This window comes from Hypanus sabinus, chromosome 12 (assembly GCF_030144855.1).
Source record: "Hypanus sabinus isolate sHypSab1 chromosome 12, sHypSab1.hap1, whole genome shotgun sequence".
NCBI lineage: Eukaryota > Metazoa > Chordata > Chondrichthyes > Myliobatiformes > Dasyatidae > Hypanus > Hypanus sabinus.
In genome coordinates this window covers 38,418,332-38,490,420 of record NC_082717.1, presented here as the reverse complement: position 1 = coordinate 38,490,420, position 72,089 = coordinate 38,418,332, and the positions used below count along the sequence as shown (strand labels likewise).

Below are 72,089 nucleotides of genomic sequence, written 5' to 3'. Positions count from 1 at the left end.
TTGAGTTTGAAAAGATGCACTCTATAATTCTTTGGGAAAATCATGGCAATGGTCAATATCAAAGTGTTTCGTGATACATTTGTTGACCGTTGAACAGAATGACATGATGCCAGTGTATATCTTCCCCCTTGGAATGGTTTGACATGTGAAAGGTCAGTGAAGCTGGTGACAGAAGGGATTGTTGGCATGTCCTGATGTCTCTGTCCAGTTTGATTTCTGTCATCTTGCTCTTCGTGAACTGCCTGGGAGTCAAGTTCAATATCATATTCACAATTCTTCTCAAGGTGATGTACATGGACCTATGGAAGTGGACGGTTTTCACTGTTCTTCTTAATTTGGATTTTGAATTAAAGAATCACTCTTCCAACCAAAAAAAGCAAAAAAAAAGTGCAAGTAATTGTCTTGGAAATTTTTGTAATCGCAAGACCCTGTTGGTTATTGGTAACATAGAACACTGCGAGTCCGCTCACTGGCTCATTGGTGAGACCGACAGTTGGGGAGCCTCAGTTATGGTGAGGACTAGGCCCGAGTGTGGCAGCTGACTGAGAAGGGGGACGCTGTGACGGTGTGGGAGATCCTCTGTGGTTCTGTGGGGGCGCTCTGAAATCTGTACTTGATTTGGAGGCTGTCCTCCAGTGTTCACTCTTTGATGTTCGCTAGTGTCTGCTCAGTACTGCCCTCCAGTGTTTACTTTGTGGAAAAACAAGCTGGAAGCAGACAACTTACCATCAATTCTACAGTGATGCCACTCAGGGTCTTGGGCTATGTTATTTTTGTTTTCTTTGTGACTGTATGTTTTTCTGAAATTGTAACCATATGTTTCATTCCTGGTGCTGTCTGTAAGGCGTTTGTACATTGTCCCTGTGACTCTGTGGGTTTCCATCAGGTGCCCTGGTTTCCTCTCACAGTCCAAAGACATACCGGTTAGTAGGTAATTGGTCATGGTAAATTGCCCCGTCAGTAGGCTAAAGTTATATTGGGGGGTGCTGCATGGCAGGACTCAAAGGGACAGAGGTTGTACCTCAATAAATAAATATGTGCTGTTGGTGCTGTTTCATTTGTACATATATTCATGTATGGTGAGTAATTAAACTTGAACTTGAACTCTTCAGGAACATGCACATTTGAGGGATTTGCATGTTAATTGGACCTCAACGAGTTTTGTTTGCAAATGTCTCAGCCACAGTGGGGGAGATTATTAGCCACTCTGTTTTTGAAGCCCAGGTCTCAGTGACACATAATGTAGATATAGAGAGCTGAATGATCAACAGCATATGGTAACCAAAGTTAGTATATTGGCCTCTTCATGATCCCATGTAATCACAAAAAAACTGTATCGTTTATTTTATATACTGTAATGTCTTAGGCACATATAAAAAATTCTGTAAATCAAAGATGCTTTCAAAAATAATGAAATGAAAGGTTCCAAATATCAAAAATACACTCTAAAGAGTAGTAAACAGTAGAAACTATATCAAATCAATATTTGGTGTGACCACCCTCTTCCTTTAAAACTGCAACAATACTCTTTGTACACTGTGGTGCAGTTTTATAAGAAAACCGGCTGGTAGGTTGCTCCAAGCATTGTGGAGAATTTGCAACAATTCTTCAGCAGACTTTAGCTGCTTCTGTCTCTCCAGGTAATCCCAGACAGCCTCGACGATGTTCAGATCAGGGCTGTTTGGAGGCCACACCACCTGAAACCATATTAAAATTCTAGAGTGCCCAAGTCTTGGGGCCCATGCACAGTACTATGTATACAGTAGTGCCAATTTTCTTCTAAAACTGTGTGAGAATTGATGGAGTTTAAAGGTAAAGGGTGGTCACACCAAATATTGATTTGAATTAGTTCTTTACTGTTTACTGCTCTTTATAGTAAAATTCTTGATATTTAGAAACATCTAATTTCATTGTTGTTGAAAACATTTTCACTTTACGGAATTTTGTTACATGTGCCTAAGACTTTTGCACTCCTGTATTTTTATAAAATATGTTTTATATTTTCTCATTGGAAACTTCATAATTGAAAATCTTTTAAGATCTCTTTTATAAACTAGTGTTACAATGTTCTGTATTACAAAGTATTGCTGGTTGAGTAAAATAGTTTCTTTCACTTTGTGCACGGTGGGAGATAAAGTAGAAAGTCATTGCTGAACAGCATGATCTGAGTAAACAATTGCCACCTCTGCAGAAATCCACCTCATGGTGTGACTATCTTTTACTGTTGAGCTGGGGATCCCCACTGTCTACATGGAGATAGTTAAGTGACATTCTTAATTATCATTTTAAGTGCATTCAATCGCAAGTGTTACAGAGAAGGGTGCACAACAAAAAAAGTTTCTGTAAACCTGGCTTTGCATTCTACTATTGTCTGAGCTACTTTATTGATAGGTCTCTGCATGTAGGGCTCACATGCAGAGAGAAAGACTACATAAACCACAAGTTCCTCTCCACTATCATTAATTGTTCTTTAATGTCTGCATAATTAAGAGATGAAGTTCCTAATGCCCCGATAAAAAGATGGTCTTCGTTAAAATTTTGATCTCCTTAAAGGAGCAAACTATTTGCTTGGATGGATAAGCAACCTTGTGGCTGTTCCCAGTTCTTCTGTAAACCTTTGCAAAGGGATTTGTGTTTTTCTGGGCTGCCTAAGAGAGCAGACAGTTTAAATTTATTCATCCACAAGTTAATCTTTTCTGACAGAGACTGTACTGTACTACAGGGCCACAGTACTGCACTGAGCAATGAACATGGATGAAAACTTGGACTCGTTTTGTCAGATTTGAGATGGACTCATCAGCAATCCTTCGTATTTTATTAAGAATATAGTTTATGTTAACTTAAGCTATGTCAAATATGTTGTTCTCACCTGTAACATACGGTGCTGCTGCAACAAGCTGACCTTCATGGCATTTATATTCTATGTATGTATGTATGAATGCCTATGAGTACAATAAACATGACTTCAGTTTGCTGCCTCTCCTATCCCCATCATCTCTCCGTATGGGCTTCACTGTTGTCATTACAGCAAAGGCTTTTGTGGTGACAAGAGTGTCAAGGATGAAAGGGTGGATAAACTAACCAAGCCACTGTCAAAGGTCAAATACATAAACTGCCCTTTGGAAAGTGCCGTAACACACTGGAAGATCTACTTAGCAGCCCATTTCTTCACTGAAATTGCCTTCCTTTTTCAGCTCTCTGCCCATACTTCTGAATGTAAGTTATGCCTGCTTTCTTACTCACATTTCCTACACTGGGTTTTACAGGTAAGTGGGAAAAGTTAATTCAATTCTTATTTGTCTGCAAATTCACAATGCTTTTCCTCAAGGCTGCATGATATCCATTATCACATAGGCTTTCTGGTCCCATATACTTAGCAACTGCAATTCGAAGAAGATGTCTGGTACCAATCCTTTACTGTTATTGTTCACAGATGTCCAGCGTCAGCAGCATTTTACCTTTACGGTACCTTGACAAAGTATTCAGCCCCCACATCTATTTTCACATTTTACTGTTTCATTTTCTAAATTGAAAATATATTGAAGTAGGACTTTTGAGCTAATCTACAAAACATTGTGCACTATGTCAAATCAAAAGAAAAATTCCAAAATCTGCCATCAATTTACTAAAAATTAAAAGCCAAACTCATGAGGCTGAAAAAGTATTCATACCCTTTGTAATCACTATGCTAACTTTCCTCAGGTGCAATATTATACATTATCCTACCAACTCACCCAATTCATTGATGTAGAAAATTGGAGGATCACCTGCTTTCAATGAATTCATAAGAATAAATACCCCCTCTCTCTGTAAGGTCCAACAGTATGGCAGATTTTCCCAGACCAAACCAAAATGAAGACTAAATCAAGACAAGTCAGAGAAGAGATAATGAACTTAGTCGCTGGAGAAAAATGACACTTGTAAGAGAGGCAACAGTGATGCCAACGGTTGCTCTGAGTGAGCTTCAGAAGTCAATGGCTACAAATGGAGATGAGGTTGATGGTTCTTAAAGGCTTTTCACAAAAGGGTATTTATGGAAGAGTGGCAAGGAAGAAGCCATGGCTAAAAAAAAAGCAAATTTCTGATTGTAAAGATCTAGAAAAGTGAGGTCAGCTTAGAAGATAAGATGTGGAAGTAGTCCTGTGGTCGGATGAGACTAAACTGCAACCTTTTGGTCTCAACACTAAGCAGTAAGTGTAGTATAAATCTAATCCTGCAGTCAGCTAGGTAACCACCATCCCTACTGTAATGTATGTTGAGCTAGCATCATGCTATTGGGATGCTTTTCAACAGCAGGGTCTGAAAATCTGATCAGGTTTGATGGGAACATGAATACTGCTAAAGTACAGAGAGATCCTGGATAAAAACCTGCTAGACTCTGCCAGAAAGCTTAAACTGGGGAGGAAGTTTGTCTTTCGTCTGGATAATGACCCAAAGAACACTGCCAGAGTAACAATGGAGTGGCTTCAAATGAAGAAAATTGATGTCCTTGAGTGACCCAGTCAGAGTCCTGGCCTTAACCCAATTGAACATCTCTGGCAAGACCTCACGTTTGCTGTCTGCCGCTGCTTCCCTACCAACCTGCAATCTTGCAAATTTTGCTCCATCACATTGTACAAAGCTAATGGACTTATCCAAAACACTGTGAGAGGTAGTTCAACTAAATACTGTTGAAGGAACACACACAAAATGCTGGTAAAGCTCTGCAGGCCGGGCAGTATCTATGGAAATAAGTAAACAGTTGATGTTATGGACTAAGATCCTTTATCAGGCCTGCTCAACCAGGGGGATGAATACTTTTGAACTGCTAACATTTCAGTTTTTGAATTTTTAGTTTTTCATGCTTTACAATTTACCCTTTTATTTGGGCTCCACTGGGAAAAATGAGTGATCCATGATTAAAAATTCTCAGTTGAATTTATCAAAATGTATTGTTTTAATGTTTATTTAGGTGAACAAAGGGTTGGGGGCTGAATAATTTTACATGGCAATGTATGTGTATATATGTACATAATATCACATAATATATCCTGCTCACCCGACCGGGAACATCTAGGGCACAGGTGTTATCCGTTTTATCTGCTGAGGGAGCTTTCATACATCATCCTAGTAGTGGTGTGCATTCCAACCCTGACCAACATCAGACAGGTTCTAGATGGCTGAGCACCATGATGAGCATGGGACTTCAACCAGGCCAACTTGAAGAAGCCTCTGACCAGCTCACCTGTGCAGCCAGAGGAGCCAACACTCTTGACTTCTGTTATACCGTCATCAAGAACGCTTACCGTGTGATCCAATGCCTGCACTTTGGAAAGTTCGGAAACCTGGCTGTACTTCTACTTGGCTGACACAGGCGAACTTACAGGACTGTTTTGAGTTCATAGACTGAACAATATTCAGGGATTCATCTTCAAATCAGAATTGATATGCCACAGTTGTCAGCGACTTCATCAAGACCTGTGTGGATGAAGAACATGCCGGACATGCCCAAGCCAAAAGTCATGGATGAAACAGGAGATTCATAGTCTGCTGAGGGCTAAATCTGTGGCATTCAAGACCAGTCATCCAGAACTATACAAGAGGTCCAGCTACAACCTGTGGAAGATATTTTAAGACCGAGAAAACAACTCCAGTTGAAGCTGGAGATGATGTCAGATGCCAGTCAGTTCTGGCAGGGTTTGCACAGCAATACTTCCTACAAGGCAAAACTTAACATCATGAATGGCAGTGATGCTTCACTCCCAGATGAGCTCAATGTCTTTGAAAGGGAGAATAAAACTACACCTGTGCGAATCCCTGCAGCATCTGGTGACCCTGTGATCTCTGTCTCAGAGGCTGATGTCAGAATATCTTTCAAGGGGGTGAACCCTTGCAAGGCGTCAGGTCCTGATGGAGTCTCTAATAGAGCCAATCAATTGGTGGGAGAGTTCAAGGACATTTTCAATCTCCCAGTGCTGCAGTATGTGTTTCCCTCCTGCTCCAAAATAGAGACAATCATACCGGTGCATAAGAAGTGCACGGTGAGCTGTCTCAATGACTATTGCCCAGCTGTACTCACATCTGTTGTGATAAAGTGCTTTGAGAGATGGGCTGTGGCCAGAAATAACCTGCCTAAGCAAGGACCTGGGCCCACTGGAATTTGCCTATTGCCACAGTAGGTTACAGTGGGTGTCATCTCACTGGCTTTCCACTCGGCCTTGGATCACCTAGATAATAGCAATGTCTATGTCAGGCAGCTATTTATTAATTATAGTTCAGCTTTCAAAACGATCATTCTCTCAGAACCAATCAACAAGCTCCAAAACCTAGGTCTCTGTACCTCCCTCTGCAACTGGATCCTTGACTTCCTCATCAGGAGATCAGTCAGTGCAGATCGGAAATAACATCTCTTGCTCACCAACATTGGTGTACCTCAAGGATGCATGCTTAGCCCACTGCTCTACTCTCTCTACACCCACAACTGTGAGGCTAGGCACAGCAAATGCCAGCTATAAAGTTGCCGAGGACAACAACTATTGTTGGCAGAATTTCAGATGGCAATAAGGAAGTGTAGAAGAGTGAGATGGATCAACTAATTGAGTGGTGTCACAACAACCTTGCACTTAATGTTAGTAAGTCTAAGGAATTGATTGTGGACTTCACGAAAGGAAAGTCAAGTCCTCATTAGGGGATCAGCAGTGAAAAGAGTGACAGTTTCATATTCCTGGATGTCAACATCTCTGAAGAATTTTCCTGAGCCCAACATTTTGATGCAATTACAAAGAAGGCACAACAATGGCTATATTTCATTAGGAGCTCCAGGAGACTTGGTGTGTCACCAAAGACTCTAGCAAATTTAATCAGATGTAGCATGGAAAGCATTCTAACTGGCTCATCCCTGTTTGATATGGAGAGGCCACTGCACAGGATTGGAAAAATCTGCAGAATGGTGCAGACTCAGCCTGCTCCATCATGGGCACTACCTTCTCCAGCATCTTCAAAAGGGTCCGTCATTAAGGACCCCCATCACCCAAGACATGCCGTCTTCTCATTGAAGTCATCAAGAAAGAGATACAAGAGCCTGAACACACACACACACACACACACACACACACACACACATACACACACACACACACACACACACACACACACACACACAAACACACACACACACACACACACACACACATTCTCTCTCTCTCTCTTTCTCTCTCCCTCCCTCCCTCCCCCTCTCCCTCCCTGTTCTCCAATATTTGATTCCTCAATGGACAATGAACCCCTGCACACTGCTTCACTACTTTTTTTCCTCTCTTTTTGCTCTACTTGTTTAATTGTTCAGATTATTTTCTCATTGTAGTCTGTAGTTTTCTTATTATTATGTATTTCAGGGTACTGCTGCCACAAGTTAATAGATTTCACAACATATGTCAGTTATATTAAACCTGATTCTAATTCTGATTCTTTTTTTTATTTATTAAATTTTAGAAATTACAAAGAATAAATGTAATAGTAAAATAGTAAGAAAGATAATACTAACCCTCCCCCTCCCCTTAACCCTCCCCCCTTAACCCTTATCTAAAGAGAAAAAAAGAAAGAAGAGAAAGATTGCCTGGATATCGGAGGATCTCCACATGCTCCATGGAGTTCAAAATAATTTTGATATTTATTTTTTACTTTCCCCAATTACTATAATTTTATCTTCAAAGGATCTATGTATTTAATCCTATCTTTTGTAAGTATGGGAGCCAAATTTTCAAAAATATATCATATTCATTTCTTAAATTATATGTAATTTTTTCAAATGGAATACAACTATGTATTTCATTATTCCAATGATCCATAGTTAAATATAAATCAGATTTCCAACTAACTGCGATAACTTTTTTGGCTACTGCCAATGCAATTTTTATAAATTTTTTCTGATACTTGTTCAATTTAAGTTTCGGTATTGTCCCTTCAATGTCTCCTAATAAAAATAATAGTGGACTATGTGGGAGTTGTACTCCCGTAATCTGTTCCAATAAAAGTCTTAAATTTATCCAAAATGGTTGAATTTTAAAACAAGACCAAGTAGAATGTAAAAAGGTACCAATTTCTTGATTCCATCGAAAACATTGGTCAGACATATTTGAATTTAATCTATTTATTTTTTGTGGTGTTATATATAATTGATGTAAAAAAATTATATTGTATTAATCTAAGTCGAACATTTATTGTATTTCTCATACTATCAAAACATAATCTTGACCAGTTTTTCCCATCAACTTTAACATTCAAATCGGATTCCCATTTTTGTCTTGATTTATGAATTCCTAATTTAATTATTTGCTTTTGAATCAAATTATACATACAAGATGTAATTTTTTTAAATTCTTCCTTTCTGAATCAATATTTCTATTTCACTAGGTTTTGGCATCAACATTGTTTGTCCCAGCTTTTCTCGTAAATAGGCTCTTAATTGAAAATAACAGAAAAGAGTGTTATTTGATTTTATATTTATTTTTTAATTGATCAAACGACATCAATATACCTCCTTCAAAACAATCACCTATATATTTAATCCCCTTTTGGAACCAATTATGTAAAAGTTTATTGCCCATTGTAAAAGGAATAAGCCTATTCTGAATTAAAGTTCTTTTTGCTAATAAAGATTTCTTTATCTCATCATCCATATTTACCTTATTCCATAAATCAATCGTGTCTTAATAAAGGAGATTCTTTTTTTTCCCATATCCATTTGGATTCCCATTTATATATAAAATCTTCTTTCTCCTATCTTATCCAATTCTATTTTAATCCATGCCAATTTTTCTTCATCAAAAAAGACGCAATAAATCTAAGTTGATTTGCTTTATAATAATTCTTAAAATTTGGAAGTTGTAACCCTCCTAGATCAAATTTACATGTCAATTTTTCCAATGATATTCTTGACATCTTACCTTTCCAAAGGAATTTCCTTACATATTTATTCAGTTCTTGAAAAAACTTCTGAGGTAATTGTATTGGTAAATTTTGAAATAAATATTGCAATCTAGGAAATATATTCATTTTTACAGTGTTAACTCCACCTATTAATGTTATTGGTAACATCATCCATTTATCAAGATCCTCTTTTATTTTTTTTTAATAATGGCAAATAATTTTGTTTATATAATTTTTTTTACATCATTATCAACTCTAATACCTAAATATTTTATCCCATTCATTGACCATCTAAATTGAGTTGCTAATCGACATTGATTGTAATAATTCTGATAAATATCCACATTGATTACACTGCAGAACATATATTTTAAAGGACCAAAGTTAAGAAAAAAAAACCCTAATCTACTCCTACTCATATGGTTCAGTCTTGATAAAACATTTTCTCCCCTGGAACACAGGTCAATTCACAAAGCCTTCCTTCAGCAATTAACTTTTAATTAAGCTTTTTTTTCCCAACCGAGCCTGCACAGGAAGTGTTTGAAAATGGCCTCAAAGAGGCAGGTCATCTTAATATCTGAACTTCACAAGAAACCTGAAATCTCTGGATTTATATGAACATTGGATTAGCAATATAATGTGTTCTCAAAAGCAATTATTATTTGTAAGTTTAAGCATAAATCATTCAGAAAATAAATTATTCCAGTGAATGAATTGATAGAAGGCTTCACTTGCCATTATTTTATTCCAAAGCAAGTCCCAGAGAGATCTGGGGTAGGCATGTTTAAAGAAAACAGGCTGTTCATTTCAAATTCAACTCATATGACTAAAGAAGGAAAATAATAATTTTAATAGAAAAGCAACATTGCCAATGAAAGATGAATATGCCATAATCACTGCAAGTGCCCAAGACTGAGGATGGATGACTTCCATTCTACTTGTGAGAGTGTGTCGGAGAGTGTGTGAGATGAATGCTCCCATGCCATCTCTGATGCTCCCTCTCCACTCCAAGTGATAATGGCTCAGAGATCCCCAACAGCCCAGGAAAGGTACTTTCTCAAGGAGGCTTTGAGAACATCCTGGAATGGCTACCAGCCGGCAAGCTTGTCCACGATCAGGCTTGGAGTGTTGGCTTCGGGAGTCTGGTGCTGGCATGGAAACAAGGTAGACTGTTCAAAGGATTGAGTGGGTGATATTATTGCCCCCTTGTTGGGGATATTGGCCCCCATAGCGGCCGCTAAACTTATCCTGTTCGTGGACTGGCGGAGGCAGCATTGGTGGTGGCACCTGCAGCACTCTAGGGTACTTGCTGTGTGTGGTCTGTGCTGACAGGAAGGAGAGATTCATCATGGCTGGTAAATCAGGAGCTCTCTGCAGGGTTGGAGGCAAGTTGGATTAAGCAACTGGTCACTCAGTGATGCTGGGGGACAGTACTTGCATTTCAACTTGGATCAATTGTTTCAACGAGGATTCGGAGTAGAAATACTGAGACAGGAATCCTGGGTCCAGCTCTCGTGTTTTACAATTTAACAAGTGCCACGCCGTTTATTATATTCTTCTGACAAGCAGCGTACTTGACTTTAAAAAGTACAGCTATTTACTAGAACACTCCGAAAGAAATAACTTAAAATATTTCCACACCCTTCAAGTTCTTTACGGTTTCCTGATGGATTTAACACAATTGTGAAAAGCCTGCTCCACCTCGATTATTTTCACAGGTTGCAAATGAAAGCACCCGATAGCGTAACTCGGTGCAATTTTCTGTCAGCAATGACCACCCCGACCAGAATTTTAACACAGTTTTATCTAATCTATGTAGCCCTCTCTACACGACGCAGCATTAATTTAATGCACGTTTCAACACAAGGTTGTGTCCAGCATAAACGGATAAATAGACCTCACAGCATAACAAGCTTGCAACCGATCCATTAATGCCGGAAGTACGAGTATTTCAATTTGGGAGAATGCTAAAAGGCATCGAATACTCCAAAGCCTGATTCAAGGACAGTTTACTTCCAAACTCGAGGAAATCTGCAGATGCTGGAAATTCAAACAACAACACACACAAAATGCTGGTAGAGCACAGCAGGCTAGGCAGCATCTATAGGGAGAAGCGCTGTCGACGTTACGGACCGAGACCGTATAGATGCTGCCTAGCCTGCTGTGTTCTACCAGCATTTTGTGTGTGTTGTTTTTACTTCCAAACTGTTCGTTTCGAATTATTGAGAGGATCACATTATTAAGTAATTATTCAAGTTGAAACATTGTTCCGACATCTCGAAGTGCTAACATGAAAAGCATTTAATTATATTCCATGCATATTATAGTTTACGAGAGCTAGTTAAGAATACGTTTTTCATGTAACACACCTGTACAGCTATCAGTACTTACAGCAATTCAAAAAATCCAAGTGTTGTGATTATCGAAGATACGGTACATTCTGCATGCTGAATTTGGGTGGGCTATAGTTGGGAATTTTAACATGTGATTAAGTATTGTGAAATTATTTTTTCCAGTCTGATTCCCCTCATTTTGTTAATTGGTGTTCCGTATCTTTGGGAGCCTCGGGGAAATCACCTGTGAAATTAATTCCATTTCAGACATCAAATGCCTGGTTACAATTGTGCATATGATTCGGGTTATAAAACTCTGTACGCGCGCCGTGCTGTATCAGTGAAGGAAAAATACATGGATTCTGAATTGTTTATCTTAGTTTGTAACTCCCACGGCATGGAATCCGGTCCGCCTGACTTTGACTTCAGTAACTGCATGTTTCCTATATTTTTCCCGTGTGAGATGTACAGATATATAAATGGATCCGCTCGGCGAAAATGTGAACAATCACTATCTTAAATCATTAATACTTGGAATCGTGATCGTTCCCAATAAACACCAATTAGTCCGTCCATTTGGATTCGTTTTATTTTAACGAGGTAGAAATCTGTAACCATATATAGCTGCAATCAGCTTGCATGTACAAGCGGGCGCCGAGAGAAAATGCCAAAATCCATTTGACATCAAGTCCGCCAGATGATGAAAAAAAAGAATATATACAAACAGCTTTTCCTTCTAAATAATATACTACTGAAAAGAAGGCAGAGTGCAATAACGTGCCTCTTGCATTACGCACCATGTTGCGGTTATCTATCTGTTAATGTGCAAATACTTCTATTAATGGTGCATACGAATTCTATGTTGAACTAACGTTACTCTCATTGATCTGCTCACCGAAGGTCCGCACTGAATTCTGAAATCAAAGAATGCCATTAGTACAGATGTGAGAGCCTGCCAAACAACATTACTGCCATAGGAAAAACACAGGGAGAGTGAAAGGCGATGCTTGAGGATATGGAAACAACGAGAACTTCCTAACTGTTGACACTGCCTGCCGTCGCCCACTGAATGACTATTTAAATGGACTCCGTTGTGAACGCGTGCACAGATCAGTACACGGCCCTGGAAATAGCATCCAGAATAACAATCCCCTGGCAAGATAAAGGCTAAATATGCTGATGTAAAGCTCCAAGATACTTTGGGGCTGATTGATTACTACTGATGTGACAAAACATGCGGGGCCTTTCGTTTAACACACCGTTGTCACCTCTCCCAGTGCGTTTCTTCAGCTTTACAAATATTACATTCAGGTCTGGGTATTGTTTTTTTAAAACTAATTTCGCCTGGGTGGACAATAAGTTTCGTTTTAAAGGAATTATAATTTTTTGAAAGCGACTAACAGAGCTATTTTCTGCGGCTCTTCGTATTTATACTTTTCTTAAACAGTTTTTGTACAAACGGATGGCTGAATATCCCTGAATCGTTATTTTGGATTTATGAAAATGAATTAATGGTCCATAAACTAGTTGTAATGACACTAAAACTTTAGATATAACAAATTTTTAAAAAATTACGTGGTCTGGTGTATTTCATGCTATGGGTGTGAAAGTGGAGGCTTTGATGACTGTGTTCTAATCCGGTTAGCATAGTCGTTTATATCTCGGGAACTGTTGCCGTGGGTATTCTTATTGGCGTGTGCTGGGTAAGTGAGCAGTGGGAATGGTGTCTCTGAAACGAGTTGGATTTATTGCTCGGAGCTCGCTTGGTTACGCACTGCCGGAATGCCGGCCTCTCAGGTTTCAGCAGCGTGAAACAGTAGATGGCATATTTCTTAATTGCGAGAATATTTCTCGACATTCCGTCTCCGAAACGTGTTGCTTGTGCTGACAATGAACTCCACCCCGCCACACCCAATCTAGACCACAGTGGAAATACATTTCCAAATAAGCCTCACCACAATACAGTACGTGGCGTTTCAATGTGGAAAATTAATGTTACGTTCGTTTTTAAAATGTGCATTAAATGTAAAGAACATTTATTAATAAACCTCTCTCCAAAATTAACAGGTTGATTCGAAACACACACAGAACAATCCTTTGCAGTAAATATATTGTACAGAGCTTAGGACTTTGCAAATAATTCGTCGATTCTATGATCATTCAGAGAGACAAGATCTGCAGCACAATTAAAAAACGCGTGCACACCCACCCGCACTATTACACCAAACAACGAAAATACCGATATCTCTCTGGTGACCTGTACCTCTTGTGTAAAGGGAACAAGAATCAACTAGGTGTTTCAAACGCGCGGCTGTGTTGTTTCAGTGCTTTACACAGGGAGTGGCTGTGGTGGAAATGGGCAGGGGTGGGGGATTAAGAGTAACTAATTTAAATAAAATTCATTGTTTAAATTATGTTTGTGAGGTCAAAGTGGCAAATGAGGGGCGTAAGTGAAGAGTTTGTGTAGAATAATACTGTTTAATATTTTCGGAAGGCAAATCTCGCTTTTCGATGAATCAGCAATATCAGGTATGTATTTTGGGGTTCTGAACCCAAAAATGCCCCAAAGTTTAACCGAGATATGCGATTTAGATCTAATCGGCATTCCGAATGTTTATCTTCGTTTTAGATTTGCTATCCGATATTCTTAATGAAGATTCAACAGTCAAGATTGTTTAAAGAACACAAATTGCTAGCAGAACTCAGCAGGCCAGACAGCATCTATGGGATCAACCCTCCTGATGAAGGGCTTCGGCCGGAAACGTCGTCACTACCTCCTCCCACAGATGCTGTCTGGCCTGCTGAGTTCTGCCAGCATTTTGTGTTTTTTTTAATTTATTTCCAGCATCTGCAGATTCACTCGTGTGGTCAAAATTGTTTAATGTCATTTCCAGTACAGAAATGTAAAGGAGAACGAAATAATTGTAACCCCAGATCCGATGTAGCACAAAAAATAATAAAATAAAGAACACAGAAAAAACAACAAATACAAATATAAACTAGTTTATATACATAGACTGAATATCTTGTGACTAGGCACAGATTAATATGTACATAACTGATCACAGGCGATTTCTACCGAAGGGATCTGTGTAAACACAAGAGATTCTGCAGATGCTGGAAATGCAGAAAAAATAAAATACACACACACACACACACACACACACACACACACACACACACACACACACACACACACACACACACACACACAGTTCTGGAGGAATTGAACAGGTCGGTCAACATCTATGGAGACATTCCGGGCCGAAACCTGTCTGACCAACATTTTGAGTGTGTTGAAGGGATGTATGTGGCATGTGCGCTTGATCAAAAAACCATTTTGTCTCACTTATTACATGGATACGAATAAACATGATAACACGACAATGTGCTCTTATGAGAATATGATCCGGCTAAATATAAAAGAGGTTTCAAGTCAAACTACTGTTTAATCTTTTTAATAAAAGCACTCCATCATCATGAGGTACTTTCAAACGCTGACCTACTGCTGATTGGATAAGGCTTGTAAGAAGTTGCCCAAATTGACCCATTGACTTTAAGTACATACTTCAATAAGTAAACTGTAACATTTGTTGACAACATTAATGAATAAGCTGGGTAAAATATTGCCCCAATGATGCTCAGGTTACGTGCCCTTTATTTCTTACCATTCATCAATTATCGCACTAATCAAAACATTTATTATTTTTTGCCTCTTTCCTGCTCTTCCAGAATTTGAAGCATGATTGCATCTGTTAATTAGTCGCTAATAGCAAGGTAATGTGCACTTGATGGATAACCGTGTCATTGCCAATCACGCCGCTCATTCACATCCCCAGCACTGCGGCGCTGTTGTGTTTTTGCTCCGATTATCACGTGCACAGGATCTGGGGCGGGATGAGAACTACCCGTGAGGGGGGGGGGTCTCTCAATGACTGTCGTTAAATATAGCCAATAGCCTCCGCAAATTTTCCGCCTAACCGAGCCTATCGTCACACCAATTGGTTGGGACCCATCCGTGGGACGGACCTCTCTCTATTTCTCTCTCAGACTCGGCGCCTTGCGGATGCCATGGTGCATGCCGGAATATGTCGTCCCGATCTTCTGCAACCGCCGCCAACAACAAAATAAGAGACTACAACTCCCGTGACGCTTTACGTTCGACTGGGGCAACTCAGTCAATCAATACACGTCACGCTGCTTTGCTTATCAAGGTTTTGGAGGAGGGCGCAGTCAATGTGAAGAATACATAAGGAAGAAAAATCCAGGGTTATCTTCCATGCAGGGTAGAAATTTTACTGTACAATGTGAAAACTTCAGTTTTAATCAGCCACCCTGCCTCCTGTTTCACAGCACCCCTAGCAGATCGTAGGTTAACAACGAAATGAGACGCAGAAAGATTGCCATCGCCGCTGGGTTTTGCTTTTCATTCTTCCTGGGCACTTTACTGAATTTGTTATTTATCCCTGGTTTTGATCATCACCATCAGCAGCGCTTAGAGCAGACCGCCCAGGATCACCTCAACAACCAGCCGCCTGTGCTTCTGAACGGAGTGACCGACCAAGACCTGTTGAAGCAAATTAAAGAGAGGTACGAGGAGGTTGTCCGCTATCGGCAGCAGTCAGCTCCTGCAGCGGCTGCGGGGAGACTAGCCAGACCGCTGGAAAGACGCTTGATGGACCTAGCGCAGAACAGCTCCCCAGATCAGCCCCAACCCCAGCATCATCATCAGCAGCAGCAGAGGATCCCGGATTTTCACGACAGCAAAACATTAACTGCTCAAGGAGTAAACACCTTCGCTTCCAGTAGCCCGAAGGCTGACTTTCAGTCCCATTCGCTTCCCTTAAGCTGCTCAGATATTAATAATGCGAGCAGTGTCCATTATTTGGGCTCTGGATACACAAAAGCAGTATACAAAGCGGTTCTTAACGAGACCCTGGCGGTGGCCTTAAAATCGGTGGATTTTGAAGGACACGACATGGAAAACTGCGTTAAGCACTTTGGGACATTGAAAGATTGCTACCGTCTGGCGTCGTATAAACTTGTCAAAGAAATGACACTTTTACAACGACTACAGCATTCAAATATTCTTAAGGTGGGTACCTGCAATCCTCATTAGAAACATCTATTGCCTAATAAGGGAGAAATATTGGGCTATTTAATTCTTAGAGCAGGGACCCCTAAATCCATCCTTCTGATTGATCTACGTGTCAAATAGAAGAGTGGCGAATGTTTCTGTACCGGGTGCTTAATGAGCTCTTGGCTAAATTCTACACCGTAATCAGTCATGGCTCCCCCAAGCTATGAGTAGCAGGAGGCTTATGTAAAAGAAACATTATCAGTTTGCAGGAGACATTACTTGCATTTAGTAGGAGATTAGTTGCAAACTGCGTCACTAAATATCAAAACTTAAAAGATTCAGTAATAAGTTTGGCCAATTATTCAGTAATATTTCGGCGCATAATCAACTGCAGAGTTGGATCACGAGATTAACGCATGACAGTCAAATTCCCTACCTCGGTTTTTAATAAGTCGGGTAAACGGAATCCTGCGGTGGGGCTTCTAAAATGAATTCAGGGCTTTCAGAAGACAGTCCATTTTAACCAAAAGGGTATCTAACCATTTCTCCTCCTCTTGTTTGTACTTTGCGCAGACATTGATTATTTTAATTTGGTTCCACCTGGCCTTTGGGTCGTGGGTTCTTTCGGATTTTCGGCGTTGCTGAAAGGGTTAGACCTCTTGGGTACTGCCGAGTGCAGCTCCAGACGTCGACTGCCCACTTTAGCTTTTTCCTTAAGGACCTGTGGTTATAGAAGATGTGATCGCTCGCACCTTGTAGAAAACGGAGGTTGGGAAATAATGTTGCCAGCATTGTGGCAGCCTGTCTGAAAACAACTGTCACTGGATGTGTGGCCGGTGGATTTTAATACCAGGCATAGAGGACAAAGTTTTGACCAATGTTGTTTAAAACAGAGACCAGTAATCGCATCTCTGATTGGAACTTCAGCTGGCAATATCTCAACTGAGGTTAAAATGCGGTTTCCTCTGTATTTCGGTAATGATAGTCCTTGTCAGAATGCGACGCGTTACAAAGCCGAGCTCACAATGTACCACCATGTGACTTTAGACAGTTTAAAAGGTGAAATTGTGATGCGATTAGACGTGCTTTCTTGCGGGTTTGGTGAATCCACCGGGTATAACCCTTGGAGAGACCAGACCTGTCATTTAGGTTGTCAGGTCGCCCGCTAATGTGCTAATTCCCTCTGGTCAACCGTAATGAGCCCGTTACGGACCAGGGAGCGGGATGCTTCCTGCTGTGACTACCTCGGCTTTGTTCACGATTAATGATTTGGTTTTAATTTAAAAAAAACTATTGTGAGATCAGCCCTTCAATTAGTTGATTGTGCAGAGCTGCTTTGGACAGCCAGAACGTGTTTGTTCAGTATGATTTTCTTTTAGACTTTCTGAATAGATCCCATTCTCCAGAGCTTTCAACCCTAGAATGAATGAGGACAGATTAACAGTATAATACTTGACAGAAAACGAATGCAATTTAGAGAATTCTTGACCTTGTACAGTCAGGAATGTCAATAGTTTGTGGAAAAATGAACGTGTGTTGCGTCCGCTGTCATTTTCTGTAGTTCTCTCGTATCGTGCTTTTTAAAATGTTAATTGGGAAATGAGATTTTATGGGATGTTCAGGGCAGCTTTATGCATAATTTGCAAGATAACAGGCATATTGTGGATTACCAAGGTCTGATCAAAATCATTTCACCTTTATGGCTTGTGCATTCTGACCAGCTGACCTCCAACTTCGATACAAGTAGTTCAGAGGGCAAAAAGTTTAAAGTAGAGCAGAACTATTTTAGGCAACCTAACGCTTTTATTATGTTGTGGCTTAAATTAATAACTTCCACTATGAAAAGGGCACTACATATTCGCAGACAGACACAAAATGGCAAAGATACAGGACTCAATTTTCTGCTTCGGGTTTCTTTTCTCAGCAGTCCCGACACTGATGAAAAGTCATCGACCTGAAGCGTCAACTCTATTTCTCTCTCAATGACGCTGCTTGACCTGCACGGGGGCTCCCGTATTTTCTGTTTTTTTTTCTCAATATTGTAATAATTTAAGGGCCTCAGTCAAAATAGTGATTTAAATGTTGATGTATGTACCACGATGTTAGTATGTAAATAACTTTACGTCGAATCTCCTGCACGGGTTAATGTTTGTTTCACAACTATTAAAAATCAAAATATATTATACAGTATTTTGCGAAGGAAAGCTTGGTTGTGCTATTGGTCTATACTTAACACCATTAAAAGTCCAATAATAATGAGGAAAGGTACTTTGGAATAATGTTAAATAAGGAACTGTATAAAATATTCAAATAGACGCAACGTGCAATTTGCATGATTTTAAATATACTGGAAATCCCAAAGCTTCTGCTTTTGGTTATCTTCCCTGGAAAGACGGACCAGTGCAAATTTTAATCGACATAGTATCTATATATACCAAATGTGATCGACTGAAACCATCTCGGTTGTGCTCTAGATACGCCTTTAAACGTTTTGTTGACCAAATGCCGGTAAATGGGACTGGCGTTGAGACGTGCCTGATGATTGGTATGAACGGGACAGGGCCTGTTAATAATGTGTTGCATTGCTCTACAATAGACGGGTAATCAGCATCATTTTAATTGTCCACCTTCATACTCGCCATAAGATCTTTAAAGGTACAAGCAACCTGTACTGAAAAATCTACATCCAAAAGGCCTACTTTTTTTGCCCATTGGGGATAGATGACCAATGATAAAATCTAAACTACAGTATATGACTTAATTGATTGAGGAGAGACTACATAAATAACTTTCCGGTTAGCCACCCACTCATTAAACTAAATGAAGTTCATTGTAGTAAGATTTGAATATGCAACAACGGCTGTCTTGTTGTGAAATCTCATTTTCTAGTTTTCCCCAGGAGCAGGTGTCCCGGGCAGGGAGAAAAATGTATCTTTCAACAACCGTTGTTTAATTAACAAGGATTGGATGCGAGGGTTGCCAGAGCAAAATCTTATTTATGACCACGCATTTAGTTGGTACAAATTGTCACTAAAACGGGGAAGCCCCCTTTCCTTCATTGGCTTCTCCCCACTCATTTAACGTACTGCCCCGACCTTTTTCCATGCTAATTTTACCCGGTCAACCACTTGTATATTCACAAAAAACCTGTCAAGAGTTCCGAAGTCTCGTAAATGAAAGAATGATTATAAATATTCAAATTGTACACTCGCCTTTCATAACCCAGGTCGGTTATTTATCGTACGTGAGCAGGATTATTCAGTGAAGATTTTTCTATGTACACTGGATGTTATGGACGTTGTAGATGAGTTGTGATTAACATTAGAAAAACACAATGTGATCACTAGCGGTCACCAGTACCCGAAACGTTTCCCACCATTTTTTTTTGCCTTGGATAGCATTCTTTAAAGGAGATGATAATCTGCTTCGGATACCCGATGCTTATTGGGTTTCTTTATTGATCTTCCTCTGGGGAAACAGAGTACTTGCATCTCAGAACCTCGAGTTAACAAAATGCAATCGATTGTTGAAATTAGGCGGTCAATTTCTGAGAGTGTTTTTTTTTACCCCCGCGTGCTTGAAAGTGAATGTTCCTGATTATGTGCGAGAATTCTGGAGGATTAATGGAATTATTTAGAGCAAGCCTTTCGAAACATTACCTGCGGGCAGATTGGAACTGTTACTGGCACAGTTCTGTCCAGTGTAGCCGTTACCTTCATTCCATGGGCTAGCCTGGTGTATTTTAATTAGTGTTGCTCTTAAAGTACTATTCCCTTCCGTTCTGGAGATGCCTTCACGAAAGCGTTAAATTAGGCATTTGGTTTGCAGCAAGCAAATTTCTAAAGCAGATACACAGGCTCGCCGATAGCTGTCAGGTTTGCTCTGGCGAGAGCTCGATTCGTTATCTGCGATGACAGATGGCCTTTAACCTTATTGCTTTTCACTTGGCATATTACTATTGATCGATTGCCTGCCATTTTCCGCTCTGCAAAAGCTGCTTTTCACGAGCAACTGAGGGCGATCTTTGTTCCCCCGACTCCGGGAAAGGGTGGAGGTGTGTCTGGCCGCCTGGCTTGTGGGTCTGGTCATTCTCCTACCCCTTGTGAATGCCGAGCTTTGGAGTTCGTGTTCTGAGGCATCCGGCGCTCATGGCCAGAATCAGCAGTAGACTGACATGTGCCTTGTATCACTGCTCAGCACACTGGTCCTCGTCGTAAGCCATCGCCTGGCGGCTCTTCTTACAAACGTTTGCAATGCCAGTTGATTGCATTCACTAGAACACAAAGTTGCTCCCTGATTTGTTTACTGCCGCGTACTTTCCCGAGATATAAAATATGGTAATCGATGAAGAAAATGTGACTTAATGACCCTACAGAACGCCATTGTTGTGCAGCACGATGGGTATGTTCTGCGGTATTAATGGGTAATTACTGACTCGTGATTATCCAGCAACTCCCGCGAATTAAATCGGGAGCCGCTGATGAAGTTGCTTCCGGTGAAAAGTTGGACTGTGTGAGGCAGTAGAACGATGCGGGCTGTGTGACCGGCGGTGTGAGGGGCGCTGCAGTGTGGCTGCAGAAGAAATGTTTTTGGCTGGGTGTGGGTGGTGTGGAGACAACTTGTCTTGGCTTCATTCTTCTTTTCTGGCCGACTCATTTGTGATCTTGTGGAAGAGCAGTGACAAAGATTGCCTGTTAGAGCCGTCACTGTGCTGTGTTTATTAATCCTGTTAAGCTTAGAATTGATGCGGTATGGAATTTAGCCACCAATGTACAGATATCAAAACAGTTCAATTACTGAACAGATAATTGAACCATTTTCGCTTGGTTGAAGGATACAGGAGTAAGAAAGTGTTAAAATAATCATCTGATGTTGAAGGTAGCAAAACGTCAGTTTGATTGACGTATCTTTCATCCTTTCTGTGTGAGAGATAGCCAGCAAAGAAAATGAAAAGAAAAAACACACTTCGCTACATCACATCTAAATTTGCACAGCACATTCTTATGAGTGCAAATTAGGTTATCAGATACACTACTGAAGTCCTGAAGTATTGGAATCTTTCTCCCCGATCACCTTAAGTTCCCACATTGTCACTTATCCTAGTGTTGTTTGGAATTGCGGAGATCTGCATCCGTAAACCAGGTCACAATATTTACATTGCTCCATCCAGCTGTCGTTTCTCACTGCACATTCTTAATGGCAGTTTAAAAAAACTAGATTTAATGGCAAAAAAAGTGCATATTGATAGCTCATAAACCTAGTCTGTTGGAATCCAATCGATATTAAGTTGTAATTCTACCCTTGGGCTTGTTTCAATTAATTTCAAAGTTCCTGAGCATCGTGAAGGTTTGTCTTCCTGCCCTACAGCAATCTTAATGCAAAAATATGCATACAGTGTAATAGGAGAAAATACCAGAGTATTATTTGGTGCTGATATAAATTCTAAACGCTTGTTGAAAGTTTTAATGCAATAATATTTTGCTTACATAGGACCGTATAAAAATCATAATTGAAGAGTTTGTACAGCATTCTATAACTGAGATCAAATTTAAAAAGTGAGAAATTAATTCAAGGAATATTCTAGACATTATATTTACATGGGTGAATGGTAGGTGATATGTTATTTCCCATTAAGCAGCCAGTATTTGATATATCACTGTGGCAATGGGGGGGGGGGGGGGGGGATGAGTAGAAAGGCAGAAATCATTAAACTTAACTGACACAATTCAAGATCATGTTAGAAAATAATTATTTGGAAATGGGCTGATACCAGTAAAATTATCTTGTGTTTGTTAGTAACAAATTACTTGGGATTTTATGCTAATATTCAGGGGAAGGTAAAACTGATGTTTTTTTTTTGGTCTGTCTTATGTATGAATATCATCTCTGTAAAATTGCTGACCTTCAACACCCCCCCCCCCCCCCCAGAAATCGCCCATCAAATCACTTGTTTCATCAACTGGAGGGAATAAACTGAATGACAAAGACGGTCAGATTTGCTAGAGATGTTCTTATCTGTTTTAAAAGATGGTGGGGGGGGGATGCTCCTTGAAGGTGGCATCTGAAGCAGGGCATGTACTCCAAGAGAGTCAAGTACCTGGGTAGGTTAAGGAAATTTATTGAGGAGGAAAATGGAATGAAATAATAAAAAAATATTATGACGTGTGAGGCCATTGAGTGTGTACCAATTGGGGAAAAATAGCTACACAACTTAATTTCATCATTCATTAAATTCATGGCACTGTGGGATACTACTCTTCAAGTACACATCTAAATAGTTCTATAAATGGAGCTTCTGCTATTCTACTGTTATTCAATGATTACTTTTAAGTTCTCTGGTTCTTGATCTGTTTGCCAAAGGAGTGCATCTTTCCTATCTACTCTTTGAAAATTCCTCCCATTATTTTATACTTCACAATTGCTCATGGAGGCTGCCAAATTTTGCTACTTGCAATCCACCAACAATGTTACAGAAATGGTGAAACATGGACCATCTCCCAGTTTGGATTTAATTTAAAAAAAATTATCTGTAACCTTTTCTCTGCATTTTGCAGCTTTAGCACCAAAAAAAAATCTGGTCCATTCTTGTGTCTGGCCACAAAGGTTCTGTCGTGCTTCATTCCATGGCTAGAATGTGGAAAGGCAGAATTCTTCCCCTGTAACTCTTCTCATTTCAGTCTGCCAGAAGATACAAAAGCTTGGAAATGTGCACCAAGTTCAAGGACAGATTCTGTCCCACTGTTATAAGACTATTGAGTGTCCTCTTGTATAAGAAAGGTGAACTCTAACCTCACTCTACCTCATCCTGGCCCTTGAAACATATTGTCCACTTGTACTGCACTTTCTCTGTAATCATCTTTGGCATTCTGTTATTTCCTTTGCTGTTGTATGACCTCATTGTACTTGTGTTTTGGGCTGAACTATATTGTTGGCATGTGAAATAGTTCTTCCACTGTGTATGACCGCTGAGTCTGCTCTGCCATTCCTTCATGGCTGATTTATTATCCCTCTCAACCCCATTCTGCTGCCTTCTGTAATCTTTGACGCCCTGACTAATCAAGAACCTACCAACCTCTGCTTTACATATTCTCAATGACGTCCTCTACAGCCATATGTGGCAATGAACAATGTGGCAATGATTTTCCAGCCTGGCTAATGAAATTCCTTCCATTTCTATTCTGAATGGAAGTCCCTCTATTCTGAGGCTGTGCCTTCTGGTCCTAGACTCCCGCATAGTAGGAAACGTCCTCCCACATCTGCTTTGTCCAGGCCTTTCGATGTTTGATACACTTCAATGAGATCCCCCTTCATTCTTCGAAACTCCAGCAAATACAGGCCCAGAGTCATCAAATGCTCCTCATGTGTTAACCTTTAGTTCCTGAAATCATTCTGAAGAACCCTGTATGGACTCTCTCCAATGCGAGCAAATCCTTTCTTAGATAAAAGCTGTTCACAATACTCCAAGTTCGGTTTCACCAATGTCTTATATAGCCTCAGCATTACACCCTTCCTCTTGTATTTTATCCTTCTCAAAATGAATGCTAACATTGCGTTTGCCTTCCTTACCACTGACTCAACCAGCAAGTTAATCTTTAGGAAATTCTGCACAAGGATTCACAAGTCCCTTTGCACCTCTGATTTTTTAAAAAATTTTCTTCCTGTTTAGAAAATAGACTGTTTATTTCTTCTACCAAGATGCATAAACATACACACCCCTACACTATATTCCATCTGCCAATCTGTTTAAATTCCTTCTGTGGACTCCTTGCAAAAATAAAGTTCTGATACAACCAAATATAATTTTATTTTATAAAAAATAAAATAAAAATTTACATGTTTGGCTATACCAGAAATTTGTTTAATTTCACCTTCGGATCTTAAGGGATAGCTCCAAGATTATTAATGCATAACAACAGATTGTGACAAATTGCATCCCTCCATTTATGGAGTAAATATCTTGCAAGTTATTTCATTGCAATCTCTTTTTACTTTCCCAATGAAGTCTTTCTGAGTAAGCAAAACCTGTCTGCTCACAGAAGTTCAGAAAAATGCCATAGCTCCATAGATTTAAAATTGCTTCAAGTCAAAGCAATGCTGAGTTCTGGTACAAGAGCACTTCTGACTCGCACTAGGATTCTCCCTCCAGTAATTCTGTTTGCTATTCACTTCACACAACAAAACAGGGCCCATTTTTTCTTGCATATTCATTCATGAGGGGCTACTGCTTGCATGCTGTTAACTTGCTGATGACAGCTTAATAAGGTCCTCACTTTGTGTTTCATCCCAATGAGCTTGTCGAGCTTTGTGTGGCAGGCTAACCTTTCCTCTTTTTTTCCTGAGTAAGGGGCAGCTGTGTCACTATTATTTAGAAGAATGAAAGACCTTTGAGAGACCATAGCTGTGACAGATTAAACTAAAGTTGTCTTGCACATGAAAACCTACAAGATTCTGTGTGCCATTATTAGAAACAATAGTGGACAATTTAACCTATATAAAAAAAATGCAAGCCGTGTTACAATGGAGAACCTTAACAGTTTGACAGAGAGACTGTGTAAATTCAGTACCTTTGATTTCATAGGTCATCCCCTTGTTCAAACATGATTAATTACCTTTTACTAAAACAATCAGAAGTTGACTTGATGTGCAAATTGTTTTCTGAAAAAGCTATTGGCCTTCAATGTACAACTTACTTTGTCGTACATGAAAGTGGATAAATCCTGGGCCAAAATAAAATGTGTTGTCTGAGAATGATTTATAATTAAGTACCACAGAATAAACAACTGGAATCACCAGCAATTAGGCTGGATATAATTTTGACTTTTAACATTACATTTAAGTTTGTACTTGGCATTCAAAAGTATGCATATAAATATGGGAGAAAATTTACTTCTTTAACATTTATAAAATTTTGTTTTTATTCTTTTTCTGTTATTTAATATTTGATAGTCACATTGTTTGATTTTATTATACCATATGTAAATAGCACTCAATTTCCTCTGTCTTTATATTTATTATTAATCTATTCACTTAACTATTTGTTTCTCATGAGCAAATTAGTTTTGAAGTATGTTTAAACCTTTTAAAAATATTTTCTCTCAACGCACGAGTAGAATTTACCACAGATGTGAACATTGTGAATCTATGTACAAATGCACGATACATATTTAAATTCAAGTAATACTTGTAGAACATTAAACTGTGAATCATGACAATGATTGTGAAATGCTCTGGCTTGGTGTAAAGTAAATGACCAGAATTCATCGTTGATAATAAGGTTGCCAATGCAGACACCTAAGAATGTCAAACGAGTGTTAATATTGGGAATACTCTGCTGATGAGATTTGACTTGAGGCACCTTGTATGGCCGAGGAAGCTTTATTTTCCGCTAATCAATGTTAAAATTTGATATACTCAACACTGATATTAATTTGATATTACTCAACACTGATATTAGGTGCAAACTGTGAGTAAGAACACTTCCACCCTTAGCTGAGAAACTTGAAGGTTATCATCTCTCAAAAGAATCTGACTGAGGTTACTAATACTGTCTGATGTTAATTCTATATGGAACAATTAAATTCATAGTGCAGTGATGGGATTACTTGAAGCTGAGTTTAACTTTTTTATCCCCCACCCAGTATACAGCCTTTCCAATTTTCCTTTTCATTGATTGCTGCATTTTTTCACATCCAGTGGGAACAGTTAAATTTAACCTCCCTGCTTTGGACTTAAATCCTTTGAGCCATTGAAACGTTTCTTTTTAACTGCTTTGCAACTAATATGACAGTATGTATTAAAAGACCATCATAAACATTTTTAATGGAACAGAAAGTGCCCTTCTGGGAGTATTTTGGTACAAATATATTAGGTTTTGTTTGCTGGAATAATCAGCAGGTAAGGTTAAAAGGCAGGATTTAATTTAATATACTTGAATCCAGTGTACTGGACCATTGATTCAGGCATAGGAATTTAAATCCCATCTTGACTGCATGGGAATTTAAATTTAAGTAAAAATTAATACAGTAGTCTCAGTAACGTAATGACGAAACCACTGGGTCGTTGCAAAAAAAAAAGCAATGGCTTCACTAATGTGTTTTGTGAAGTAAATCTGTCCTCCTCCACCTCGTTTGGCTGGTTTTTGAAACGGCTCCAAACTAGTCAACGTGGTTTATGTGTAACCATCTTCTCAATACTGGGATAGTTGTAGGAATGGGCAATAAATGCTGACGCTGCCGGCAGTGTACAGGTTCTGTTAATGAGTAAATCCAAGTAACATCCTCCTTGTTCCGTACTAACAAATCTGAAATGGAGATTTCCTACAGCCACTGGAAACGTGAGGATATATTTGCTCTGAGATTCTCATTTTAAGTCAAACATTTTTTGTTTGTCCATCTCAGATTAATTTCCTTTCTTGGTGACGCTGCGAATATCTGAGGGTTTGGGGAAACCAGTGAGAATTCGCTGGGATGCAGTGGCTTTGAAATAGTAATGGCTCTGCAAAAATCAGGATGGGCAGTTAACTGTTTGCTCTGGCATACTCTTGCCTGTAAGGCCCGATTTAATCTCCAGTGTTTGTGCTGCAGAAGTTTCTAGGTGGATTTTCAGGTGCTGTTTCATAAGGCACTAACTGGAGGCCATAATGTCATGCACCCTACAAAATACAGCTATGTACTACCAAAAGCTCTGGCAAGCAGGTGCAGGGAGGCAGTCAAGTAAATTGCAATCTCGTTGGCTAGCTAAGTCAGCAAAGCGATTAGAAACTTTTGCTTTTGGACGTCTTTGTCACTTTTTTTATTGCCTATTATTTGTGCTTTGCCTACATAGCTAATGAGATATTTTCAGCACAATGAAAGAATAGTTAAAATTAGCAATTCAAGATGCTAAGGAATCACTGAATTCATCTGATCAAGTTGTGCTTATGGTAGCTTGTCTCCCAGATGTCTGCGCATTCTCTGCTCATTACCAATCCAGGTCCCACAGTGAGCTAGAGATCCTGATTCTTCTTTGGATCTCAGTCAGCCCGAGTCCACCTGCCACTCAGTTGGCCAGTGTGCTGGGAAATGTGGGTTGCAGCATTCCCTGCCTCCAGTTGCACAGTCAGAAACTGGATGGGAAGAAAGTTGCCAACACCTCCACAGGTCCAGCCATCAAATGAATTAATGACTGCAGGTTGGGCTGTATCTGCTGGTCAGTGGGTCGGTAAGGGTAAATGTCAGGAAAATATTTTGCAGTGTCCAAAATAAGAGGAAGTACAATAGAAAATGCAGGGTGAAATTTCATCCAGAGAATTGTTAGTTTGTGAAGTCACTATGGCAACATGTGGTTGCCGCAACCAGTATTTATGCTTTTGTGGGGAGGCTAGATAAACACACTGAAAAAAGCGACTGGGGATTATGCTGATCGAGTGAGATAAAATAAGGTGGCCACAGCCTCTTCTGGTGTAAATTTTATGAAAATAAAATACAAATGTCACATTTTACAAATCTAGTAATCACTGCAGTAGTACATCACTGCAATATCACCAGTAATTGTCTGTGTTGTTCCAAGGAATAATTTTGATTAAACAATTTAATATATTGCTTTTCTGGATTTTTTTTTGGGTTTCCCTTTTGCAGCTCTATGGATTCTGCTACCAGGATAGCAGTCACATCGCTGACACATTAACCACTATTACAGAGCTTGGGTCCCCTTTGGAGATGATTCAGCTTTTACAGACTTCATGGGAGGAGAGATTTCGAGTAAGTAATGATTATCTTTGGAGCTTTGAGTGCAAAGGAAGTTGCGGGGGAGGGAAGGGATGAAAAGTGCACTAAAGCAGAGAAGTTTTTCAGCTGCCAAAGAACTTTGTTTCCTGGACATGTTTTTTCTTTTAGAATTTTGATCAGTGTTTGGTCAACGTGCATGTCTTTTTAAAATCTTACAATTAGTTGGGGAACTGTTGATCAAATCAAACCAATTTTCATTTGATTAAGCATAATGAAATATTTTTTTCCCTTTAAAAAAAAAATAAATTCTAGGCTTACCATTTGAAACACTACAATAGTTCAAACATTGATAACGTGCTTCCTTGCAGTTTGAGGGAGAAATCTGCTGTATCAGTATCACAGTGGAGTAGAGACAACTACAGAGGCATGAGAGAGGAGCCAGCCGAAGTTGTTTAGAAGGGGACACTGGCAGAACAGCAATGGCTAGAGTTTCTGGGAACAATTTGAAAGGTGCAAGATCAGTTCATCCCAAAGAAGAAGAAACTTTTTCTAAAAGAGGGGGGAGAATGAGGCAACTGGGGGTGACAAAGGAAGTCCGAGACAGAATAAAAGCATAAAAGAGGGACTACATATAGCAATAAAAATATTGTAAGTTAGAGGATTGGGAAGCATTTAAAGGCCAACAGAAGCTACTGAAAAGCAGTAAGGAGAGTAACAGTGAAGCATGATGGTAAGATAGCCAAAAATATAAAAGAGGAATCCAAAAGATCTTTCAGATATATGAAAGATAAAGAGAACCAAGGGTGGGCATTGGACCGTTTGGAAATGTTGCTGCAGAGGTAGTAATGGGAAAGAAAGAAATGATGACCATCTTCATAGAAGACACTAGGAACAGGCCAGAACTTTGAAAGAGTCAGGGGGCTGAAATTGGTGTAGTCACTATTGATAAGGAGAAAGTGTTTGGGAAGCTAAATGGTCTGAAGGTAGGTAAGTCACCTGCACCAGATGGACTACACTCCGGCATTCTGAAAGAGAGAGCTAAAGAGATTGTGCAGGCTTTAGCAATGATCTTTCAAGTATCACTAGTTTCTGGAATGGTTCTGGAGGACTAGAAAATTGCAAATGTCACTGCACTTTTTAAGAAGGAAGAGAGGCAGAAGAAACAAAATTATAGGCTGGTTAGCCTGACCTCAGTGGTTGGGATGATGTTGGAGCCCATTATTAAGGATGTGGTTTTGGGATACTTGATAAAATGGTTTGAAGTTAGCATGGCTTCCTTAAGGGAATACAAATCATGCCAGACAAATCTGTTGGAATTCTTTGAGGAAATAATAAGCAAGATGGACAAAGGAGTCAGTGGATGTTGTTTATTTGAATTCTCAGTAGGGCTTTGACAAGGTGCCACATATGAGGCTGCTAACCAGGATGAGAGTCGATGGAATTATAGGAAGATACTAAAATGGATAGAAGATTGGCTGACTGGCAGGAAGCAAAGAGAGGGAATAAGCATTTCACAGTACTGTATATGTTAATGATCTGGATGACAGAATTGAAAGCTTTGAGGCCAAATTTGTGGATGATACAAAAATAGGTGGCAAATAGGTTGTACTGTTGACAAAGGAGTCTGCAGAGTGACTTGGATAGATTAGGAGAATGGGCAAAGAAGTTGCAGATGGAATGCAGCATAGGAGAGTGTATGGTTGTGCACTTCGTTAAAAGGAATAAAGGTGTAAAATATTTTCTAAATGGGGAGAAAATTCAAAAATCGAGTGCAAAAGGACTTGTGCAGGATTCCCTAAATGCTAACATGCAGTGTGAGTAGGGGGTAAGGAAGGCAAATGCAATGCTAGCATTCGTTTTGAGGGGACTAAAATATAATGGCAATGATATAATGAGGCTTTCTAAATGTATTTGAAATATTGCAAGTGGTTCTGGGCTGCATATCTGAGGAACAATTTTTTGGTATTGGAGAGGGTGAAGAGGCAGTTTACAAGAATGATTCTGGAATGAAGAGGTTAACATACGAGGATATTTTGATGGCTTTGGGCCTGTACTCAATGAAGTTTAGAAGAATGAGGGAGAATCACATTGAAACCTACCAAATATTAAAGGTCTGCGTAGAGTGATAATGGAGAGGGTGTTTTCAATAGCGGGAGAGTCTTGGACCAGAGAGCACAGTCTCAGGATTGAAGGATGTCCCTTTAGAACAGATGAGCAGAAAATTCTTGAGTCAGTGGATGGTGAATTTGTGGAATTTATTGCCATAGGCAGTTGTGAAGGCCAAGTCATTGAGTAAATTTAAAGCGGAGGTTGAGACTGACAGTTCGTTGATTAGACAGGGCATCAAAGGTTACGGGAAGAAGGTAGGAGAATGGGGTTGAGAGGAAAAATAAATCTGCCATGGTCAAATGGCAGAGCAGAGGGGCTGAATGGCCTAATTCTTTTCCTATGTCTTGTCTTCCTTAGTGTATCTTGTCATAGGTGTATTTTTGTTAAAATATTTTCATTTGATGTTGGAGACTGTGAAATCTGCCTTGTGGGGGAGGGTTCACTGTGGATCAGGCTTGGATGCACCACTTGGTTTAGGAAGAGACATGATATAATGTTACACATTCCATTTAATTTATCATAACTAATTCTGTCTAAGCTCACCATGTCTAAGCCATTTCATTTCCAAACTAGATTTTAGACTTAAGGATAAGTTTAATTTGCTCTCCTTTTTTTTTGGGGGGGGGGGGTGTAAGAAAAGATTATTTTCTTTATTCACACAAGTCTCTTGTACTCCCTGTCAGGTGGTCACTTTCATTCATTATACCACGGACAACTATTTAAACTGTTGGTGGTAGGATTCTGCCCTCCCTCTGGAAGAGAGGGAGAGTTCATTGATGGAGGAAACACTGGCTGATGAAAGGGGTATTCTTTTATCTACTGTACATGCTCCCGAAAACCTTCTTTCTGTCACACCAGCATTTGGCTTTCTGGTAGACCTCAAATGAAGGGGGTGGTGGGAGCACCATCATTGTATTCAGTAAATCACTGAATATCAGAATCTGTTTTTTTTATATCACCAGCGTGTGTTGTAAAATTTGTTACTTAGCAGCAGCAGTTCAATGCAATATATAATATAGAAGATAAATAAATTACAGTATATGTATATTGATTAGATTAAAATCGTGCAACAAACAAAAATAGTATATATTTAAGAAGTGAGAGAGTGTTCATGGGTTCAACGTCCATTTAGGAATTGGATGGCAGAGAGGAAGAAACTGTTCCTGAGTCTGATTGTGTGCCTTCAGGCTTCTGCACCTCCTACCTGATGGTAACAGTGAGAAAAGGGCATGCCCTGGGTGCAGGAGGTCCTTAATAATGGACTCTGCCTTTCTGAGACACAGCTCCTTGAAGATGTCCTGGGTACTTTGCAGGCTAGTACCCAAGATGGAGCTGACTAGATTTACAACCCTCTGCAGCTTACTACAAACGTTTGTAGATTTGTGATTTTTCTTTCCCATCAGAACATTTTGTTAAAACTGCCTACTTCTTTTGTATATTAAGTTCTCAGGAAATGTTAAATAAAGTGAATTTAAAGATACTGAACAAAGCAAAGGGCTGATACTTAAACCTGCACCACTGTCTTGAATTGGCCTGCATGTGTAAGTTCTTGTGTTTAGTGTTATCAAAGTGAACTTTCCTTTTGCGTAGTGTTATATTTCACTGAATGTTTGAAGATAGCATCTGATAGGAAAGTGTGATGTGAATGTATTGTATGATACAGCACTGTTATTAAAAAAAAAGCACAGCTCAGGTGCAATTTGCAGTCTATGTAGAACTAACATTTTCATCAGACCTGCTTTATTATGGAGAAGAAAATTTAGTCGGTCTTGCTGCTTTTGGTCATTGTCCATTGCAGATTTATAGGCTTCATGGAATCGGATTTGGCTAAATGTCCTATATAATTGATTCACATGTTGGTAGTACTTGTAGACTGCTTCAAAAGACCATGGTCTAGAAGTTCCTAGTCTAGTGATTGCTGCATAGATCAGTTTAGTTGCTTGTGCATATGATACACCTATGGACAGGGGGTGGCTGGACATGCACAATGATGTCGAATGGTATAGAATATACATTTCGATGACATCCTCTAAGTTCAGTTGCACATGGGTGCTCTGGGGTCGTGCAGGAGCAGGGTTCCACATGGCTTGAAGTGCTGCAGAATGGAGATAATTCTGACCTGGCTCATGACCATGTGACTTCTGAATCATCTTAAAAATAGAAACCCCTTTGGTTTTTGATTTGCCCCACACGCGAACAAACATTTCCCAAGCCCCGTTCTCCCATCTTGCTGTATATCGTCATTCGATACATTGCCCCTACATCAGGCATATTACTCCTTCCTTTCCTTGCACCCAAATACTCTGTACACTTGCCCTTCCCACCTTGAGATCCCATTTCTCCTCCAACTGAATTATTTTCTTGAACGGCCTCCACCCCCCCTCTTTCTGGACCCTTCTCCATTGGCCAAGAACAAGAATTTGCAGTCTGTATCCTGTCTCTGCTAATTACACAGTGGGAGAGTTGTTTAGAGGGATATGGACAGATAGACGAGCTCAGGTAGGCTACTTTGTTGGCATGGGTAAGTTGGGCTGAAGAGACTGTTTCTGTGCTGCATTTGATTCCCAGTTTCAGGGGAACTCATTCCTTACGCACGTGTTTAATGGAGAATAGCTGACGGCTATTTCACTGAGCTGTGTCATTTTGGAGTTTTACTTTAACGCTGAAGAAATTGTGTGACTGTACTTTGTGCTACTTTCATCGCAGATATGTTTGAGCTTGGTACGCTTACTGCACTATTTGGCCCATTCTCCTCTTGGCTCAGTAACGCTGCTAGACTTCCGCCCTCGCCAATTTGTCATCGTTGATGGTGAACTCAAAGTGACGGACTTGGACGACGCCAGCATCAACGAAACGCCGTGCTCGAGCAACAGTGATTGTTTTATGGAGTTTCCTGCCCGAAATTTCACCTTAACCTGCTCGTTGGAAGGCATATGTCAAAGGATGAATGAAAAGCGGAATCTCTACAACGCTTATAGGTAATTGCTTCTTTCACTGCTGAACATGCTAGTGAGCTCAGATTGCAACTACCACCATTGCCAGAAACAGAATATTTGTCAGTTTCATCACTATGCAAAATTGCTTTGAAACTGCATTCCACTTTGTAAAGGACTTGTGTAATTGACAACATTTTGTGGTTCTCAGAAGGGATAATATGTCCACAGATGATATACTTTATGTTTATTATGACAAGAGAAGCAAAGCAATGAATGATGATGTTTGCAATGATTTCCAATGTTTTTTCATAGTTCTCTCATATTCTACTCATAATATTCAGATAAATGCACTGATAGATTCACCTTAATCCATTCAGGTCCTTTCAGAATAACTTTCTCAACATAGAACATTCTATATATCCAGTGGTAGACCATTGTTGAGAGGATGTGGTACAACAAAAACTAGCTCTATGAGATCCTAGATCTCTAGAATTTCAGTAAAGGTGACGATGAGTGAAGGCCTCTGAATGATGAATCGTTTATTTCTACTAGAGAGGACATGTAAAGTCTGTTTATCACCTATGCTACAGGATACCTGTGGTGTTATCCAGTGCACTTGTATTTCTGCCATTAATATGAGTTTGTCTTTGACATTTACAGTTCTTAGTAATATAAATGAGGACCTACAAGTTTCTACTTGATGTTCTGAACAATCTGGGTGTAAAACGAATCAATCATTAAATTATGCACTGATTAAATGGCAATGCTATGTCATAATATAATGGCCATAAGCAATTTATAATCTCTCAACAGCCTTAAACTCTTATCAATGAGTGCACTGTATACTGTAGCACAGGTATTAAAACAGAATCCATGTGTCTTCTCCAGTGGAAATTAATGATTAATAATTCAGTTGGAAACATCATTGATAGGAAGGGAGTATTGTTAGTGTTTTGGCAAATAATTATCTTTCAGGCAGTAACTAAAACAAATGATCTGGTGATATATTTAATTATGTTTTGCAATTTAATCAGCTTGCTGTGCACAAACTAGTTGCTTATACTATAACAGGGACTATGAATATCAAGTTTTTAATCAATTGTGGTGCATTACAAAGTTATTGGGTTATGAAAGACACTGTAAAATGCAATTTTCCTCCCTTTATTTAGTTTTTCTGTTGGAATCTTTACATGGTACCATTACATCTGTTCAGTGAAAGGCAAAGTTAAAAACCAGTCCTTTCATTTGCTATTTCTCTAGTCTTATTGCACACTGCGACATTAGTAAGACTAGTTTTCAACTCCTATTCATCTACCTGTTCTCAACTAGAAGTTGGATGGTCAGCTCCTGAAAATGGGCCAGCTTAACCTAACAATTCTCCAGAACTGACAGTAAACAAGCACACACTGTCCATCTGTCTGAAATGTGGGATGCTGCTTGAGTAGGAAAACCTTACCTGGAAATTGATTCAGTTTTTTTTGGAAGTGACACAATGGTTGTTATTTTGTGTTTGTTTTCCAGTGGAGACAAAAGTTGAGTGGTTTCTATTATAGTGATTCATTCACAATGGCTCATTAAAAATCCACACCTGTTCTTTTTCTCCTACATCTAATCTTTTGGAATATAATCATGTGAGTGTTGTCCCAGCTTTGCTTGCTTTGTAATTCAGTGAAGTTGAAAATTGAAGACATTGTGGGAAATTCTCTTCATTGTCAAGTGAAAGAATGATGGTGAATGGGTAGCCAGCTATACCACCACCCCCCCATGTCTTCACTGGACAGAAAAATATTAACACTCTCTGGAAACATGCCTGGTTGATTGGGTATAGCTCGGTTTCAGTGACGTAAAGGGACTTCAATGGGAAAACTTCTAGAGAGGGGTATATAATAGGTGTGGTAACTGAGTACAAGTGCATTTCCACACTACCACCTTCTGAGGAGGATGTATGGAGCTGCTTAGTCCAATATTGAAGGAGTTTGGACACGAGTGATCATTCTTGTCCAACCCAACTGCTTTTTCTTTGTTTTCTTTGTAGCACTCATTTAGCACCTTTTGAAAATGTTGAATTTCTTCCTTGATAACTTTAACCTCAGTCACTCACGTGGAATTAGTATCCTCTTTGGCACCAGTCCTAATCCAACAATTCGTTTGGTACATGCTTGCAAACAGGTTGCGTAATTGAGCTGAGATTGCTTCAAAATGAAGGAGAAGTCACAAATGGGAATGGGGGGAAAATAAATCTCTTACCTCTTCAAATATACCTAATGTGTCTCAATACTCTGTTGCAGGTTCTTCTTTACCTATCTTTTGCCACACAGTGCCCCATCGAGTCTACGATCATTACTGGATAACGTCGTGAATGCTACAGGTATGGTATTTAAAAAAAAATATTGCAACTGACTTTGATCAATACAAAAGAGTACTTTTAGAAATATTTTAAAATCATTAGACTCCAGTCCATGCAAAAGAGTAAAGGTGCAATTTTCATCAACTTAAACATTTTAATCTTGCCCTTGCTGTAAACGATGTCAGACATGTTTAATTGATTTATACTTAATCACATAAACTGAATGTATTCTTTTACATTTCATATAATTTGGATGTCAGAGGATATTGACAATAAGTTCCATTCATTTATTATTGTTGATGCAGGAAAAAGTGTTTCGAAAGTTTCACTGAGCCATGATGAAAATATCAGTACCAAAGGATAAATTAGAAAGCATGCCCTTAAAAAAGGACAAAAATATACTTTAAGGGAGTTTGTTATTAAGGAGCAAAATCAGTGACAGAATTAGAAAAGAAATTCTAACCTGAGTCTTGATTTTCTGAATGAATTTTGGAGTAAAACTTTGATGTACAGGCATTTGGGTACAGAAAAAATGGGAATGTGGGACTAACCAGATCTGAAAGACCAAAGGAAGTTCCATATATATGTTGGTAGGGCAAGGCTAGCACAAATTAAGCACAAATCTGAGGTATCTAGGTCCTGTGGTCAATATATATCAGGGGCCATGTTTATATTAGAGGTTAAGAACAATAGCTGTCTGACTGAGAAACCTGCTTGTGTATTTAGTGGAACTGTTCCAAGTGGGGAGTTAGGAATATGATTTTTATGGAAAGTGGAATTCACCACATGGAAATTAATAATCATTTGAAAATTGAAGTGCTTCATTGTACTGTATAGTTTTGCTGAATTTCTTTGCTGGAAGGACAAGCACAGAACTGAGAGAGCTGAACTTCCTGCATTGGAAACTTCGGTTTATAATATTATTCCATTTCTCGCATTTCAAAAACCTTTGCCTTCAATAGAAACTTTATGCAATTAAGAAGAAAGTGTAACTTGCAAAATGGATTGTTATATGGCTAACTTTCTTCACAGGAGACATTCTACAAAGGATTGCTTCTATTGTTTGAAAGACGAAAACAGAATTTGAGACTCTTACCTCTGAGTATCCAACCAGTGCTATTCATATTGTGTTCTGAACAAACAAGGGTTTCCATTTGTAGTTCAAAGGAATTTGCATGTACAAGCAAATTACATAGGAGCAAAATAAACTGCAGTGCATTGCATGTAGAGGATCACAATATATTATTGGAAATAAAACAATTGAATTGGTGAGATATACACAGAAAATTACATTCCTTATGAGACAAATGTTTGCAGAATAAATATTTGACAAAACTTTTAATAATTTAAACAATCCACACAACTGTTGCCTACAAAGAACAAGCTCATGTCTCAGGTAAATACCATTTAACACACTGCAGGTGGGAGCTATGGGATTTATTAATCCATAAAACTTTAGTCCTCCTTTATGATTTTTGAAAATAGCTAGTTATCGCCATTCATGCTCATTCAACTTGGTTTTATCCCCAAAATATTAAGTAACTAAAATGTATAACTTGCTACCTGAATTCAGTTTTTGAAAGGTGGAACAGTAAATGGATCTAGGGATTAGTGCCTTGGTATTTCATACAATACTTACTGCAAAGCAGGTCCATTCACGGTTTATTTTTTGCAATGTAACCATAAATGCATCTTGTCATTAGTGTCTCCACCTCCTGCTGCGTAACATCCTAAGGAAAAAACCCAAAGATTTAAAGCAGTTATACCTTTAGCTCAGGCACTGACTCGTGGCTGTCTGACAGAGTAAATTAATTGTTAAAGTGATCATCCGGTTTTCAGCCAGGTGGACAGCAGGATGAGCTATTGTGGTGGTAGTCTAGCAAAATGTTCTCTTCATTACTTTTCCTACCTCAAAAGCACCATGGTTGGTTGATTTGGCAAAGGATCACAGTTGGGATAATTTAGGCCCCCTTGTACCCCTGGCTGAGAGATGGGTTTGTGTATTCCAACTGCAACATGAGAAACAGCATGGGACCAGGGCTTCTTCCTGTAGATTTTCATAATTATGAATAAATAGCGGCATTGCAAGATGTACAGCTCTCTCATTCTGTTTGCTAACAACACAACAGCTGTAGAACTATCAATTGGCATTCTGAGGATGCAGTTCTGCCAAGTACATTCCATTTGTCACTAATTGTAAAAGCTCATTACAGACAAAGCACTCAGAAGAAAGTTTTTAACTGTTGTGTTTGCCAAAAGTATCTTCTGTTTCTGACTTTGTTATTACTCTAGAGTATGGCCTTGAAAGTTGTTGGAGTTATTATGCATGGCTACTTCCAATAATCTTTGTTTATTCCACATCACAGATTTTTGCATGACCTGGTCAAATGCAATGTTGCATTTAGGGAAAAAGGATAATGTAGGAGCTAATCATCCAATGTGTATTGCCTTGCTCTCGCTCTTCTGTTGAGAGTGCCTACATTCTGTGAGTCCTAGCTCAGATCAGGAACTTCAAGTCTTGGAGGTTACAGAAATTGCTTCCTACCTCATTCTGTGCCATTGGACAGAACTGAAGATCAGGGTTCTACCTATTTGTTTAAATTTGGGAGCTTTGTGTGTTAGCCAAGTTGATTGAAAATTGCCCATCACCCTTCCTAAAATTAAAAGTAACTGTGCTTTGAAAGCACTGCCATAGATAATCAGGTTTGGGGTATTCTGAAGATGCCAACATGGAATGCAAACACATATCTGCCTTTCTGTAGACAAATGGCCTATAACACAGTAACAAGAGGAGTAAAAAATGCAAGTAATGAAATTTAAGAGTAATGGTTAAATGACATTTATGATTGTATTTGTAAAGTTTAGGGTTGTTTGGTTTGGAGGAGGAGAAAATGGTTGATATTTCACAGTTTAAGTGAAAGGACTGGAGTTAGAAGCTCAAGGTGAATTCTGCACACTATAACTGTTAGTGAGATGAAAAGGGGAAAGCTGACCATGAAGTGGAAGTGATTGAAACAGCAAGAAAGCATTTGACAGAAAGATGTTTGTTTTTACAGGGGAGTTGCGCTGGGGCATTGAAGAGACATTGGCTCAGCTTGAGGAAGTCCTGTATCTATTCAAGAGTGGATTATATCTGCAGAATGTCACAAGAAGTAAAATCTCTGGTAAGAAGGCCTCAGATACTTTAACTGTTATATTTCCTATAGTTGAGCTCCAGGTTAAATAGAGGGGGCAGGGGAACTTTCATTCATTTCAGATTGTCTCATTGATTGAAATATTCAAAGCACTGTGATGAAAGAGTCTGTGGTTTGAGCTGTATGGAGGCAGAGTATAAAGAAAAATAATTATAAAGTAATGGCCACATGTTTTAACCCTGGTATGTGTTTCGATGGGGTTACCTTGCATGTATGTTCTTTTCTGTACTGTTGATAACTTTAACTTTTATCATATGGCAGCTTATTAAAATAGTTCTTTTTGATTGTTGCTTTGAAAATCAATAACAGCTTGAAGCTTTTGTGGTTTTATTTCTTTCTTAGTGACAAAATCCATACTATAACCTAGCAGTCCTTGGGAGGCAATTTCTTCTTGTATGTTTGCCATCGGGGGTGGAGGTGAGTGGGGAAGGTCTAGATGCTGGATTGGTATCACTTTCCTGTTTGTGCATGAAACAGCTTGCTAGTTGACACTAATTGAGCATAAAAACTGCCAGGAAAGGGATCTTGCCTAAAAGTTCAACCCATTTGGTAACAAATAAATGCATTGTGTAGGACCAGCAGTGCTTTGCACCCCACTTCCAGCTAGGCTGAATTTCTCAGCATTGCCTCTTCCCAATGAGAAGCAGAAGAACGTGAGTTGGTCTTCTCCAGTCTACTAAGCCTAAAACTATGTACTGTGTGCCATCAATTGGACAAGTTGCCCCTGTCTGCCTCTGATAATAGGCAAATACACCATTTTTTAAAAACTGCATGTGACATCTTTCATAACTTCTTACAGTACTCTGCAGATTTTGAAATGTAAGCATCAAAGCCAGTTTATGCACAGTGAAGTCTCACTTGGCACGATAATAGATGTAAACATTCTTCTTGTAGTCCTGTGTAATCCTTTGTACCCAGTGGAGAGGGTAAGCAGCACATTGCTTTGATTTCTCTGAATACAGATACATAATTTGTTCAATGTGGTGTCACGGGTAGATGGGGTTGTAAAGACAGCTTTTTGCACAATGGCTTTAATAAATCAAAGTCCTGAGTACAGGAGTTGGGATGTTATGTTGAAGTTGTGTAAGACATTGAGGCCATATTTATAGTACTGTGTGCAATTCTGATCACCTAACTACAAGAAAGGTATCAATAAGATTTGAAAGTATATAGAGAAAATTTGCAGGATGTTGCCATGACTTGAGGACCTGAGTAATAGGGGAAGGTTGAATAGGCTAGGTCTTTACCTCTGGAGCATAGTAGAAGGATGAGAGAGTTGACAGAGGCATATAAAATTGAGAGGTATAGCTAAGGTAAATGCAAGCAGACATTTTCCATTGAGATCAGGTGAGACTAGATCTAGAAGCCCTAGATTAAGGGTGTAAGTGTGGAACAAGCTTCCAGCAGAAGTGGTGGATGAAGATTCAATTGCAACATTTAAGAGAAATTTGGATAAGTATGTGGATGGGAGGGGTATGGAGAGCTATGGTCTAAGTGCATTTCGATGGGACTAGGCAGAATAACAGTTTGGCCTGGATAAGATCTGTGACGTGCCTGTTTCTGAGATGTAGTGCTCTATTACTCTAAGAGAAATGGCATCCTCATTTTTTTTATATAGCAGCTTTGGAGTACTGTTGACATTTTGCATTGACTCCTTGCAGTGGGATTTGAACCCATAACCTCTAATAGAGGAAAGAATGATAGCTATCATTGCACTACAAAATTAGCCATCTGTAAGTTGGTAAGAATGGGTGAAGCTTCTATTTTTGCATGTGGTGTTCAAGGAATCACTGCAAACTGCTTATAAAATAGATATAAAAGCTTTAACTTTTTATTTTAATGTGTCCAGTAAAAGACAAGGCCCTGCTGGGCTCACTGTAGACTGTTCTCATGCTGGTTTGTTCACTTTGTCATGCACTCCTGAATTAGAAGGCCACCCTCCCAGCTGCAGCATTACCACACTGACTTCCTGTCTGCCTGACCTTCAGATGTCGTTGGTCATCACTCTGGGATCCACTTCACTCTTTAAATGGGGCACAAAGGCAAACTGCAAACACCCACTGTGACTGAAGTTACCAGAGAGACCCTGAAGCTGGTGATATGGAAGTCATTGCAACAAGCAGGGATTTTTCTAGGTACTCCTGCAGAAGAGTCTCTCAAGTTCAAAAATACCTCACAATCTTTATACCTTAAGTTCAAAGATAACTGTGGGCAATGTAATACAATTTCAATAGTTACAATGACATTGTTTCCTTCAATATTTTGGATTGACAATGCTTGCTTTGAGTTGCACATTGACAGTGGGAGATACCTCTGAATGTTCAAACACCTTTGCTGGGAGAAATTAATTGACGCACAATGTCTAAAAGCTTCTGAAAACAGATTAATGTTGCTAGGGCTGACTGTAAGTACACAAACATTCCAACTATTGATTGGCTAACATCATGATCATATTTGATATGCTAAGGGGCATCATTCTGGTCTACGAGCTTGAACTAGAGTCACAATGGTACAGATAACTTAAACCCATGGCTGCCTGTTTGATGCAGGCCAATTGTCTTAGCAATCCTGTTGCTTTAACATTTGGCTGATGCATGTGCAAACATCTCATGACCACCATTTTGTAAATCATATTTTTTGTCTGCGGCCAGTTTAACTTCAGTTTACAGCTTGCAATTTGCCACAAGAATTGAAGTTTAGTGCTTGCTTGGATTAATATCGGCTATATTCAGATACTTTAAGTCCAGAACACTCCCTAACACTGACATGAAAACCTTTCACTTCAGACTGTGCCTGCTTTGAGTTGAGGTGATATTTTTTCTAGTTTCATAGTAAGAATGCCTATCTTAGTATTACATAACTTATCTTTATGAGCACTACAGGAAACTTGGAGGGCTAGCTGGAAATTCACGGGGCTGTGAGCATCAAGAAGACTTTTTGCGGGGGAATGTTTTGGAAAGGCATTCATTAGAAATGCTCTCACTTTCAAATGTTTCTGTATACTTAATGACCTTAGGCATGTTGAGTCAGCATTAAACCTCAGGGTACTGGTTACCTGAGGACTTGTTTCTTTCAGAACTTTGGGATTTAAAAAAAAGAATTAAAATCTTTTCAACTTCTGCAATTATGTCTTTAAACAAAAATTAAGCATCCAAAAAGTTCAGATTGCATTTCCTATGTGACATTTTAATGTTAAGTTGATGATATTCGTACAAAGCACAATAGATCAAAATAAAAATGTTTGGTAGGTGTGAAGAAAAACTCCTGAACAGGTCTGGCTTGCGGACAGATCTTGAGTCTACTGCAGTCAAGTTGTCCCGTCTTTCTGGCTGCTAGGCGGTTATTTGATTTGAATTGGGCATCTGTCGCTTAGTGCTTCACTGCAGCTGTATAGAGAGGGAGCTGAGTGATGACTGATTGTGGATTCAGAGTGAGGGATGGAAAGGACAGAAGGGCTATTCATTGTCAGACAGAAATGAAATAAAGCCAGACTCTCTGTAGTTACCTTGCTTCGTAATTAGTTACCTTGCAAAGCTGCGCAGGTGTTCCAATGACTTTTGAGTTGTCTGAAATCCATCGTACTCTTGCTGATTGAAGCCTGTCATCACACCAAGTTTATTTTCAGCACTACAATAAATATAACAAACATTTTCTTTGTGAGAAAGTGCCAGGAAGGTTGTGTTTTTTTTTTCTGGTGGCAATTAATCCTACTTTGTGCCAAATCAGAACTCACCATTGAGGTAATGTGAATTAACTGCTCTGTGCCTTTTTGATTAGGAGGAAAAAACATTGCTGAGAGATGTGCTAAATCTAGAAAACACTCTTCTTGAATAGAAAGAAGGATATGACCCCTTTGTCCTTTGCCTTCAGTCTGTGTTTAATTTATCACACTTTAGTCACGTCCCTCCATTTCTCTCAGTCTGTCATCTTTTCTTCGCCCCACCTTTCCCTCATTCACATGATTTCTTCCTTTTCCCCCTTTTCCAATTTTCTGATATTTTGTTGCATTTTCTGTCTCAATCTCTTTTTTTTGCCCTGTGTGATCCTTATCAGTTGTTCCAGTAGCTTTGTCTGATAAGACAGCTTTGGCTCCCAGGGTTATATGAAGGTCTCTAATTCATAAATTTTCCAGCAAGTACAAATGTACTTCTAGGTTTTAGAGCTCTCCTCCCTTCAGCAATCCCATGGACTGAGGCCAATCCGAAAGCTTATCACAATGCTAGGTACCAGCACTACGGGGTGACTTAAAATGTATGTTTAGTTCTCAGCTGTTGGTAATTTAGAAAATAATAACTTCTATCATGTAGTGGTTCATCTAAAAATGATTCAATGTGCTTGTTGCTGTGAAAATAAACAATGTTTTGAAGCTTTAGAGGTTTTGGTTTTTCCTTCATTACAAAATCCATGTTACAGAAACAAAGTACACTGCAGATGCTAGGTCATATCAACACATACAGTTTACAGGAGGAACTTTCCTTTAGTATGGTTGTCTTTTTGGTGTAATGGGGGGTGGGAAGGAGCTTGACGTTGGGTTGCTATTGTTTTGCTGTTCGGGCACAAAATCTGCAATTAGAGTCCATTACTGTTTGCAATCCCTCTCCTGCCCATCGGCCAACCAGAAGTTGCTACTGATTTGGGCTTGAGGCAGATGGGAACCATATAGGAGATTTGGAAGTTAATCTCATTCAGAAGGAATCTGCAGATTACCCATCTGCCTCAGTCCAAACTACAACAGGAGTTGAAATCCAAGGCTGGAGTTCTATGTGGAAGCCTCTAACTTATCTCTTGTCAGCCAAGTTAGGTGAAATCTGCCTTGCACTCCGTAGACATAATCTTGCGTATTCCCCTCCAAGTTGAGGAAGTCAATGTCAATAATTTGCTCACTGCTGTGTAGCCTCTGTGCTAATTTAATAGCCATCTGCAAAGTGTGGCGATCTCTTATGTGTGTATTGCAGATGAGACAAACCTTTTGAAAAGAGACTTAATACATCAATAGATTCAGGGCATGAAGTACTGACATATTACTTCAGAAATCTGTGGGAAAAGGTGCTATCCTAATTTTGTTGCTGGCAAGTATCACAACTTGCAGTTACAGGCTGGCTGGTGGTGTGGTGGCATCATCACTGGACTTCAGGCAGGTGGTCACGAGTTCAAACCCAGCTGGGTCCCAGCTTGGGCAGCAGCTGTATCTCTGCGGAAGAAAGGCCTGGCAATCTACTTCTGTATCTTGCCATGAAAACTCTATGATCCATGAGGTCACAAAGAGTTGGACTCAACCAAATGACTGAACAACAACAAAGTATCACAAAAAAAATATTTGTTTTATTTATTGGACAAACAACCCAAACCCATGGGTTAACATCTCACAAGGACCATTGAGGAACTTGAATTCATTCAGCTAAACAAATTATCAAATGCAAAGTTAGTTTTGGTACTTGTGACCATGAATCTACCAGTTTGATATTAAGACCATTAATATCCTTCAATGAGGAAACCTGCAGTCCTTGGGCTTTCCAACTTGCTGCATAGGTGTGTGAACTTGTGGTAATATGTGTACAAGTACACACTTTGAACATCAATATTCCCCAATCTCACCCTGTTTTTAAAAAAAACTTTTAATTCTTTGGTCCATCATTGAAATGGACTAAGGTGCCACACAGTTCAAGGGAGATCAAGATTGGACAATAAATGTTGGCTTTGCCAGTGATGTTCCTGTCCCAAGAGACTGACAAATGCATAGCAGCACCAAAATAATTGTCCAATAATATTCCCAAAGGGGAGCTTGAAAACTTTTCACTAATTGTAACCATTAAATAGTAACTCAGAACAAATTGATAGGAGAGGGGAGTTTATGTAAGGTATCTTTGAAAAAGCAGAAATAGGACCTTGAAACCGTAAGCCACATGTTATCAGTTAATCAAAAAGGATGTAGCATTGATCTACAGACTGTAGTGTGGGTTGTCCAAGAGTGAACTACACTTGCCACATCATGGTGCAACTAGACCTATCATCTAGAATCTGTTTGGAAATTTTTTGTAAATGAAGTTGTAAGTAGAGTTGCACCTTCACTGTCCATGCTTTCCTTTTTACTCTGAAATCAGGTGATGATGTAGTGGATAAGATTTTTCCAACTAATCTCACTGGCACTCTACTTTCTGGCACCCAGTGGCAGGGCATCCAATGGTAGAGTGAGGAGGCTCCACCCCAAGACATCCCTTAGATGGCCAAGTCAACTATCCCCTGCCTACCCTGCGAACTGAAATAAATCATTGCTTTTCTCCTTGTTTCTGATTGAAAGTTAAATGATTATTCTAATTGCTGAAGCCTTTCCTCTGCTGTAGAATAATGGTGAACTTTGCAGGTGGGGAAAGGCTAGCATTCTTCCAGCCAGGAGAAGCTGTAAATCACGACCTGACTGCTGTGGGTAGAGCCCATGGTCATTAGCACTGATTAAACTCAGCTTCAGGGGTTCCTCAGACAAGTTGAGTAAAGAGACCAGAATCTATTGCGTCAATTATAATTCACTAAAAGTGTAAAGTGAGTTTGTTTGACCCCACAGACTTTTGGACGTGTGCTTCTTGAGAATGTGCACGAGGCTGAGTTATTGCTGATGAATTGTTCCTGTTGTAATTGTTCTTGTGCTCTTTAGCTTCATGTATTCACAATGACTTGCCTGGAGGCAAACTGTAACAGATCATTTTGTACTCACCAAGACTGTTTGTAAGTGATGTATGGTATTTGTTCTTTGAAAGAAGTAGAACTGTCAGGTTAATGCAATTCAAGCAGACGTTTATTCAAAAGTAGAAATTACTGTCAAACTTTTAAAGCATTTTTTAAATGAATATTTTATTTATAAAAGGAAATGTATTGACCAATTAGGAAAGTGACTTCTTTTGTAGTTTGAACTAAGAATTGATCCAACAGATGTTCAGTCACCTGTAATTCACTTGTACTTACCCCTAAAGCAGTAGATTGAAAGACCAAATCTGTCATGGAGGATCTGAAGGCCAGTGGTTTAAACTTGGTTCCAATATTTTCTAAGATATTGGAGCAAAATTAAGCCGTACAATCTATCGAGTTGGCTCTGCCAACCTATCATGGCTGATTTATTATCCCTCCCATTCCCATTTTTCTGCCTTCTCCCCATAACCTTTGATATCTTTAATAGTCAAGAACCTATCAAACTCCACTTTAAATATATCCCAATAACCTAGCCTCTGCAGCTGTCTGTGGCAATGAATTCTGGCTCTGGCTAAAGCAATTCCTCCTCATCCCTTCTAAAGGAATGTTCTTCTATTCTGAGGCTGTGCCCTTTGGTCTTAAACTCCCCCAATACAGGAAGTATCCTCTCCACATCCACTCTATCTAGGCCTTTCAATATTCAGTGAGTTTCAAAGTGATTTTCTCCGCCACCCCCTTCGTTCATCTAAACTCTAGCACGTACAGGCCAACAGCCATCAAACGCTCCTCATATGTTAACCCTACATTCTCATGAACCTCCTCTGGACTGTCTCCCATTTTAGGAATCCTTTCTTTGATAAGGGGCCCAAAATTGCTCACATTACTCCAAGTGTGGTCTGACCAATACCTTACAGAGCCTTGACATTTCATCCTTGCTTTTATATTCTTGTCCTTTTGAAATGAATGATTAACATTGCACTTGTGCATTAGGACACTTGGATATCTGCGAACTTTTAGATAATGTGCCTTCTGATTCCTCTGACCAAGGTGCAAGACCTTGCATTTCCTCATTTAAAACTCCAAATTTAAGATCTTTGCCAAATGTTGTTGTAGAATTGCAATGTCCTCATTTCAATTGACTTTCTACCCAGTTTTATATCATCAGCAAACTTGGAAACTTTACATTTTTTTCCCTCCTGTAGGTCATTAATATAAATATTAAACAATCATGGCCCTAGAACCAATCCCTGGAGTACTCCACTTGTTAACTTCTTTCTGCATGAAGGGGTTCATTTATTTCAACTGCCATTTGGAAATATAAATTTACTACATCTACCAGCTCTCCTCTTTCAACTCGCACTGTTACATTCTCAAAGAAGTTGAACAAATTTGTTAAACATGATTTGCCTTTCATAAAACCAGGTTGACTATATATCATTTCATTTAGTTTTGATAAGATTAGTTATATCCTCTTGATTATTGGCTCAAGCAACAACATATGCTAAAGTAACTGACCTATAATTCCCTGCCTTCCATCTTCACATTTTAAGTAAGAGTCATATTGGCTATTTTCCATTAGGTACTTATTTCTGTTTCCAATGTTTTAGCTTGTTTTAAAAGAGGTATAGCATAAAAGAACCAGATTTGGGTTTATTTTCAGTTATGTATATTGTGAAATGTGTTGTTCCGCAGCAGCTGCACAGTGCACAACATAAAAAAATTACTGTGTTTCACAAATAAAAATAGTTTTCTTTAATTTTCCCCCCCTTTGGAGGCATCTTGCCAGTAACCTGCAAGCCTGGAATGGATTTCATTCCTTCTATATAGGACTGGATTATAAGAGATTGCAACGGAACCCAAACCTGAATTTGGGGAATGCCCAAGTAAGATGTTTTGAGTATAACTAGTAACCATGCTGTTTTATCCATTTCATTCTCTTTAGCACAGGGCCACTGAATTAAACTATATTAGTCTCAGCAATGGCCCAGATGAAAGCAATAACTCCACACTTACAGAAGACTAACTGCTGGACCTTGCTGGTTTGTCAGATCTGTTTCACATAAGGCACTTCTTTTATAAATTTAGCATCTGGATGGGACCTGTCTCCAAAGAAGAAAGGAGATTCCTTGTAAATGTGTAAATTGTCACAGTCAGGTGGAAATGTAGGATGGATGGGAAGGGACATCAGCGTGGCCATTACTAGGCCTTACAGCAGTATTAACTGCTCAGACTGGCATTGGCAGAAGCCCATGAAGGCTCTCCTCCATGGTCTTCCGACTAACATTAAGAGTGGACCCTGGAATCTTGAAGAATATGCTAATCTGCAGAGAATCAAAATATTACTTCATCATTAATTGTTCTTACAAAGAACATTTTTTTAAAAATGGGAGTGGGATTAGGCCAGTTGGCTCCTTGAATCTGTTTGACTTTGAATAAAATCATGGCTAATCAATCTTAACCTCATTTTCACGCCTTATCCCCATACCCATTAATCAATCAGGTTTCTGGCTTCTTCCAACAGTATTTTTGAAAATGATTTGCTTAGATTTTTAAAAAAAAAGTTCATTGCAGTTGGACCTGAACCTCCCAATAGAGTAGAACCTTGAATATTATGAGTGAACATGTTGAGATTTGTGAAGTCCCCTACTGCTGATTCTGGATCATGTAAATTTTAATGGGTCACTTTTAATAAAACATTCAAAGTGCAAGATGCAAAACAACTGAGCCAAAGGATCACCAAGACATTTCATTTCAGAAATAACAAAATCATTTGTGAATACAGTAGATACTAGAGAATGTTACCATAGGCTGCAACTTAAAATTGCTTAAGGGTTATCTGGGGAAAATGGGCTGATTGCCGTTTTATCCACAAGCTCCAAGAAATATTCTGGCATGGTCATGTTTTAAAATAACTGATTTTTAATTTATTTTACAAACGTTGGTTATATTTTTCACTCTGAATGCTGAAAAAGGTGCATTTATCTGCAGTGCAAGCAGATGAAAATGTGTGAATTTACTGCAGTGATGAGCTGGGGATGGAGATATATTTATTGCTTTAAAAGGTCATTAGTGAGTAAATCAAGCACAACCTTGGCTTTTGTACTGTGATTTATTGTTGCCAGCCTTCAAATTTTATTGGCATGTTTTGGGAGAATGTCTCTCTTGGCAAAATGCAGGGCTGAACTCAACCATGCCTCAATAAAATCTAACAATTTTATGAAATGGCTCTGGCTAAGAGTTGCACTAAGCTAGATGAAAGTGTGCTTGAATTTTTTTTTTGGATAAATTGACATTCATCACTCACTGCTTTCAGCAAGGCTGGTCAATTCTCATGGGAAATCTTCAGTCTCATTTCATAGGTCAGTCAGTCAAATTGACTGCTCTAAGTGACTGAGAAAGGGATGGAATAACTGCTGTCTTGTGGGGGTTGTGGGGTGAAGAGATAATGGATTTGCCACAGGTGTACAGAAACTGAGAGCACTAGCATACCTTTTGCTTACCTGCACTAAATATTGCAGGAAGTGCCTCGTGTCTCAGTGCTTCAGCCGGTGTCCCTGATCAACAGCAAAATTGTCTTGGCTGGGATCCAGAAATGGTTCATACTTGCAGAGAAAGACATATCTAGTGTAGGAAGTGATCTTTCAGATTCTTACTGGAGCTACTCAGAATATTACTCCTTATCGGGTAACATGGACAAAGGATTGGGCACAATTTAGCTCAAAGGTAAAAGTGAATTGAGAGGCAGTTATTTTTTTTTAATAAGTTCATGGTCGGTATGAGTGCCATTGGCCAGAGTGAGGAAAATGCTTCAAGATCTTGTGGTCAGGTTGTTTCCCCGCTTGTGTCTTGATTTCATGAGTTATTTTAGACTTTTACTTTGCAATCTGATATAACTTGGTGTCTACTGACCTAAGTCCAGAAAATACATGCACAGGATCATACCATTCCCTATACACTGCTCCTTTTGGATCGTTCTATAGGGGAACCTGGACCATGTTACCTTGGAGATTATACAGTGTCGAGCATCAGGATAATCTGATTTGCTCAGCACCGTATTGGACTGAGAGTCAAATGGCTGAAATGGTGATTGGCATCTGACTGCTGCATTCATCTAGTATATCCAGCCATTGCTGCACACTGGTGTTTCTGAGCAAACATATAAGATGTTGCTGTGGAAAGGTATCTGAACCAAGACTCAAGACAGTGGTATGTGTGATACCTCGTCCTTACTGCAAGAACTGGTATAGGCACTCTCAAGAGGAATTGTTGAATTGTGAACAAGTACAAAAACCTTGGCCAGCTTCCTCTGAAAAGTCCTGTTCTGCCTTGCACCTCTGAAGTGTTGAAAGGCAGTTTCTCTGCGGCAGGCTGCGCTATGTGCCATGCTGTAAGAGACAGTGTCGACCAGATACATAAAGTGAAGTCAGAACAGCAGATGATCTGCTCCAAAGAAAATAATAACTATGTAAGTATATATGGTATAGATGAACCATAATATACATGCTATGTTTTGCATCCAGAGAATAGCAAAGTAGCTTCCAAAATATTCGCTATATTTAGCGCATGAAGATATTGGATCTTTGCCTTTGCTTTACTGCTTATCTCACCAGTTGTAAGTACTCTAGCACTGTGTAACACATGTTACCACTTTACAAAGGTTTGGAAGGCCTGTCTCATAGCAACCTTGAGTAGCTCCATGTAAATGTATTGAATACAGAGGAAAGCCGTGCCGATGGACAAGTGCAGGAAAGTGAGTGCATTACAACGGAAGTGTTGGGGAATGTATTGCCGTGTTGTGCTCCACATATACATAGAGCAAAGGTTGTGAATGGTATCTTCAGTAATTCCTCACTACAGACAAACATCAGTAATGGTCTCTGATTTGGAGTACAATTTGGGCAAGTGTATTCCTTTACAAAAAATGCTTTACTTCAGTCTTTACTTCACTAAAGACTTTCTATAGTCAGAATAGCTAGATGCTCAGTTTAACAAATGTGCTCTGAAAGTATTATTCTGTTTCTATTTATTCACTTTCTTACTCAGGAAAGCAACTTGTGCTCGACCTAACGTTCCTTTGAAAGCAATGTGTGCACCACAGCTTTGAGCCAGGTTCTGCAATGTGTCACAACAATCAGATCATAAAGTGATGAAAAGCAAATTATTTGCAGAATTAGCTAGCTCGTGTTGTGCAATTTATTATTTTAAAATCTTTTTGTTATAATCCTGTTTAAAACTAGTTTTACTTGGGAGTAGGTAAAAATTTATCACCCTCATCCTCACTCCCATGATCATTGTAGCCAGAGCTGTTCTGATCCCATTTGGTATATTAAGCATTTTTAGAAGTTGTTGAGTATGAATACTACAGGAACTCTGTTTTTTTCTTGTGTTGTCTATTTTTATGGGGTATTTTAACAATTTTTTATTAGTGACTCCTTTACTGGATATTTTATTCACTTATGTGCTCTGATTGCTGTGTTGGCTGTGGGATTCAATCATGCAGTGAGCTTAGGTTTTCAGTGACTCCCTTATGAACAACTGGAAAGGTGCCATCTTAGTTCCTCAATTTATTTCTTGCATTCTTCCCTTACTTTTGGTGCAAAATTGAGGAGAGAATCTGATCCAAGGGTTTATAAATTTACATGGCATAACTTGTGACACTTGCCCCCAAATTAACCAACTGACCTCGTGAGAACCCAGTGACCCTGAATCAAGTGCATCATTTGCCTGCTCAATAGTTTTTGCTGTTACCATAAGGATTGATCACAGATGCATTTTGGCATGGAGGAACAAGAAAATTGCCAAGTGACTGCGTGGGCCAATAGATTAGTCTACTATCCTGGCCCAGAACAGAAGGATGACATTATGGCCCAGAACAGAGGGATAAACATTTCTGATTGGATAAGTTAATTTCAAAGCTCTCTCAGTAGTTCACTGGGTTCATGCACCATCTGGCATGATTCTGAACATGGGGATTATAAGGACCCAATTTCAAACTCTGCTTTGTGATGAGATGATGATCTGATTAGCTTGCAAGATGGAGAAGGGGGCAGATCAGCTGAATTTCCCTTTACCGTGCAATTTACATTGCTGAAAACCGATTGTGTTCTGCTGGATGATGCCCTTCACAGTCCACTAGCCTGTCAATACTCATTATCAATGCTAAAAGATGATCCCTGCTTACAGGAGGTAGCACAGGGCTAATTTTCTCAGCATGTCAGAGCTTTCAGAAAATAGGAAATAGAAGGAAACAAGTTTGAGCAATCTCAGCCCATTTCCTGTTCTCCAATGAGGCTTGTAGAGCAACAGTGAAACTTAACTATCAAAATGAGTACTTGATTATAGGGTCACCATTTCCTTCTGGTCGATAGACAGTTCGATTGATCAGTGGTTTTGGCTGGTATGGACCTCCACTAGTCATTATGAAATTACTCCTGGAAAGTAACAAAAGCTATAATTTTGTTTTGGACCTATCCTTGTTGTTTAATCAGCTTGATGTAAATGGGGCATATTATATACTGCAGCCAAAGTTGTTATCAAAACCTCTTCAAGTGGAAGTAATTCTGTAATATAGAAGTGACGTTATAGGATATTTGGTTCTAAGAACACAGTTCAACAGAAGGCATCAGTCACATTAAAAAGATTAAAATGTAGAGCCCATTTACAGCTGTACATATTTAAAAAATCTTCATCAGTAATTATTTTAATTTGCTGCATAGCTTAGCTTAAAAGTCTAGAGACAGCTGGGGAGTTGAGAGGGGGAGAAAAGTTGACTTTTTTTCCATGAACCATGAAGAAAAGAAGGAGTTGAGGAGGGGAGCGAGGCTGAATGGCAGCCAAGGGTGCAATGCGGGCAAGCCAAAGGATCACGCTGACATGCTTCACATACTCCATTATTAGGATCCCATCAAGGAACCTTTTTTGTCTAACAGAGCAAGAAAAGTTTTGTTAATTAAAAGTCTCTGTACTATTCACGTCCAGAGAGAAGATAAGCAAAATAGTTTTGTGTTTCTGATTTTGGGGGAGGGGCAGAAGGCGCCAGTCCAGCTCTCTCACCAACAATCAAGCTCAGTGTTTGGGATTTGATGAAGAAATAGTTCAGCTGAATAGACGCTACTTATTAAAAGCTACATTCTTTTTGTGGGAGCTGAACTCAATAGAGATGTGCACTTCATCAGGTAATGGATATTGAATCTGCTGAACCAAATTTATCTGTGGCATCTTTTTTCATAAGTATGTAGACTTTGTGTAGATTTAATAGATGAAGCTTTCTGTTGTAAATCACAACAGAACTTTTTTAAAAAAGTTATTTACTGCTTTGTTTATAGGTTATTTTGAGATGGTTAAGGTCTTAAACTTCTCGTCAGTTTGCAAAGAACTAAGAATAAGGCTTACATATTTAACCACCTGAAGTTTGCAGTACACATCCTTTTTATTTAAAGAAACAATTAGTTAAATGCTCATGGGGCAACAAGAGTTCAGTCTATTGCTTGTTAACTAAGCCCAGCTAGTTGAGAAGAAATAATGTGCTGAATATTTACAGCAGGTCAGACAGAAAAGCCAGTTTGTCTCGGGAGTATCAGATTTTGTGATTTTTGAATGTAATAGCTTCGTGTTCTGCTTCCACCCTGACCCTTTTTCCACTGAACCCAGAGCCAGAACTACCCATATCAGCAAAAGGATTTTTAATAGAATTTTAGTATATTGGACCATGAATGCTTACGTAATTTAGTAAGGCAGAAATAGGCTGCTGTAACTGTTAACACTAATAAGCAGTGTACTGTGGTATATCTGTTGTGTTAAATGAGATGTGTTTTTATACCACAGGTAGAGTGACACATATTTGTGTATATTACAAAGAAAACTCTTGATATCCTTTTCCGGAAGGCTTGATGCTAATGGCACACAGATTAGGTAGATCCCAAACCTATGACCAGGTGTGTGAATGTGTTAAAGTTGTTCTTGTGAGCTTTTGTTAAGGAGGGACTAACGTCAACCTGATTTACACATCTGGTTGCAGTAACATTCCTTCCATGAGAAAGTGCACACCTGTGGATCCTGGGTAGGAACTGCATTGTGGGAAAGTCCAAAGAAGTGTCGACTGCTTGGGGTCACTGTTGAGGATTACAGAATAGTCATAAGACCAACTACTGGCACACTGTGTGATAATAGGTAGACAGGACAGCAAGGAAAACGTTTGGTTTCATCAGTCAGGAGTACAAGAGTAGGACATTGGTGACATTGCTATTGGACTATCGCATGCAGTTCTGTCACCATGTTATAGGAAGAAACTGTTAAGCTGGGAAGGGTGTCGAATAGATGCACAAGGATAATAACTTGACTGGAGGGTTGTATAAAGAGAGATTGGATAAGTTGAGTGTAGGATGCTGAGAGGTGTCCTTAAATAGGTACATAACATCATGGAAGTCATAGATAAATAGTCACAGAATTTTTCTGAGAGTAAGGGATTGGAAAATTAGAGCATAGCTTTAAGGTGAGAGGGTCCGGAAGGGCAAGATTTTTACTTAGTGGTGGGTATGTAGGACAAGATGTCAGAGAAGTGGTAGTGGCAAGTACAATTGCATTGATTAACAGACATTTAGACAGATACGTGGGTCACAGTGGGTTAGAAGAGATGTTCCCAACCTTTTTTTATGCTCTGGACCCCTAACATTAACTGAGGGGTGCACAGAACCCCCCCATGTTGGGAACCCCTGGTTTAGAAGGATATGGATCAAGTGCAGGCAAATGGACATAGCTCAAGTCGGCAACTTGGTTGGAATGGATGAGCTGAACCAAAGAACCTGTTTCTGTGCTGAATAACTCTGAGCCCAGCAAGATTCACTTTTAAGGAGAATACAGTAAATTCAGAAGCAAATAGGGAAAGCATACCACCAAAAACAACTGTGCCTAATGAGATTAGTATATTGATTTACATCACCATCATGGAGTCCTTTAGAAGCGTGACTTGCCCAAACTTTCACAAGAACTTACTAAGTGAGCTATTTATCAATAATATAAAGGTTATCAACATTGTTTTACAAATGGAAAGACTATTATGAAGTTAAGTGGCAGACTTTTTTTTAATGGCAAACTCTCAAAGCCCATCTTTTAATACTTTAATCTCACAACTGCAAAATAACATCTGTTTGCAAATGACTAATGTGACCTACCCAGTCTCATGGCTGTAAATCTGTTTGTTGTACATTTAAGTTGCACGTGGCAATAAGCACTGCTTTGCCAAAGATCGTGCTTTGCTGAAAATGAAAGGAAGAATTTGAGGAGCTGGACAGGCTGCAGCCAGATTTTATTTTTAAAACACATGCTTTAGGCTCACCATAGTATATAAATTCATCTGTTTACAATTAGCCCAATATGCTGTGTGTCTCTATACAGTCCTACTCATTTGGATTTAAAAAAAATCTATCTGTAATCAGACTAGCCAACTCTCGCTCATTCAGAGGAGTCTCATGAGTGAGGTTGCTTTCTTTCGCCCACCTGTTTTGGCAATTAGCTCTTATCTCCCTCGCCAATATATCCTGCGGCCTTCCTTGCTCTTCAGTGAGCAAAAGGTACAGAATGTGTCAACAGATTCCACTCCCAGGTGGGCTGAAGGAAGAGCGAGAGAAAGTGAAAACGAAAGTAGCCGGTAGTAGAAGGGAAAGAGAATGGGATAAAAGGAATAGTTGATGGCGTTTGACAGTCTTCAGCAGCATTTCTGACAGATGGTGATTACTGCCTATAGCCACAAGTATGCTTGCGGAGTAACACATAATGTCTCAGATGTTTGACCTGCATCTGAAATACTCCAGTTTATTATTTATCTGACTGGGTGTTTTGTTTTACTTGGAAATATTGTTAACACAGATTGAAATAATGTTCATGAGTAAACTGTTAGCAAAGGGTTGATTGGCAGCCACTTGATGCAAATTTCAATAGTTTCTGTGACTTAGGTATTTCTGGGAGCCAAGGTTAGTAGCTATTAATGCATGTTTTGAAGAGAAAATTAGGAAGAAAATGGATGACCCATAACAACGCCATCAAACAGGATTTTTTGAACGCCCTTACTGTGTACTTATTTCTAGTTTCCACTTTGGAATGTGCAGCAAAGGGTGGAACCTTCATGGAGAGTAATTCCTCAGGAGGGAGCGAGAGAGAGTGAGCGAAATGTGCTGCTCTGTAACAGAGTTAAATTGGTAAATAAGTATATAATCTCTAGCTTAAACTGTGAAGCTAAAACAAGAGCTTTAGAATAGGAGTGGTTTAACCAGGGTGACAAAATAATGTTTATCTATAAAGGAAGTAAGAAGGAAAGACAAGGGATTGCAAATGCTTGCACCTGAGCAAAAAAAGGACTGTTGAAAGAACTCAGCAGTATCTGTGGAGGCAAAAAATAGTTGACATTTTGGGCTGAGACCCTGCATCAGGTCTGAGATTATAAAGGGGACATGGAAGCCAGTATGGTGCACCACAGTAGTACAATGGTATTACAGCTCAGGACTTCCCAAAGTTAGGAGTTCAATTCCGGCGTCATTCTGTACATCTTCCCTGGGGAATGTTTTGGTTTTCCCAGATGCTCCAGCTTCCTCCCATAGTCCAAATATGAACCAGGTGGGTTAATTGGTCTTTGTAAATTGTTTTGAGATTTAGGTTACGGTTAATCGGGGTTGTGGGGTGGCGTGGCTGGAAGGGCCAAAAGGGCCTTCTCTGAGCTGTATCACTAAATAAATATAGAGGCGGTGGGAATGTTTGTGGGGGTGGGGGGGAAATGAAGTTGTAGCTGGTGCATTTTTGTGAAGGTGGGGTGGAAACAATGGCAGAGGTAGGGGAGGAGATGACAAAAAAGGGCTGCAGCTAATGGGATTTGATAAGAAAGATTGAGTGAAACCGGATAAGAGAGACTGGAGAGAAGAGAACATGGGGAGAGAGGATAGGGGCTGATTGAGTAGAGTGTATACATGATAGGCAGATGGAATCGATTAGGGCAGAGAAAAGAAATTGAGTAACAAGGGGCTGAAAGGGGACCAGATGGGTCGAGGTAGGCATGGGAGTCATTGGGTAGGGGGCAGTGTACTAATGTCAGTAATAATTTGTTTTCTGGATAATGGGAATATTGGCTTCACAATATTTGAAATTGCAATTGAATATTGAGAAGCTTTTAAGGAGTACCTTTGGAGCTTATGTATGTTCTCTCAAGAGAGAAAGGCAGGGCAATTAAAGCCTGAGCTCTGAAAGATTAATGCAATAAAGAAAAAGGCCACATGAGAGACCATGTTGATGGCAGAACTGAGAACAAGGCTGATTATAGAAGATGTAGAGGAAGAGTCGTCCCCAAACTGAGGACCCTGGGAGTCAATGCCTCCCTCTGCAAACGGATCCTTAACTTCATTACCAACAGACCACAATCAGTAAGGCTAGGCAGAAACACCCTTGCTGAAATTATTCTCAACACTTGTGCTCCACAAAATTCCATCCTCAGTCAACTACCTTACTCCCTATACACTTATGACAACATGGGGGGATTTTGCTCTAACTCCATGATAGATGATGATATCATGATACTGGGATACAATGATGTTGAAGTACAGGAAGGAGATAGAGCACTTAGAAACATGGTGTCAGGGTGACAACAACTTTTTCCTCAATGTCAGCAAAACAAAAGAGTGGTCAGTAACTTCAGGAAGGGGGAAGTGCACATGTATCATCTACATCGGTGTTCATGTTGAGAGAGTTGAAAGCTTCAAGTTCCCAGCAGTGAACATCACGAATAGCCTGTCCTATCTAGCCATTTTGATATCAAGCCAATAAAGCTCGCCAATGCCTCTACTACAGAAAATTGGCATATCCCCATTTCCCCATTGAGATTTACTAATTTTTATTAATCCACTGCAGAAAGCATATACTAACTGGATGGCTTAATATGGCAAATGCTCTGCATATGTGTTTTTTTAAAAAAAAGAACTGCAGAGTTGTGTACACAACTCAGCACATCACGGAAACCATCCTCCCTCCATGGTCTCTGCCTATACTTCTCACTGCCCTTATTAAAACAGCCAGCATAATCAAACGACCCCAGCCACCATAGGCATTCTCTCTTCTCCCCTCTTCCACTGGGCAGAAGATACAAAAGCCTGAAAGTACATATCGCCAGGCTCAGAGACCCCTTCTAATCTGCTGTAGTATAACTGTTAAATAAAATGGACTGTTGACCTCAATCTACCTCATTATGATCTTGTACTTTATTGTTTACCTGCACTGCACCTTCTCTATAGCTGTTACGCTTCATTCTGCATTCTGTTATTTTACCTTGTTCTATCTCAATACAGTGTAATAATTTGATCTGTATGAATTGTGTGCAAGACAGCTTTTCCACTCTATCTCAGTGCATCTGACTATATTAAACCAATACCAAATGAGATTTGCAATGGGAGGGTAAGAGAAAGACCAGCAGAAAATATAAAAAGGAATCCAAAACTCAACTATAGATGGGTAAATGTTGTTACGTACCCTGTAACTGGGTCACTTGCCAGCAAAGATAGAGAGGTCCGTTGAAGTCTGATGGTACTATTTTTAAAAATCTTTATTTATAAAGGGGCACAAAAATAAGATTAATACAAACATTCAGATAATATACGTCGTCAATACTCAATCTAAAAGCGTGGGTATAATAATAATCATCAATAAGAAATAGCTCGATCGTTTGTCCAGGGGATAATATATTGTCCGATGGAAATATAAAAGTCACTCAGTTCCTGCAGGCTTCAGCCTTTGGGGACCACTGAGTTTTCAGTTGTTGGAGAGAGAGAGATTTGTGAGAAAAGAAACTTGCCCGGGTCTTTTATGAAGCAAATCCGTTGAATCGGGAAAGTTGGTTCCCTGTTGTTAGTTCAAGAAAATCGTTTCTGTGGTACCTGCCACTGGCCCCCAGGCGAGAGAACAGAATGCACGTGGCTTCCTTCAAATGGCTTCCCGCTACTACGGGATCGTTAGCGTTTCTTCTGGTGCGTCTGAAGGGGTTGTTCCCCAGACCCTCTTTTATACTTCCTCACGGGGTCTCAGATGTCAATCAGGTTGGGATGATGCAATCCCTCTCTCAACCAGCCCACTTTGCCCGAGGGCCTGCACGTAGCCTAGTCCCCAATCCACAAACGTGGTCTCCAGGAGACAATGGTCATGTCTCTCATTTCCTGGGTCCTCTGAGCCAACCCAATAATACTCTTGTGATTCTCACAAAGGAGGGGGCTCCCTGCCCCTTCAGCCCCTCAGAGCTGTGGTGCATTCATAACAATGTATATTAAAAGAAGAATTGTGGTCAATTAAGTGCCAAAAAGAAGATTCACATGGTGGGAGAAGTTAATCTTTAATAAGCCTATCAGATTGGTATTTACTTGTGAAAATGATGCTATACAAGTCACAGCAAAGGAGAGGCTAAAGCTGTTGTTAAAAAGGGATACTGGAAAGACTAACTGTATTACAAACAAACAAAAAAAAATTAGTCCAGCTTGGATATATCTGTGATTGCAGAGGGAAACGAGGGTGGCAACTACAGGGGTATTGATCATAATCTTCCAAACATAGTTATGAAGTTAGAGTCTACAGACTGGAGAATTGGAAATGCTGTATTTTTGTTCATGAAGGAAATCTAGCTCTGGGGACTCAATTTAACTTCACTGGTGAGAAACCTGGAAATAGAGTAACTTGGAGATGTTTGGATTAATTGGGGGGAAAAGCAAATTGAAAGTTTTAATAGCAAATCATGTACAGTATCTTTGTTTTGAAAAGGTAACAGGGAAAGTTGAATTCAATTATGAATGAGTCTGCCTATGCTATTCTCCCAGGCAAATACATTCTTAATGCAAATTGTTCACTGTTGTTTTTTTGTCAGTCACCTTCATTCTGCCAATTATAACAATTAATGGACAGTTAAAATGAGCTTAAAAATGTGAAAGGATTTTGAACTTTAGAAATGGAGTTATAGAAAACAAAAATTTCTTTTGAATCTTTGTAATACATAGACATACTCCTGTTGTGACCATCTCTATTTCTGGCTAGTGCAAAGGCCTTGGTTAGAAAAGATGTGAATGCCTTAGAATTTTGTGCAGAAGAAATTTACTAGAATCATTCCAGTAACAAGGGACTTCAGTTGTGTGATCTGACTGGAAATACTGGAATCTATTGTTTGGTATCACTGTCTTACTGAATTGGCAGAAGATGGGTTCCTAGTTTTGACTGGGGTAGGTATAGAACATTAGAGGAGCAGGCAAGAAGAGGGGGGATAAAACGAGGTTCAGTATTGTTAGAGAAGATTGGATTGTACTGTGCCTGGAATCACGATCAGAGTCGGGGAGAGAATTGGAGCAAGGGTTGGGCCGAGAAAGGATTATGTTGTAATTGGACAGATGGGTGGCCAAGTGTCATGTTGGGACATACTAACTACCTGATCACATAAACTTAACTGTAGTAGGTGAAAAAGCTTTTAGACTATTCTTATCAGTATTTCCATTTTAGCAGTTTTTTTTTCGTGTCAGGTCATTTGAGTTATGAATTATAAAGCTGAGATATCGATCAACCATGATCCAATTAAATGGTGCAGCTGGCTATGGGGTCTAAGTATCTTATTCCTATTCAAAGCTCCCTAAGTTTCAAAATGCTAATCTTTTCTTCATAAAAGGATAAACAATGGCACCTAGATAGTGTTTGGTACAGGACCTGTACAAAAGGGATGGAGTACACTTGAATCTGAGGGGGACCAATATTCTTGTTTGCATATTTACTAGAGCTCTTGGGAGTGGTTTAAACTAATATGGCAGGGGGATGGGAGCCAGGATAACAGAACTGAGGATGAGCCAGCAAGTTTGCAAGTAGATGATGGGTGTATTATGAATGTAAGGAAGGACAAGTCCAGTGACTGGGTACAAATGCAGACAGATTGTACCAGAGTTAAATTGTACTACAGAGGCAAAATTCAAAAGGGCAAAGAAAGCAGGACTGTAGGTGCTGTATTTAAATGTGCGTAACATTCAGAATAAGGTGGACGAACCCATGATGCAATTGGAGATTGGTCGGTATGACATTGTGGGCATCACTGAGTCATGGCTGAAAGAAGGCCATAGTTGGCAGCTTAACATCAAAAGAATATACTTTGTATCGAAAGGATAGGCAGGAAGGCATAGGCAGTGGTGTGGCTCTGTTGGTAAGGGATGGAGTTACATCTTTAGAAAGAGGTGACATAGGGTCAGAGAATGTTGAGTAATTGTGGGTGGAGTTAAGATATTGCAAGGGTAAAAAAAATAAAAATATTATGGCAAATGTATAGGTCTCCAAACAGTAGCCAAGATGTGGGATTGAGATTGCAGAGTGAGGTGGAGAAGGCGTGTAATAAGGGTAATGTCACAATTATAATGGGGACTTCAGTATACAAGGGGACTGGGGAAAATCAGGTTGGTGTTGGATCGCAAGAGAGGTAATTTGTTTTAATGCCTACAGGATGGTTTTTTAGAGCAGCTTCAGCTTGTGCTTGAGCCTCCTTGGGGAAGGGCTATCTTAGATTGGGTGTGGTGTAATAACCCAGATCTTATTAGAGAGCTTAATGTAAAGGAACCCTTAGGAGGCAGTGATAATAATATGATTGAATTCATACTGCAATACGAGAGGGAGAAGCATTACTCGTATGTATCAGTATCGCAATGGAATAAAGGGAATTAGAGGCACGAGAGAGGTGCTTGCTCGGGTGGATTGGAGGAGGGTACTGGCGGGATGATGGCAGAGCAGGGATGGCTGAAGTTTCTGGGAATCGTTCACAAAGCGCAGGATAGGTATGTTCCACAGGGGAAGAAGTTCTAAAATGGCAGGGGTAGCAACTGTGACTGACAAAGGAGGCTGAGGATTGCATAGAAGCCAAGGAAAGGGCACATAATATAGCAACAGTGAGTGGGAAGTTGGATGATTGGGAAGCTGTTAAAATCCAACAAAAGGCAACTTAAAAAAAGCTACAAGAAGGGAAAAGATTAAATATGAGGGCAGACTGCCAATTATATAAAGCAGGATACCAAAAGTTTTTTCAGTTACACCAAGATTAAAGGGGAGGTGAGAGTTGATATTGGACCACTGGAAAATGATGCTAGTGAAGTAATGGGATATAAAGAAATGGTAGATGAACCTAATGGGTACTTTGTTAGTCTTCACTGTGGAAGACACCAGCAGTGTGCCAAAGGTCTGTGAGTGTCAGGGAACAGGAGTGAGTGCCATTACTATTACAAAGGAAAAAATGCCAGGCAAACTCAAAGGACTTAAGGTAGATAAGACACCTGGACCAGATGGACTACATCCCAGAGTTCTGAGAGAGGTTGCTGAAGAGATGATAGATGCATTGGTCATGATCTTTCAACAGTTACTTGGTTTTGGCATGGTCCTGGAGGACTGGAAGATTGTAAATGTCACTTCACTCTTTAAGAAGGGAGGAGGGTAAAAGAAAGGAAATTATAGGCCAGTTAGCCTAATTTCAGTGGTTGGGAAAGTGTCGGGAATCTATTGTTAAGGATGAGGGTTTGAGGTACTTGGTGACTAATGACAAAATAAGTCAAAGTCAGCATGGTTTCTGTAAAGGGAAATCTTGCCTGACAAATGTGTTAGAGTTCTTTGAGGAAGTAACAAGTAGGGTGGACAAAGGGTGCAGTGGCTGTCATTTACTTGGATTTTCAGAAGGTGTTTGATAAAGTGTCACACATGAGGTAGTGTTGAGGAAGCAATGTGACTGCAGCAGGACTTGGATGAATCAGAAGAATGGATGAAATGGCAAATGGAATACAGTATTGTCAACAGTTTTGGGCCTCATATCTCAAAAAGGATGAGTCTAGAGGAAGTTCGCAAGGATGTTTCCAGGAATTAAGGGGTTAACATATGAGGGGTGTTTGGCAGCTTTGGGCCTGTACTCACAGGAATTTAGAATGCAGGGGGATCTCATTGAAACTTACCGAATGTTGAAAGGACTAGATAGGGTGGATACGGAGAGGATGTTTCTTATGGTGGGGGTATCCAGAACTAGAGGGCACAGCCTCAAAATTGTGGGCTGACCTTTTAGAACAGAGGTAAGGAGGAATTGTTTTTCTTAGCCAGAGTAGTAAATCTGCGGAATGCCCTGCCACAGACTGCAGTAGAGGCCAAGTTTTAGAAGTTCAAGAATTGTTCTTGAGAATAAGAGGTCAGTTATTTAAAACAGAGTTGAGGAAGAGCTTCTTCTCCCAGAGAGTTGTGGAGGTGGAATGCACTGCCTCGGAAGACGGTGGAGGCCAATTCTCTGGATGCTTTCAAGAAGGAGCTAGATAGATATCTGATGGATAGGGGAATCAAGGGATATGGGGACAAGGCAGGGACTGGGTATTGATAGTGAATGATCAGCCATGATCTCAGAATGGCGGTGCAGACTCAAGGGGCCGAATGGTCTACTTCTGCACCTATTGTCTATTGTTCGTGTGTGTATTTAAGGCTGATGTTGATCATTTCCTGATCGGTCAGGATATCAAAGGATATGGTGAGAAAGCAGGTGTAAGGGGTTGAGTGGGATCCGGGATCAGCCATGATGGAATGACAGAGCAGACTGGATGGGCTGAATGGCCTAATTCTGCTCCTATGTCTTATGGTCTTATAAAGACATAACGATTTGCATTTAAAAATGATTAAAATCAATCCCCTTGTCTGGACTAGGCCTCAAAGTTCCCAGGTCATAGGTTATTGTTGAGAATTACAGATATTTAATCTTTCCAGGTTCCATTTGGTGATATTGTGGCAGTGTTTGGTAATCAGAATCACATGTAAAAACAGAATACAGCTCTTTTTAAAAAAAAAAATCTGCATTTCAATTATTTGCTCCATTCATCTTGGCTTTTTGACACAAAGTATAATGTGAAGATGAAAGTAATGATGTAAGGAAGTGATTTGACAGAATCCCATTTCTATGTAATGTTAAGGATGCTCTATCACACTTGGAGTAGTCCAGCCTGCAGAGGCTGGCTGCCCTGTCTCTATCACATCATGAGCATGTGACATTGCCAGTCAATTGTTAGTGTTGAAAGGGTTAAATGCTCATACGCTTAATCTGGGATTCTTTAAATAAAGGCAGATGGAAAGCTGCCATTGCTCCCTATGCAGCAGACAAAAAAGCATTTAGAGCATTGAAATACATATGCTTTTTGGCAGCCTAACGCAAATAGATTGTTACCACCAGATACAATACCAATAAGACCCATGCCAAAAGCCATTAATCCACTTAGAAATCAGAGATGCTGGCATTAAAATAATGTTGATTGGAAATCCCATTTCCTTTTACAATCTTTAGTCAGCAAAATGCTGACAGATTTTGGTAATGTATGTTCATAGAGTTATTGATAGGGATTTTACCCATGATTATCTCAATCAGGAGTCATAATCACAGGGATTATGCAGGTCACTAAAAGATGTGAAATAATGGAGATGCATTACAATCCTATTCTGGTAAGTGGTGAGATTAAGATTCACACTGTGTATTGCTATTTGGTGCTTCATGCTAATCACATTACTAACCGCTACTGGTATATCCGGCTCAAGTGTGCTAATTATCAGCCTCTCAAAGCACTTCATGATGGTGGATCTCAGAGCCACTGGACGGTGGTCATTAAAGCATGTTGTCTTGTTTTCTTGGGTATTCTGATGATAGTAGCTTGAAGTAGATGGGAACCTTGGATTGAAGCACTTCGAGATTAAAAATGTCTCCAAATACCTCCACCAGCTGCTCTTAAGGACGTGGTAAAATACACATTCCAATTCCGTTGCTTTCTATGGGTTCACTCTCCAGAAGACTGATCCTACATCTGCAACAGGGTTCAGGTACATTGGAGGCAGTTGGGGTGGGTAGTGTCATTCCAATTCCCTTTTGTTCAAAATGAGCATAGAATGTGTTAAGCTCATCAGTAAGAAATGGGCTATTGTCAGCATTGCTGCCTGACTTTTGTTTCCTGGGCTGTCATACCATGGGAGCCTTGTCACAACTGACAACTGGTAAAGCATGAGTCTAGTGGAGCCTTGGCACTGGGACTCATTACTGGTGCTCTATAAAGCTTCTGATGCAGACAGACTTTGACATCAGGCTCTTCCCCTAGGTTGGGCGTTCAGTTGGAATGGGCCTCAGGTCTTGACCACCCCTTTCCCTCCATGACTCAGCCCTTGCATCAGGTTGGGTCTAGTGATTTGGTCCTTGCAGCTGCCGTGGGTTGGGCCTTGGGGCTCGGGACTCGTCTCAAGCTTCATCCAATGCTCAAGATTTGGATTGGGTCAGTCCTCAGTACGTGGCTTCTGCTGCCTCCAATAATCAGGCCTCAGGGCAGGTCGGTTCTCGACATTGTTATTGGGCACAACCGCTGGTCAGGTCTTCACTCTGGTAGGTGCGTGGCACAGATAACTGACCAGTGCTTCAAATGGGTCTGGAAGTTGGGTTTGGTGGTGGGACCTCTGTGTGATCAGCTCCTTACCATGAGCAGGCTTCCATGTGGATGGTCCTGTCCTAGACCTTGCTGGTTCTTTCCTTCTGAACCGCAGGTCAGGTTAGTAGATAAGTCACTCTGGGAGATCAGAAGATTGCCAATCGTGTAAGTAGATTTAAAAATCATTATTAGTAATTCTTAGAGAATTTAGAATTTTATAAAAAAGTGCTGTGATTGTAGTTGAAGTAACATGTAGATCTGCAGAGAGCAGCTTACAATGAGTTGCTATACTCTGGAACCATCTTGCATCAATCAAAGTATTAACTCTGTTTATCCTCTCATGGGTGCTCTCTGACCTGCTAAGTATTCCCAGTTTCTGCTTTTTTTAAAAATTTTGTGTTCTTTCATGGATATTTTGAGATTTTTATTATGTCTTTCTGCCTTTATATTTAAGACACTGGTTTGGAGATGAAGCTGCAAAAAAAAACAATGGGTATTACTTTCATATCTTGGCCATTCTTTATCCTGCAACCAATATTAAGATTGGTTGCACTGTTTGGCCATTTTATTACTGTTTTGGAAGTTTGTAATGCACAGATTTGTGAACAATGGGATCACCTCAGACAATTCAGTGGGGCTACTGAGGTCCTATAAGTTATTATGATCACAGTTACCCAAGTATTTGCTTTTCTTGGTTCCATCTCTGCTCTGCACTTCCAGCTTCCTTTATGAATGAGTGTATTTGTCAAAAGGAATTGCTCTGTCTGCATTTGCAGGGGGAGTTTATATCAACCCTGGCTTGACTTTCCTAACATCCTTCTTTGTGTTTGTCTGCTAAATGGGATACCTAGTGAGCCAGAAATGGTGCTGGACAGAAAATGTACAATTGGGACACGACGTCAAGAGAATATATGTGGCAATAGGGAGGAATTGTTAAAAAGACGTTTAAGAAGTAGCTAAGAATCTTTCCGTATCCTACTTTAATAGGTCTCATCCTTGGGCTCTATCCAAATCTGCTGTCTTAATATGCCAGGATTGTTGAAACTTGAATTCAGACTGTTCCAAACTTAAATTAAATGAAATACATGTGTATTTACAGAAGAAACATACACTGTATTCTGGAAAATACATTAGGCATGATGTAGATGGAATTCCAGTTACAAATTAGTCCTGCTCATGTCTCTATACTAGCTACATGATACACTTTGTTTTAAAAGAAAAAGTGGAGGCTAGTAGTGGGAATTTGTGTATCGATGCCAGGGACAAATCTTGATCAAAATCGAGTGTGTTGCTGAATTTCACGTTGCAAAATGTGTTTTCACTACATTCTCACAAGCAATCCATTGAAAGTAGAATAATAACTGGGCCATTTTATCTTTAATTTAGTTGCAGTATACAATTTTACAGTTGGCTCCACCACTTACTTTTGAACATCGAGGAGCCAAAGATAATCTGTGGATTGCCAGTGCTGATGACTAATGACATTTTCTGCTGAAAAACCCAAGAGATGGTTATAAAGGCAGGACTTTCACAGCTTTTATAATAATAGAGCAAGAAACCAGGAAAAAATGAAAAGGAGGGGAGAAACATTGACCTTCATGATGTTGTAGACATGACATGTTTTGGATGAGAGGATATGTAACCCAAACTGCATGCAGTTGAAAAGCAGGGCTCATTCCACTGATTATTTTTGTTTATCAGTTTGCTTCATGTACCAATGGCATTAATATAATTTATTGCATTTGGTTTGCAGAATACAAGCAACTGGCTGATGTTACTGTTCCTGAGGAAAATTATAGATGTTGGCCATCTTACCATCATGAGGGCTGCCTTCTGTCTGTATATGACATCAATGAGGCAATGGATATCTGTGATAATCATTCCCAATGCCATGCCTTTGTTTTAACCAATCAGACAACCTGGTCCGGTAAGTCTTGTTGCAGACTAGGAAAGTCCAGACTAATATTATATTGATAATGGTTCAGTGAAAAGGTCAAACTGAGCAAGTTAGATGAGAACTTTGGCCTAATTAGACCACGTGAACCTCATTAGGAATAGATAATTCTGCTGGTTTCTGTTATCTGAGTTTCTAATACTTTACCAATGTTTTCTATTCAGCTGCTTTCCTGACATGCAGATGACTTGTTCTTCATAGGCGAGACAGGATTCAGTCCCAGTGGGAGCTCAGTACTTGCAATGTCAGACCAACTTAAACACTAATATACAAGACATCATACAAATCTTAATCTCGGGCACAGGTGTAGTTACATCAAAACTAAATACTGAATTAAAAACAAAGTAATGACTAGGTTAACCGATCAGCCCTTCTATTCTGGACTCAAAGTATAATCATTGGAAAAAATATTTGTTATTTTTGGTTGCAGCTGCCTTTGCCCTAACTGTATCACACACCTGTATGCTGCATTTAGAAATTCTGGACTTTGGGATACTCCTCCTGTACAGGCAGACAGCCAGCCCTCGAGTGGCATGGTAGCGTAGCGCTCAGCCCGATACTTTACAGTACACATGACCCAGGCTCAATTCATGTCAACGTAAGGAGTTTGTATGTTCTCCCTGTGACCCTGCGGATTTACCCTGGGTGTTCCGGTTTCCTCCTGCAGTCCAAAGACAAGGTGGTTGTAGGTTAATTGGTCGTTGTAAATTTTCCTGTGATTAGGTGTGGATTAAACTGGGGGATTGTTGAGTGGCAGGGCTGGTTGGGCCTATTCTGTACTGCATCTCAATAAATCAATAAAAATGAGGTCAAGCATTCTATAAGACTGTAGGGTACCCAAATTGAAAAATGTTGCTGCAATTTGAGATTTTTTAAAAAAATGTATGCAATCCAAGAAATGTTTATATTAAGGTACTGTTTAAAATGTTGAAGTTGAAGTCTACTGAATAAAATATTCTAAAATAAAGATATGGCAATATGGAATCTGATTGAATGACAGATGTGGGCAGGGAATTTGCTTTTAAAAAACATAGGGACTACAAATTATAAGGTGCATACCAATGGTGAACTGGATGAACCATTGATCTATTTTTCTCTGTCATGTCCTCGTGCACACTTCAGTGATCATGGGGAGTGTAGACTCGGATCAAGTCCAGCTGCTGGTGAATGTGAGTGGGAGATCACTTCAACTTGTACGAGGTCAGAGTGTGAAAATTCCAGGCACTGGTGAAATCTACAAATGACTCTTTACTGAAAGATAGTTTTAATTACGTCTATGAGCTGCTGAAGGATGTGCAGTGTAGCAGTAACAGTAATAGGTGTTTGTCTGTCAGCATAATATTCCAGTACATATTTTAATTGGAAGTTTTTTAGAAGCGTCTCATTTTTTATAGTATATAATCAAAATAAGCTCGTCATTTGACATGTACCTTGGTTGTCTTTACTGCAATGAGTTTTGAGAGAGACACTAGCAATTCAGGATGCCTTACTTTAAAGAGCTTCAATCATTTTACTGTCCATCTCTTTTACCTCTTCCACTTACAGGCCGACGTCTTGTCTTCTTCAAAACCAGTTCAAATCGCATTGTGCCTGATGTGGAGAAGATAACGTTTGTGAAAGTGGCAGACTGAGTACAGCATGCAATTGAAACACTGAGTTAAAACTATCTTGTCAGGGAACAAAAGGCGAGGCCCTCCACTGGCCAGGTTGCTTGCTCGGGGGTGCCGCATGACGGGGCAATGAGCTGTAGATTACCAACACTTGGAATGCTGATGACAAACGTGCAATACAGCGGGGTGGAAATGTGAACAGCGCAATAATCCAAATGTGCACGTAGTTTTTTAAATGCAAGCTCACATTTGAATCTGACAATCTCCTCCTTTTGGTACTAGGCAAGCAGAAAAACAATGACCCACAGTGCAGAGATGTAGATGTCAAACGATCCTCAATTGTTTGGAATTTGCTCTGCATTAGCACACAGAAATGGATTAAGTGTCACTGTGGTCCTGGCATTTTTAATTTTAAATCATAACAATAGCATCTTATTTGCCCTTATTTTCTGATGTTGTCTTCCCCTCCCTTACTTTACATGCAGTCACACTTTCTGCAAAGGTTGGTTCATATTTTCCTGGTGATGCTGTTCCTGATAGCTGGCAGGGCTTGTGCGAAGCCAGTTCAAATACAATGTCCATTACAAGTGTTTCCTCCTTCTCCCCAAATCTCAGGGAACCTCACGGTTAAAACCTATCCTTTGAAGTTGGCCCTTTAAACTTATTCAGATAAAATTTCCTTCCTGTTTTGACTGAGATTATATCTTTTTATTTTAAGTAGACCCTATGCCTAATTCTAAGGCACTAACTGTGACTATTCACATAATATCTGCCACTTAAGCATTGGTGCTATTAAATAAGTAGACTATCATTTCACTGCTGTTCAGTACTGTTAGAAGGAAGGAGAACATTAGAAAGTCAAACACAATGATACACCAAGAGCACAACTGCCAATTCATAAGGTGTATTTTTTAAAATAGTATTTTGTGATCGACAAAGTTTGTCTCTCATTTACTTTCTGTGAAAGCATTTTTAATGCAATGACATAAGTCATAATTCTTTCAGATATCTAGAGGTATTTTTCCAGCTTTGGACTTTAGTGAGGAAGCAATGCCAAATGAAAAAGGGATGTGGATTGTGCATGATTTTCCAGCACTATAGTGACATCATAAAGAATCGTGCCTGTATTTCCATTATGTGCTTTTGGTGCATGAGGCTTTCCACTGAAAGCAACGCAGAAAGTCACCTTTTAATATTTTAAAAAATGTGATATCCATATTTTTAGTAAACATTTATTTATTAATTTTTTTATTGAAAAAGGTATTAAATTTGTTGAAGTGAAATGCAAGTGTTGCGTCTCTTATTTTAGTGACAAGGTGGATTTCTATTTGAGGACTGGTGTAAAGACTGGTCCGAATCAGATACTCCATCTAACAGTGGTTTCCATACTCTTCACATATGGAAGGATAGGGTCATGGAGTCCTGGAGCCTGATTCGTGTAGCTGGACAGTCAGAGTGTAGGGGCCAATGTTTTGTGGAACCTATGCAGTGAGGCAGGTGTTGATGGCATTGTGTTGTAGCCATACATGTAAAGTGGGATTGAAGGTTTCAGGAGTTGAAGATGGAGGGCAATTTACATATTTTATTGTATATAGAACATTACAGCATAAGAACAGGCCTTTTGGCTCACAATATCTTGCCAAACCAAATAAATTAATAATGAAATGGCCAACTAAATAAATCAGTTGTGCCTACAATTGTCCATGTCCTTCCATTTTACCCGCATTCCAGGCATCCACCACTCACGGTGTTTTTAAATAATAAAAACTTGCCACCCATGTCTCCTTTGAAATTTTCCACTCTCTTAAATGCATGCCTTCTGGTGTTGGTCTTTTTCAATCCTGGGGAAAATATGCGGTCTGTCTATTATAACTATGACTCTCATAATCTTACAAACCGCTTTCAGATTTCCCCTTTTTCTCCACTGCTCCAGAGAAAACAACTCAAGTTTGTCCAGCCTCTCATTTATAGCACATAACCTCTAATTGAGGCAGAATCCTGGTAAACCTCTTTTGCACCCTCTCCAAAGCATCAACATCCTTCCTATAATCGAGCTACCTGAACTGTGTGCAATATTCCAGATGCAGTCTAACTAACTTGCTGACTTTTGAACACACTGCCTCAACTAATAAAGGCAAGAATGTCAGATGTCTTCTGAGCCACCCTACCAACCTGTGAGGTCACTCTCAGGCAGCAATGAACTTGGACCCCAAGATCCCTTTGCTCGTCAACACTGATAAGGGTCTTGTCTCTTTATGTTTGACCTACCAAGGTGCAACACTTCACATTTGTCTGGGTTAAACTCCATCTTCCATTTCTCTGCACATGTCTGTAACTGATCTATATCTCATTGTGTGCTCTTTGCCACTCATCAACACTATCCACAACACCACCAATCTTCATATCATCTGCAAACTTACTAACCTGCCCATCTATATTTTAATAAAGGTAATTGTATGTCTCATTCCTGAGATAATGAAGTGTTTTATGGTTTGGGAAGAGGGAGTGGTTTCTTTGGCATGTATGGGTCCTATAAAACAGGCTGGTTGTGGAATTCACAAGAAGCAGTTCTTGGTTAAACTGAGTTTGTAGCAGGGACAAATTTTTGATTACACACTTAATTAAATCAGAACATTACAGTCTTATAAAAACATGTTGGGGGTGGTGCAGGGGAAGGCAGTGTTCTAGCTTTCAAAATTACACAGTGCAAAATATAAATTTGTAAAGCAAATAATGAGGTTAAATCAGTTAACAGATGGGCATTGCTTCAGATTTAAGAAGCATCCGTGTTGAATGGAGCAGGTGTGATCGATTGCTTGTTACTCTATCCTCACTGTGAAGTTCAAACAGGCTGACCTGCCCTTTTGCCTTTTTAAATACATCTCCTCACTCCAGATCTGAGAGGTTCGAACGCGGCTCTGAAAGAAGATCCAGCAGTCTGCTGGATGGCTGACCCAGAGCGCAAGAAAAACAAATCAGAAAGCAAAGCAGCTGAACAGTATTTATTCAGTGTAAGACTAACAGCCATTGATGAAAAGTGACTATGGGACAAAGGAATGCCATGGAACAGGAATACACAGTTGTTCAGAGCAAGTTTCAGATATCTGCACGTTCCTGCTAACTTTTAAATATGGGCCAATTAAACCACTCATATGCACTTCTAGACTCACAGGGAGATACAGCATCGAAACAAGTCCTGCAGTTCACTGAGCCTGAGCTGTCCTTTCCTTTTCAATAATCCTACCCTAAAACAATGTATTTTCCCCAATTTATTACTGGCAATCTGTTGGATTTTAGCCCTCACTTACATAAGGGGTGTTTTACAGTAGCAAATTAGCCTACCAATCCACATGTTTTTCTCTGAGGAGAGCAGAGCACCCGGAGGAAACTCTCAAAGTCATGAGGAGAAAAAATTCCACAGAGGAAGCATAGGAGATTAGGATTGAACTGAGTTTGCTCAAACAGTGGGCAGCAGTGAGCTTGATTGAATCCTATGTGTGCCCCATGGTCCAAACAGCTACAGGCCCAGCCCACTGACAGCCAAGAATGGAAATGAACTTTTTCAGGATAGAGAGAGTTTAAATATCTGCTGTAAGAATCAGCTCAATGGGCCCCTCACCATGACTCTAACAGGAGAAAATTTGCAGATGCTGGAAATCTAGAGCAATACACACAAAATGCTGGAAGAACTCAGCAGGTCAGGCAGCACCAATGGAAAAGAAATAGTTGATGTTTCAGGACACTTTTGATGGTCTTAGCTCAAAATGTTGACTGTTTCTTCTTTT

At 39.6% G+C, this 72,089-nt stretch overlaps 1 protein-coding gene across 1 annotated transcript; it reads left to right on the top strand.

Annotated features, from left to right (window-relative positions):
- The first annotated feature begins 14,840 nt into the window (after positions 1–14,840).
- On the top strand, positions 14,841–69,587 carry pkdcca (protein kinase domain containing, cytoplasmic a). Its single transcript, XM_059985768.1, has 7 exons — positions 14,841–16,332; positions 27,933–28,055; positions 32,838–33,109; positions 35,356–35,435; positions 38,471–38,578; positions 66,494–66,667; positions 68,240–69,587. The coding sequence occupies exons 1-7, from the start codon at positions 15,622–15,624 to the stop codon at positions 68,323–68,325; spliced, it is 1,554 nt and encodes a 517-aa protein (XP_059841751.1). The 5' UTR covers positions 14,841–15,621; the 3' UTR covers positions 68,326–69,587.
- Positions 69,588–72,089: the final 2,502 nt, after the last annotated feature.

Bases quoted from the DNA above. Each gene is read 5' to 3' on its own strand.
- pkdcca (XM_059985768.1), top strand. From the start codon at position 15,622: ATGAGACGCAGAAAGATTGCCATCGCCGCTGGGTTTTGCTTTTCATTC. The intron at 28,056-32,837 runs GTAAGTAATGAT...CTTTCATCGCAG, and splicing joins CATGGGAGGAGAGATTTCGA to ATATGTTTGAGCTTGGTACG. The intron at 33,110-35,355 runs GTAATTGCTTCT...ACTCTGTTGCAG, and splicing joins AATCTCTACAACGCTTATAG to GTTCTTCTTTACCTATCTTT.